At 34.8% G+C, this 72089-nt stretch overlaps 4 protein-coding genes and 1 pseudogene across 7 annotated transcripts; 1 reads left to right on the top strand and 4 right to left on the bottom strand.

Moving 5' to 3' along the window:
* Positions 1 to 2642: 2642 nt before the first annotated feature.
* On the bottom strand, positions 2643 to 5423 carry LOC123547818 (EMILIN-2-like). 2 transcript variants are annotated; one of them, XM_045335072.2, is made up of 2 exons: positions 4933 to 5423; positions 2643 to 3460 (listed from the first exon to the last, which is right to left on the bottom strand). In XM_045335072.2, exons 1-2 carry the CDS (start codon positions 5207 to 5209, stop codon positions 3000 to 3002), a joined length of 738 nt encoding a protein of 245 aa, XP_045191007.2. In that variant the 5' UTR covers positions 5210 to 5423; the 3' UTR covers positions 2643 to 2999. The 2 variants fall into 2 exon arrangements, with proteins under 2 accessions (XP_045191007.2, XP_045191012.2); XM_045335077.2 differs by having other exon boundaries at positions 2643 to 3457.
* A 12420-nt stretch (positions 5424 to 17843) lies between these two features.
* LOC123547798 (complement C1q tumor necrosis factor-related protein 3-like) lies at positions 17844 to 20227 on the bottom strand. 2 transcript variants are annotated; one of them, XM_045335057.2, is made up of 2 exons: positions 19860 to 20227; positions 17844 to 18778 (listed from the first exon to the last, which is right to left on the bottom strand). In XM_045335057.2, exons 1-2 carry the CDS (start codon positions 20134 to 20136, stop codon positions 18318 to 18320), a joined length of 738 nt encoding a protein of 245 aa, XP_045190992.1. In that variant the 5' UTR covers positions 20137 to 20227; the 3' UTR covers positions 17844 to 18317. The 2 variants fall into 2 exon arrangements, with proteins under 2 accessions (XP_045190992.1, XP_045190996.1); XM_045335061.2 differs by having other exon boundaries at positions 17844 to 18775.
* A 24844-nt stretch (positions 20228 to 45071) lies between these two features.
* On the bottom strand, positions 45072 to 49818 carry LOC123547838 (cerebellin-2-like). 2 transcript variants are annotated; one of them, XM_045335087.2, is made up of 2 exons: positions 49496 to 49818; positions 45072 to 46726 (listed from the first exon to the last, which is right to left on the bottom strand). In XM_045335087.2, exons 1-2 carry the CDS (start codon positions 49782 to 49784, stop codon positions 46269 to 46271), a joined length of 747 nt encoding a protein of 248 aa, XP_045191022.2. In that variant the 5' UTR covers positions 49785 to 49818; the 3' UTR covers positions 45072 to 46268. The 2 variants fall into 2 exon arrangements, with proteins under 2 accessions (XP_045191022.2, XP_053380704.1); XM_053524729.1 differs by having other exon boundaries at positions 45072 to 46723.
* Positions 49819 to 52791: 2973 nt separating this feature from the next.
* Positions 52792 to 58533, top strand: LOC123555985 (uncharacterized). The gene has a single exon (XM_053524113.1). The coding sequence runs from the start codon at positions 52792 to 52794 to the stop codon at positions 58531 to 58533; it is 5742 nt and encodes a 1913-aa protein (XP_053380088.1).
* Positions 58534 to 65449: 6916 nt separating this feature from the next.
* Positions 65450 to 71698, bottom strand: LOC123547849 (complement C1q-like protein 4; annotated as a pseudogene).
* Positions 71699 to 72089: the final 391 nt, after the last annotated feature.

Raw genomic sequence — 72089 nt, 5'->3', positions numbered from 1 at the left:
TGGGCACGTTACAGCAAAGACCTGAAAAATGGTACTAGTAATTTCGTTGCTTGGCGCTCAGCATTAGACGGATAATATACTAGGACTGGTCAGCCCGGTGTCAAAATAATGTGATTGGTTGGGGTATCATGTCACATTTCTATGTCCAATGAGGTAGCACTAAAAAGTTTGGCATTGCGCTCACTTCCTCATTGATATAATTGAGCAATTGTTGGAAAACACTCTAAACCCAAACAAAAGCACACATACTTGATATTTCACATAACATTGAACTGTATGGAAGGCCAGTGCGCCATGCTAATTGCCGAATGCCTTTTACTTAATGGCAGTTATTTTCAAAATTTTAAATACAAAATCTTATATGCCATATAGTAATAGTACGCTATATTGTTAAGCTTCTATTTGAGAGAAAAAATTGTCTTAAGCCAAAAGTTAGAATTAAGTCTGTGACTAAAGATATGATTCTTCATAGAAACGGTCTTAGGTGCAAACCTATTCCATTCTAGCTTTGGTCCTAGGTCCTAGAACTTAGGACTAACTTAAGACTCTCCATGAAACGCGGACCTGAATGCTAAAGAAGTTACTATCCATGATCCGTCGTGCCAGCGCATCATGCTCATTTTCAAGTTATACATGGAGAGAGTCTATATTGCGAAATATCTGACAAGATTTAGCTTTAAACATTCATTTGTTATAATGGTTCTCAATGCGGACATACTTTAAACAGTGAATATACAGAATACGCCTCCGTTCTTAGTAATTGTCGGTATTTAGGCAATTCGAATGCGTGCATATTACAATTTCAGGACAGAAGGCTTTGAAAATAATGACAAAAGTCCATCAGGAAATGTCATATAAGTCATTTTTCAGAACCCATCCGCCCATACTTTAGTGTTACATCATACCAGTCCTTGGTAATATAACACATCTAATTTAGTCACTAACAGCATTATCAGTGACTAAATGAAACGAGCTTGTTATATCATAAGACGATGTTGAAATACAAACTTATTCAGAATGTTGATGTTCTTAATGGACCATTTGAAGTATCGGAAGTAGTCACTCTTGTACTAGATGTTAATACTAGAGTGTCTATGAGTAAAAGGCATTACTTGACACAATTGCTAAGCTTGATTGTAACTGAATATCATTTTATGAGTATTTAAGTGGCAGGGACCAGTTTCTCATTGTGGCCTGGGTACGTTTTTTAAAATAAAATCGGTAGATATATAGAGTGTCTATGATTAAAAGGCATTACTTGACACAATTGCTAAGCTTGATTGTAATTGAATATCATTTTATGAGTATATAAGTGGCAAGGGCCAGTTTCGTATTGTGGCCTGGGTACGTTTTTTTAAAATAAAATCGGTAGATATATTTATATTCAACTGGCGATTTATAATGTTTATAGAACTAAGGATTACTGCGGACGAGTAAAATAAATGAATGCTTGAATCGATTTCCCTAGCACCGTGTAGACGGTCGGATCTAAAATCTTACCCGAGGTAACAGAAGTCAGACGAAACGGAAACTGTCATCCATCCATTTAGATTCAGCTCAAATTTCCGAAAAAAGTAAACGGTTATGAGACATTTATCTTACCGCGGTCACATGCTTTAAAAAATTCATGTTTCAGGTCGGTAGTTTGCAGATATTACGGGATAGGTTGCGCAAAGTATTCCAAAATAGTATTGTGATTTTTTTCTCGCTGGTATCATCGCAAATTTGTTGAATTTTTAATTTTACTGTCCCTATAACTAAGAGGGGAAGCAATAATATACATACTAAAGTGATAAACAATCGAAGTATATGTACTTTTATTATTTGAGAATGGATTCCGCTCGTTTGTGCAGACAGATAGAAGAAACATCAAAACCAACATACCTACATGACATGTAGATGTTGGATTACGTACAGTTTCAATCTGTTCTGTGTATTAGTAACATAAAACATGTGCATTGTTTAAACAAATAATACATCAAACTGCAATGTAAAATAACACATTAATTAAATTGCAATGGAATGAAAAAGTATCAATGCAGCACAGAAATAAACTTATCAATTTTATTTCAGTATTCACTCGTACGAAATATCAGCACCGTGCAGGAATATTGTCAAACAATCCTGCCTGCCTCCAAACAAATCACATAATGATGATAAAACCTTGTGATCTGAAAATGGCGACACGCTTAGCAACGCCTGGTAAACTCAAATGATTGAAATTATCAACAAGCAAATTGGAATTTATGCCACATCCTATAAGAATATGATGAAATAATTCAATCTGTTTATGTTTTGTTGTAAGCTTTTTGTTAAATTATTTTTACTATAACCAAAATGCTGTCAAATAATTCCATAGTTTGCATTTTTGGCAGGTGCGCGTCACAACACTAAAAAAAATCTAAATGTAGCATTACTGTACTATTTTTAAGTCATTTTGCTTGTATTTTAAGCACAGTTGATAATATCTAACAACTAAGGTATGAACCTTTTACAATAAAATTCAAAAATTTAAAAGATATTACTCGGCTGATATTAGCCCAATTTTATTAGTGATGGCATTGTATGCTGTATCAATAAGGGGAATTTGAGTTACAAGAAATAAAGTAAAAATATCATATGCAAGTAGCCTAAAATATTAATAAAACGTATATCCATTTTAATGATAAAAAGATTCATGAAAGAGATTAAGTGAATTATTTTCGTTTTCAGAGCAAGAGAAAATTCCCTATGTTGTAGCCTTTGGAATGGCCATATTGTTTGCACTTTTCAACAAATCCGATACATCAGCAGATAAAATGTTTCTGTCTGTAGGAATTGGAAATTCTGAAATACCAATAATGCGACAGATCTACTATAATGTTATTGCAAACATGAAACCTGAACGTTTTTAGCATCACATTGAGAAAATATTAAAGTAATCTTTAAGATGAAGTTGTTAGGATTAATCGAACAAACGTTTGTTGATTCCTGCACATATTTCGCTTTCATTTGTTGTCTTAGCGACGTTCATGCGATCTCAACAGACATCCAGAAAAACTAGACTTTCCAACACCGTGTATAACATGGTTTCCTTGTGGCCACTGCACAGATACAGACACTTTGTCTCCTCTATTTAGCCTTAAAATGGCTACAGCATTTCCTTGGTCCCACGTTGCAACATATTCTCCATCTGGAGAGATTATATGATCGCTAATTGCTGAAACAGTCACTATGTCATTAACTTTAATACTAGCTTCGACATAATGTCCTTTCTCTGACACGATATTTGTGTTAAAGGTGTAAGTTCCGGATACAGGTGCAGTAAAGATGCCAGTATGTTTGTTGTAAGCACGGCCAATGTTCGTTATCACGCTGTTGAAGACAATTGTATCGTACAGTTGAAATGTCGCCGATTCTTTTGTTAAAGACGCTTGGAATGCTACCTCAGGTCTTCGAATTCGCCTTCTTCTCACAGCTGCTGAAATAGATGACCTTTAAAACTAAATATATTTTTGATATTTTCGCAAACATATTATAATGCGCTATAATTACGGACGACAGAACGTGGTAATCAGCTTCAATATTTTTTCTTTGTTTTTATTTTATATTATATACTCATATTTAAACTGGAAATTTGCTTAAGGCTGTTTGCATTTCATTATCTCGCACCATAAAATTGTTCCGACAATATTGCAGTTGATACAAAAAGATCTGCTTTCACGGGATTTTGAAATACGTGAACGCAAATAAAGATAAACAAATTTTTAATTAGATACGATTATCGCATAATCTCGTGTTATGATAATAAGTCAATTGTCAAAGGTCATACGGATGACCTTCATCCTTTGACACAATAAAGTCACCAACTTCTCTTTAAGTCACGATGAAGATTTGATTACTATTTTGTTATCTTTAAAACAAATTGTTTGTTGTGCATTGTTATGATTAAATTGACAAAAGCACATTACACAAGACATGTATATTTTGAATTACTCTCCTAACAGTCGAGAAATAGCAAAAACAAATTATTTGAAAACTTGATACATTCCCTTATTGTCAAAAGTTTACAGGCAAATAATTTTCATTTCATACTTTTTACTTAACAGACACGACAATTCGACATCCATATTTCTACAAGCATTGAAAAGATATAAAACAACTAAACTGATTATCGTCCGTGTTAATTTTGTTTTTCACTTGAATCATATATTGATTTTTTTTTTTCAAAATGTATCAAAATCGAACAAATACAGAGGTACATTTTTAATTGTACTGTACCAATGTTGAATAAATATTACTTACACATTTAACTTTAAAGAATAAGACAAAGGATAGGTTTTAAGACAATGGTTTATGAAACATTGATCACATAAAATGTATTTTCCAATGATACCAAAATATTTTTTAGAAATATTCAAAATCATAATTATGCCTTTTATAATATTATCTAGTTCAACATCAACATGATAAAGAAAAAAATATCCCGGAACTATAGGTTATGATATATCAAACGCAATAAAAAGTATTCCTATTTACAAGGTGAAATGTGTTATCTTTAGATCATTTAAATTACGGGAAAACGTGACGTAGTCCTTCCCTAAATTTAATTTTAAATTAAACTGTACAAAATAAGCGAATGAATTATGGGATAATTTAACACATCTGCATTGTTGCATAAAAGTGGCTTGATTATTATAATAATATAATCTATTTGAGATTTCTCAATAAATTCAATAGATAGAGTGCAGGTCAACGGATCATAGGATCGTGAGTTAAGAATCCCAGACGAGTCGTTTATTCAGTATGCTTTGAGAGAAGACATTGCGTCTGAAAACATTCGTCCTCCACCATTAGTTTAATGACCCTTATTAAAAAAAAAAAAAAAAAAAAAAAAAACACAAAAAAACCCCAACAGATTCGCCTTTATTTCAAAAGCACTATGTGACGTACCTCGCTTTTTCAAGATATGATTAGTACACTTCGTGCCTCCAGTCCTGTCCTCTATTAAAACTCCAGTTCCCGAACTATCCACATTCTTCTCAAGTTGTGTTACTCTGTCTTGTAGAAAGGCCATTTCGGATTTCAGTGCAGCTATTTCAAGTTCGTAGTTTTGATGTACTTTATTAAATTGTAAGCCTTCTATGTCCAAAGTTGAACAATTGACTTGATTTCCGTTCAAACTCATTAAACATATCAAAAGTATAGCTATCCCTCTTTTCATTTTCATGATATTAAATCCTGCTGCGATTTTGACTATAATAATTCCAAATATAGCCGTTCAATCGTATTAATAGTTTAACCCACCTTCCACAAGCCTATACATCCAATCCACAATCAGTGGTAAGTTTCTAAAAAATTTCCTTAATCATCGGAACTTTACGCAAGGTCACCTTGCAATTCAACCATCAGAAATTGTTCAGTTTTGTGAAAATGATGAAATTGTCAAAACTGTTAATTGCAAAATTACGATTCACTGAATTTAGTTTCAGTTTTGTGAAATTTATATATATAATTTATTTACATACCTGACTAAACGTAATTTTAAACATGTTGATAAATGTTTATAATATGTGTCCTGTAACTCATCCATGATTATTTTTACTCCTTATTATGACATTTTTGATATATAAAGTATTTTTTAGAAAAGAATATACGTTATACGGCGTTTTCAAAACTTGTTAATTATTACAATAACATTTAATGAAGACTTGCACAACTTCAATCAAACCGAGCCTGCAACATTTTCGTGTTTGTCGTGTTAGGCGACCTCACACCCTATTACCTGATGCCTCCACGCCGAGGGATGCGGCTACCACAGAGGTCAGAAATCAATAACGGTGAGTAGTCGTGTTAGTTTTTTTAGCTGTATTTTTTCATTTCGACTTTCCATGAGGATATTCTTGTGCAGGCATACGTGCAAATGCCTAAACATATTAAATAATTAATCCTGGTCGCCAACTAAAGAAGTATTCAGCTGTTCAAATTGGACGTTTATTAAAATTGATGCGAATATCATATTCAACGGCCCAATTCGAAGTGCTTACAAAATAATTTGATCGGGTTTACCTCATACGTCAAACGATCAATCATCTGGGGATAATCCTGGCAAGTTTCAAGTCTGTCCGTACGTCTACATCGACGTTCTGGTCCTCCAAAGGGACCCGGGTATGGTCACGTATGTTAAACTTTACCGCAGAGTGAATTTTTAAACGATGTCCATCACGCCGAGGGGTCAAAATATAGGATGCCGTTTACGGCTGTAAAAACGTCGATTCTGGCTGTTTGTTTCGCTTTTAAGACCTGGGAGGTCATGGAATTATTTGCAGTAAGCATTGTTTATACCTATGTTTGATATAAGGCGATTTTCAATGCCGAACGCCTCTGTAACACAGTGATAATCAGTCTATTTCTACTAGTATTTGTCTCCCACAGTTCTCCGCAAAATGGCAAAAGATTTTGTGAAGTCAGTATAGGTCGGAATGTTTAAATATAGAACTATGGGGAAATTATTGGTTGTATCTAGCCTATACAAGTGCTTATAATTAAATAAAGTTTGATAAATGAGGACTGGATGGACTTCCATTCTGACCTGAAAATGACTTGTACAAGATATACTAGGATGCACACAAAATAAAAAACTATTCATCTCTGAAGAATGCCAAAACTCAGTTGAGATGCCAGACACATAATCAGCAAAAACACATTTGTGTACTTACTGTGGACAGGCTTTCATGAAAAAGTCTACTTCAGAATGTATTACTCTATCATGCCTTATCAAGTTATCATTTCTCCGAAAACTTCTGTCACACATACTACATACAAAGGCCTGTTTAACTACTTGTTCATGCTCAACTTGTAGGAAGGAGCCATCCAGCGGATATTGCATTTCCGGTACACCATCATTAGATCCAGGATCAGATGTGTTTCCCATAAATATGTCTAACATATTAAACAGCTATCGGCAAATATAAAAAAAAATATTGTGTAATTATGCTTTATATAAATCTCTCAGTGTATTGAATACTTTCAATCCGTGCATTTCATAAATCATGATAAATCAAGATTAACAATAATAATTATTTTACAAACTATTGGTATTGAACAGAGAAAGGACCGAGTATATATCATTTGATTGGTCCAAATCCATCCTGAGTTGAGAAAAAGTCATCAGACGATACATATATATCAGTACAAAGAGTGGCCATTTTCGTTGTTTCTAAAAAAATCTTATCGTAATTCTGACCCTTCAAGACGGGCCGGAAATAGAACTTTGCATAGACCAGAGCTTGGGGTGTAAGTTGTTTTGAACATTTCGTTAATCCTAAAGAGTTTGCAATGCCAGCGAAGTGCGAATAAATAGAGGATACTACATGAGTGTCTTTTCATATTGAATTTATTAAACGAGTTGAACAAAATTATAAAATGCGAGCATTTTATCAATTTTATTCAACGAATTTAAAAAATTCAATGTGGAAAGTCATATTCTTTTATCACAAGTTAGTTTTTCCTGCCGAAACACTAAAAATTCTACTTTCTTTAACTATTATAAACAAGTCCAATCGACCAACGTCTCCTATTCTTTAAACGACGTCGACGTCAAAGCTTTATTACACTAGTGTATTATCAAATTTATGTAATGGTTTTATTTCACTCCCGCGACGTCAAGCATGTGGTAACTATATTTTCTTATTTTGGTTCTCATTCAGCTCAAGAAAATTGGAGCTGGAAAACACAACCATTTTTATTTAAATAGCATTTCATCAGGGGTTGCGAATTCAAGAAAAGCACAACAGAGCTAAAAAGAAAACTAGTCAGTCAAATACTGTTGTACAACAATTTACACTATTTACGTAAATATTATCAAAGAAATACGTAAGTTACATCAATGCATAACCTCAAAGCATGAGAACATAGGGACATGACTTGGAATATTTACCCTTAAACATTAACATTATATGAAACTGAAACTGATTAATTTGATTTAACGCCTATTTCTATACATATTCAATGGCGTTGTACATTTAATTTAACAAACCTTAAAAATATAAATGATAAAATGTAAAACTCACAAAAATTTAAAAACTAACACCGGTTGTTATCGCAGATAAAACAATTATCAAAACATTTAAAACAATGCGATGAAGTCTCTAAAATACAGTGTTTTAAGATGTTTTGTTCGCCGCCTTTTACGAAGAAAAAAAGGGGGATATAGAAATAGGCTGCGTGTCCGGTCCATAACTCTGCCATCCATGAAGGGATTTTGAAATAACTTGTCATATATTCCCCATAATAAGACGACGTGTCATTCTCAAGATTTAGACCCCTTCCTCCAAGGTCAAGGTCACACTTAGAGGTCAAATGTTAACAGGGTCTGTTTCGTGTCCGGTCCATAACTCCGACATCCATGAAGGGATTTTGAAATAACTTGGCATAAATGTTTACAATAATGAGACGATGTGTCGTGTGCAAGATTATGACCCCTAGCTCAAAGGTCAAGGTCACGCTTAGAGGCCAAAGGTCAGATACAAGAATTACTTTGTCCGGAGCATTTCTTCTTCTTGCATGGAGGGATTTTGATGTAACTTGGCACAATTGGTCACCATCATAAGACGGAGTGTCATGCGCAACAACCAGGTCCCTAATTTAGAATTACTTCTCTTTGTTGTTACTATAAATAGCTTATATTGTAACTTTTTTTATTACTGGCCGTAGAGAAAAAACGAGGCCACTTTTCTGTAGTACAACATGCATGTTATATCCAATTTTAGGTGTATTTTGTACTATCGCTACCTGGTAAGGAGTTTTGTGTGGACCGGGATTTAATTTAAGATTAACTTGATTTTGTTGTTACTATAAATAACTTCTATTGTAATTTTCATAACTGACCGTAGGAAAAAGGAAAAAACCAAGACCACTTTTCTGTGGTACAACATAGATGTTACTTTCAAATTTTAGGTGTATTTGAAGGTATTCTAGCATAAAACTGATGTTATTGTCACTTTTCGGGGGTGTTTTAACAGGAGAGAAAACGTGTGTTAACAGAGAGATTCTCGCGCTCACGTGCTATTATAACACCTTTTTATATATGCGCGTACCGTGGCAAACCGTAAACGTATTACGGCCCCAAAACGGATAATTCAAAATGAAATGACGTCAACGTGACAAAACAACGTAGACTTTACCGCGCATTTCATGGGATTTCAATGACGTTGAGGGACAATATATTCATTTACCTGGTTTTATGCGTTTTATGCTAGAATAGCGTTAGCGCATGTTCCTTTTCGTGTTATAACATCTACAGAATCCCTCGGGATTCTGCAGATGTTATAACACGAAAAAACATGCGTTATCCCTACCTCTCTACCTGGTAAGGAGTATTTGTGAACTTAGAAAAACAAAACTTACTTCCCTTTGTTGCTACTATAAATAGCTTAATCTTGAAACTTTTTAACTCGGTTGTTAGAATTGGATATGTCATTGTTTTTCGGCGACGCCGTCTAAATTCGTTTTCGTTACCTATGCCATGTGACTTCAGTTTGCAAATGAAACTACTCGATAACGCATTATAGATAATTTATCAAAATGGAAGATTTATGCAACACTCTGCCTGATTGGACGAGAGTGTCAATTTCTTTCACTCTGTTGGTTGTGCTACGCTGAGTGAAATGTAGACAAAGCGTTTATCCTAAACGACGCTGTTCACAGTTTTAAAGCTAACTTTGGCTCAGTATATTTAGCAAGAATATTGATATATCTCAAAATGATAAGTAAGTTTAATAAATTTGATAAAAACCTGTTCAATACCAACATATATCAAATTAAAGAAAGAGCTGAATACGGTCTGCGTATCACATGAATAAGGGTGTGATAAGAGTCTTTTATGTAGAGGAGTGTTTTTTAAAAGATTTTCCTAGTTACAATTGTCGTCTGTATATGAAAAGGTTTCTTGCTTTTGTGACTTATTCAGGTTGCATATTAAAATGACTACTTGTTTGCTTTGATATATTTGTTATAAATTATTTAACTGATTTATTATATATGAATATTTTTCTTTAGTATGGTATGCAAATATTGAACTCGGTTGAAATCTGTTTTATTATATATATGCTATATAATGACTGAATCTCGTTACACTGAAATGAAGGTACGCTGCATACAGTTTATCTATGTGATATGACTATGGTCAAACTTTGCTTATGAAACAGAAATATTGAAATAATTACAATTGTATGTTTTGCTTGACCTTCACTTTTTTATAGGTGTGACGTCATTGTCCAACGATTCATGAATAGCGAATATGCTATTTGTTATAGCGGGATCAGTTGGCCTATTTTAGAAATAAATAAAAACAATAATAAAAAAATCCTTTAATTGATTTTTTCTCATGTATTCTAATCAAACTTGATTTGTAGCATCTTAATAGGCCCGCAGCAAACTTTGTTTAGCTGGGACATTTGACCCCTTTTAGGAGCTGCTAGAGCTAAAACTAGAATTGCCTTTATACAGCGTCTCATGAACAGCTTGGTGGATCTTTGTCATACTTGGTCTGGAGCATCATTATAAGGTCCTCTTCCAAATTTATTTATATAGGAACTTGGGCCCTATTAGGGACCACTATAGCTAAAAGTAGATATGCCTTTCTTCGCATTAACCACTAAAATGTAATGGATTTTTATCAAACTCGATGTGTAACAATATCGTAAGGTCTCCTGCTATTTTGTTACAAATGGGGATAGGGACCAATTCAGCTAAAAATATAAACACGTTTAATGACCTCTTCTCATGAACCGCTTCATGAATCTTCATCAAACTACTGCTGTAATTATTCGTCTAAGGATAAACGAAACAAAATTGCAACTTTACGAAACCTTTGCGAAAAATTAAAAGAGAACCATTTAAATTGTTAAAGTGCGGTGTTTAGTTTTGCAATTTGAAAAATGTTAGATGAAAGATGAATGTTAGATGAAAAATTCATAAACTTCTTTCCTTATTACAATTCGCCGACCATTATTTTTAAAGATATTTCTTGTTGCTTACTGTCTACCAAACTTATACAGAATATGTTTTACTGTAACATCTACATGACGGGCGTATATTGTTACATTCTGGCACTCTCGTTATTTTATGTTCATGCCAAGATGCTGTATTGTCATACAGTATGTTTTGTGAAAAAATGTCCTTAGGCGGGGGACGTTGGTAGCTCTGTTACAGATTCTTGTTTTGAATTTATCAAGTGATTTACTTTTGCGTAATGCTAACGGCAGTTCATTCCACAGCTTTGGACCAATAGTACAGACACTTCTATCATTAAATGTTTTGCACTTGTTGTATGGATCAACATAACGACAATCAGAATTTTCTGACGATCTCAATCCTTGTCTACTAGGAACATACTCTGTAAACAGTTCTGTTAAATACTTAGGTGCTCTGCCAATGAGACAGCTATACATGAAAGAAAGTATCTTAAACACCGGCAACCTATGTAGGTCATACAATGCTTGTTTGGAACTGTCAAATTTCCTCCTGTTAAGGACACGTTTTGCACACATGTTTTGAATACCTTGCATCTTACGCACCCCATCGTTAGCTACACCATACAGTATTACATTGCAGTTGTGAAATAACTAAGAGAAAAAACTAAAATTTCAGTGGCTACTTTGGTTGAATATTTTCGTATGTTTTTAATTCGTAAGTAATTCAAAATGGCTGTACGACATTTGCGATTTACATGATCTTTAAAGTTCAAGGTTTTGTCAAGAAATTCACCAAGATATCTAACTGTGCTTTCACGTAGCAATGTTAATCAACTTTGTAAAACATTTGTTCAATTGAAGTCTGCTACCAAACATAATAAATTCAGTTTTTGAAGTGTTCATTTTCAGTTTGTTTCTATTCATCCAGTCATTGATTAAAACTGCGCATCACCGCTTGTGATTCTACGGAAGCAGATGTGGGACGAAAGCTTTCATTTGCTATATGATCATCAGCAAAACCGTACTAGACTGATATGGATTTGGGAATGACATCAAAAATAGTTCCAGTATAGGTGAGATACAGCCACGGATCAAGGCAACTGCCTTGGGGCACACTGCATTCAAGATTGCAGTCTGATGAATATGCAAATTTTTCCAAGTAGACATTCTTTCAAGGATTTAAGTAGTTCAAACGGAAAGAGACAAAAATAGAAAAATAAGTTGCATTAAAATGTATTTATTCTTACCAATATAATGTATATTGATGTTATCTAACTCATTTATAAACTCATTCATATTTCAGAGATATGAGTCCGACTTTTGTATCAATCCGCGCGATAAAACATTTCGAGGAAAATGATGTAATAGAGGCAAGAGTTTTGATTTGAAACTCCACAGGTCGCTCAACACGACAAAAATGAAAATGCTGCAGTTTCAGTTTGATTGAGCCTGTTCATGGACGGAAGCGGAAATGCATGCTACCGTCCACGCCTCTAGCCCCGGGTTGGGCAGAACTGTCATATAGAGATATCCGCAGATGTGTTCATACGGCGGTGCACATGGAACCTACAATGATACACTAGTGCAACATTCCAAAAGCGGCGTGGTCCCCAGTTACAATGATGGACGAGAAAACAATGGACAGAACTAAACAAACTGGAATTTAGAAAGGGGATCGGAGGTTATGGAGCTGCATAAACTGCCAAAAGACAAAATTAAAAACCAGGCACCATATCTAATGGGGTATTATACAATACCCAAAGAGATATTATACAGAGAAAGCGGGAGTATTGGAACCACCCAGGTCGAAATGTTCATTAATTTATTTTATTTGGTTTGGTTTAACGTCGCACCGACACAATTATAGCTCATATGGCGACTTTCCAGCTTTGATGGTGGATGAAGACCCCAGATGCCCCTCCCTGCATTATTTCATCACGAGCAGGCACCTGTGTAGAACCAGCGACCTTCCGTAAGCCAGCTGGATGCCTTCCTCACATGAAGAATTCAACGCCCCGAGTGAGGCTCGAACCCACACCGATGATTTGAAGTCAGCGACCTTAACCACTCGGTTACGTAAGCCTCTCGAACAGCACCAATAAGACATCATAAAAGGCGTGCTGAACGATCTGGATCGAAATATAACAGCTCCGATTGAATGTACGGGGGGACTTTATACGGCCGCCACACGGCACAAACAACTTCATGGACGGTAGTGGAAAAGCATCCTACCGTCCGCGCCCTCTGGCCCCGGATTGAACAGAACTCTACATTTACACATGTTACAAGTACCAACAGCAATTTAGTCAGCAGATGTGAACATACGGCGGTGCACATGGAACCTTCAATAATACACAAGGAAAATGTAGAAGCAATGTCTTGAACATACCTACCTCTTCAACGCATGTCATTTTCAATAAACTGATTACGAAAACAAGATAAATACCGTTTTCAGGATAGTAAATTTTGATAAAACCTGTCCCATGTCACCTGCAAATGAAAGACCAATAGAGGATGTATATTTTTATAGAAATGAGGCAAGACACAAGAAATGGTAGTGAGAAAAGTGTCTCATAACCGTTCCCGTTTCGTAAATATAACCTGAATCTACCTGGATTGATTACTGTTCTAGTCTTGCCATGAGTATGTGTCCGTAAAATCGAATCAAGCATTCATCAGTTTTACACAAAAATGAATCCTTACAGATATAATCATCATAAATTAGCAGTTTCAATGGTGCGAGTGTTAGCAAACAACAACAACAACAATTTTTCTTTTATTGTACAAAACTATGAGCAGCAAATAATAAAAACGACTTTTTGATATAGTGATACTTTAATATTTATATACACTCGGCTGAGAAGCCGGCATTTAAACATTTTACCATTTTTACCTCCTATCTTAATTACTGGGAATCAAAGGTGGACTTTCATTTAAATACATGTACAAAAATATACATAGAATTAAAAGAAAACACGTTTGTCAGTTATGTCTGTTTCATAACCTGTGTCGTTCTTCGAGAAATGATTTTTTTCAATGTTCGTGCGAAATGAACGACAGAATAGGATTGGCAAATCCATGAAACGCGCTTGCGATTCATGTTTAATCTGGCGCTCATTTCGCATGAACTCCGAAAAAATATCATTTCTTATATTTACATTATATTTCCTTTCCATTTGTAAACAAGATTATATTATAAATTGCACACATTTTTTTTTAATTTAACATTAAAACTCAGCTTCCCGGTCATTCTGTTCACCAGAGGGAACAACTTTTACGTTAACTAAGGAACATTCTCCCCGACTATATGCGGACGTCGTCAAAAAAGCGGTCCGTTATCACTAAGCAGCATTGACGTCACGTTGGCGTCTTTCCTTTTGCTGTTCATACAAAATGAACGTCATAATTTTCAATGGAAAAGAAAAAAGGGCGAATGTAAATATTGTAAAATGCAGATTCTTAGCTTACCGTGATCCAGACTTGTCCGACGTAAAATAATGGACAAATTTATAAGGAGCAGAATGCTAAAGAAGTTACCATATATGATCCGCCGTGCCAGCGCATCAAGTTATACATGGAGAGAGTCTATATTACGAAATATCTGACAAGATTTAGCATTGAACAATTATTTGTTATAATGGTTCTTATTGTAATGGTTCTCAAATGCGGACAAACTTTAAGAAATGAATATACTGTATACGTCTCCGTTCTTAGTAATTATCTGTTTTTAGGCAAATCGATTGCGTGCATATCACAATATCTTTGAAAATAATGACAAAAGTCCAGCAGGAAATGTCATATAAGTCATATTTCAAGAACCCATCCGCCCATACTTTAGTGTTACATCATACCTCATCATATTACCCATGGTAATATAACACATCTTATTTAGTCACTAACAGTATTATCAGTGACTCTATGAAACGAGCTTGTTATATCATACGACGATGTTGAAATAACAACTTATTCAGAATGTTGATGTTCTTAATTGACCAAACTGCCTCGGTAGCCTAGTGGTAGAGCGTCCACTTCGAGTGCGGGAGGTCGTGGGTTCGATCCCCGGCCGCGTCATACCAAAGACGTAAAAAATGGTACTAGTAGCTTCCTCGCTTGACGCTCAGCATTAAGAGGGTAGTGCTAGGACTGGTCAGCCCGGTGTCAGTATAATGTGACTGGGTAGTCATGTCACGTGTCTACGGCGTGATATTCCAGTTAGGCAGCACTATAAAGTTGGGCATTGTACTCACATTCGCGCTACATTTCCCTGACATTTCACAAAATTGTTTTGTGATTTTTTTTCTCACTGGTATGAACGCATTTGTGGAATTTTTAATTTTACTGTCCCTTGCCCCCATAACTAAGAGGAGAAGCAATAATATACATGCTCAAGTGATAGACATGGATGATGTAAAAGAGGCCAGAAATATTGGAAAATACGGAAGAGAGCCAAATAAATCCAAGTGTATGTACTTTTATTATGTGAGAATGGATTTCGCTTGTTTATGTAGACTACAGATACAGGAAAAATAAAACCCACATGTAGATGTTGGGGCTTTATTTTTCCTTAACTTCATACTGAAGAAATATATTTTTCGGTCAATACCCGCCATATCATCATGATCCATATCTATATGTACAATAATACAAATATATTCTTTATTTGCGCTTTTTGTCACGTTGACGTTGGCGCAAAGAGGAATGACTTAATACGAAATCAATTGTGAAACTCAAATATGTATAATATTAAGGCGTCGCAGACATTTATCTCGCAGATATTTAACAATTCAGCAGTAATACTGCCAAAATGTTTCATGTAAACATTTTTAGTCATTGTAATTGGGCTATATTTTAGTTACATCTAGCAATTAAGTACAGTTTCACAGTCTGTTCTGTGTATTAGTTACATAAAACATGTGCATTGTTTAAACAAATAATACATCAAACTGCAATGTAAAATAACACAGTGAATTGCAATGGCCGGAATGAAAAAGTATCAATGCAGGGAAATGTTCAAAGCACAGAATTAAACTTATCAATTTTATTTCAGTATTCTCTCGTACGAAATATCAGCCCCGTGCAGGAATATTGTCATACAATTCTGTCCGCACGTAATGATAGTAAAACCATGTGATCTGAAAATGGCGACACTCTTGGTAACACCTGGTAAGCTCAAATGATTGCAATTTTTTACAGGCAAATTGAAATAATTTATGCCACATCCTTTAAGAGTATAATGAAAGAATTCAATCTATTTATGTTTTGCTGTAAGCTTTTTGTCATTTATTTTTTACTACAACCAAAATACTGTCAAATAATTTCATAGTTTGAATTTTTGGCAGGTGCGCGTCACAACACTTGAAAAAAAGTAAATTTAGTATTACTGACCTATTTTTAAGTTATTTTGCCCGTATTTTAAGCACAGTTGATGATATCTATTTATTTGGGTTTTACGGCGCACCAACACAGTATAGGTTATATGGCGCTAGACAGGACTACAAATTCTGGTTCCACATCTTTACATCGAAATAAAAACATGAGGTATGGAATCAAAATTTGCATACCTGCTGGAATCACAGAGTTACTGCAAAACCAAGGGATAAGACCCTATTAGTCGCCTCTTACGATCATGCAAGGGTAAGACAGTGGTTCAAATTCTTTTCATACACATATCGTCCCAGAACCACATTGGGCCGAACAACTAAGATATAGAGGATATTTGGTTGTTTGCAGTGTGATATCGAAATATATCTTCACCGATAAGGGAGACAATTGAAAATATCAGAATTATCTCCCTTATTGGTGAAGATATATTTCGATATCTCCCTGTAAACAAACAAATTTTCTTTTTATTTTATGCTAATTGGTGATGATCAGCGAATTTTCTGTGTATTACATGCTTACATGTTCAAAAAAGACCAATACTTCATGATGAAATTCGGATTTATTTACGCTACCGTGTTACATATGATGCATCCGCTAAATTACCTTGGACACTTAGGCACATTGATATCGAATATTGGTGATTAGGTCCGTGAAATCAACACGACGTCGTTTTGTTTTTAAAAACAAAAACTGCTTTTAAAATATTTTGTTTAAAAAATGCACAATCCGCGGCCAAAAGTCAGTAGTTAAAGTAAGCATATTTAAAACTTTTCGGGTCAATGCGTCAGTTCGTTGAATAACCGGAAGCTTGCTTTGTTTACAACACGCTGAAGGTCAGGTTAAAAAACAACACGAAAAACGTAAACAACTGGGGAATATCCGAAAGTCCTTGGAAAATCAAACTGCAGAATTAAATATCATCAAGGATTCAATGGAAATATTGATCTAGGAGCTGTATAACATAACGAATATGGATGGAAATTGGAACACAACTGGCTGGGTGGGAAAGTAATTCGACGGAAATGCCGGCATGTTACGTAAGGTTGAGTTGATGTCTTGTGATAATAAACTAAGACAACAACCAACTAAATGCGCTGTCGACAGTAACATCTACCATACGATAGTGGTGAACCTATGAAAAGTGGAGGAAGCACGTATCTATAGCTACATGAATGTCAAGGCCAAGCAACCAAGGTAACATTTCTAGAGCGTTACTATTATTTCTTTTGCAAACTTTATTATAGCTAGCTTGTTCTATAAGTCCTATATAGGATTGTCTAGCTGTACATGACTCGTGTATGGCTTGAATATTAGGATAATCATAGGGTAACAAAGGGCGTTAATAAAAGAATATATTTCAAGGGAGATAATTTCAGCTAAAAAAAAGAAGTTCGGCACTGTGACTGATATAGAGAAATATCTCACTGATATTTTTCAGTATTTCACCAGTTAGCATAAAATAAATGAACCTTTCACAACAAAATTCAAGAATTATAACGATTGTACTCGGCTGATATTAGCCCAATTTTATTAGTGATGGCAGTGTATGCTGTATCAATAAATGGAATTTGAGTTTCATGAAATCAAGTAAAAATATCATATGCATGTAGCCTAAAATATAAATAAAACGTATACCCACTTTAATCATAAAAAGATTCATGAAAGAGATTATGTGAATGATTTTCGTTTTCAGAGCAACAGAAAATTTCATTCGTTGTAGCCTCTGGAACGGCCATATCTTTTGCACTTTTCAACAAATCCGATACATCAGCAAATAAAATGTTTCTGTCTGTAGGAAGTGGAAATTCTGAAATACCGATAATGCGATAGGTCTACTATAATGTTAGTGCAAACATGAAACCTGAACGTTTTTAGCATCACATTGAGAAAATATTAAAGTAAGCTTTAAGATGAAGTAGTAAGGATTAATCGAACAAACGTTTGTTGATTCCTGCACATAATTCGCTTTCATTTGTTGTCTTAGCGACGTTCATGCGACCTCAACAGACATCCAGAGAAACTAGACTTTCCAACACCGTGTATAACATGGTTTCCTTGTGGCCACTGCACAGATACAGACACTTTGTCTCCTCTTTTTAGCTTTAAAATGGCTACAGCATTTCCTTGGTCCCACGTTGTAAAATATGCTCCATCTGGAGAGATTCTATGATCGCTAATTGCTGAAACAGTCACTATGTCATTAACTTCAATACTAGCTTCGACATAATGTCCTTTCTCTGACACGATATTTGTGTTAAAGGTGTAAGTTCCGGATACAGGTGCAGTAAAGATGCCAGTATGTTTGTTGTATGCATTGCCAATATTTGTTATCACGCTGTTGAAGATAATTGTATCGTATAGCTTAAATGACGCCGATTCTATTGTTAAAGACGCTTGAAATGCTACCTCAGGTCTTCGAATTCGCCGTCTTCTCACAGCTGCTGAAATAGATGACCTTTAAAACTAAATATATTTGTGATATTTCAGCAAATATGTTATATTGCGCTATAGTTACGGGCGACAGAACGTGGTTATCAGCCTCAATATTTTTGTTTTGTCTTTATGTTATATTGTATACTCATATTTAAACTGGAAATTTCCTTAAGACCGTTTGCATTTCATTATCTCGCACCATAAAATTGTTCCGACAATATTGCAGTTGATACAAACAGAGCTGCTTCCACGGGAACGAAAATAAAGATAAACAAATTTTTTATTACATACGATTATCCCATGATCTCATGTTATGATAATAAGTCAATTGTCAAAAGCCATACGGATGATATTCATCCTTTGACGCAATTAAGTAAGGAAGTTTCACTTTCAGTCACGATGAAGATTTGATTACTATTTTGTTATCTTTAAATCAAATTGTTTATTGTGCATTGTTATGATTAAATTGACAAAAGCACATTACACAAGAACTGAGGTTGAGACATGTAGCTTTTGAATTACTCTCCTAACAGTCGAGAAATAGCAAAAACAAACTATTTGAAAGCTTGATACATTCCCTTATTGTCAAAAGTTTACACGCACATAATTTTCATTTCATAATTTTTACTTAAGATACACAATTCGACACCCATATTTCTACAAGCATTGAAAAGATATAAAACAACTAAACTGATTCCTTAATCGTCCGTGTTAACTTTGTTTTTCACTTGAATCATATATCGATTTCTTTTTCCAAAATTTATCAAATTCGAACAAAAACTGAGTAAATTTTTAATTGTACTGTACCAATGTTGAATAAATATAACTTACACTTTTCATCTTTAAAAGATAATCACAGAAAATGTATTTTCCAATGATACAAAAATACTTCTTAAAAATATTCAAAACCCATACATATTATACAGTACAACATAATACAGTAAAAATTCCCGGAACTTTAGATCAAAGACATTACGGGAGAACGTTACGTAGTCCTTCTCTTAATTTCATTTTAATTTAAAATCTGTGCAAACACAACACAACAAAACAACAGAATCGCCTTTATTTCAAAAGCGCTATATGACGTACCTCGCTTTTTCAAGATATGATTAGTATACTTCGTGCCTCCAGTCCTGTCCTCTATTAAAACTCCAGTTCCCGAACTATCCACATTCTTCTCAAGTTGTGTTACTCTGTCTTGTAGAAAGACCATTTCAGATTTCAGTGCAGCTATTTCAAGTTCGTAGTTTTCATGTACTTTATAAAATTGTAAGCCTTCCATGTCCAAGGTTGAACAACTGACTTGTTTTCCCTTCAAGCTCATTAAACATACCAAAAGTATAGCTATTCCTTTTTTCATTTCCATGATATTAAATCCTGCTGCGATTTTGACTATGATAATTCCAAATATAGCCGTTCAGTCGTATTTGTTGTTTAACCCACCTCCCACAAGCCTATACATCCAATCCACAATCAGTGGTAAGTTTTTAAAATTTTCCTTAATCGTACTTTACTCAAGGTCACCTTGCAATACAACTGTTAGAAATACACATATGCAATTTGTTCAGTTTTTTGAAAATGATATTTGTCAAAACTGTTCATTTCAAAATTACGATTCATTGAATGAAGAATATATATATAAGTAGATGTGTGTCCGCCCCCATTTCCTGTCGCTATACAGTTATGTTACTTGTGGCCACTGAAGAAATAGAAACTTTCATATTACCTTGACTAAGTGTTGAGCCATCAGAGGAAGGTGGTGGGGTGGGAATTGCTCATGAGTTAGAAATGCGTGTGACACAATTGTTTAGGCCCTGTAACCCGCCCTTTTAGCTCAATAGGGAGAGCGCAGATCTACGGATCGCGGGGTCGTGAGTTCAATCCCCGGGCGGGACGTATGTTCTCCGTGACGATTTGATAAAAGGCATTGTGTCTGAAATCATTCGTCCTCCACCCCTGATTCATGTGGGGAAATTCGCAGTTACTTGCTGAGAACAGGTTTATACTGGTACAGAATGAAAAAACACTGGTTAGGTTAACTGCCCGCCGTTACATATCTTAAATACTGTTATAAAATGGCCTTTAAAGGTAAATGCCACAGCAGATAATTCAAGATCAAGCCTGGGTACCTATAATTGTTGATACAAATTTCCGTTTTAAGCTTGATTCTCAGTCAGTACACAAAGTTTAAAGAAATTCTGCCCATAGGAAAATGTTTGCCCTATATACATATGGGCAACTGTGGCATTTACCCTTAACCCAAAACAAACAAAAACTTAAGGCATATCTTTGATTAAGTCAGTGGACATACCTCTGGTCTTGTAGAGTGAAATCCCAAGTAGAATCCCAGGTACACAAATTCACATAATGAATAATATTAATATACTTAGTATGATTTCATGAGTAAAGGGCAAATACATTTCTGAAATATATGCGACACAAGCCTCAGCTCCTATTGAGAAAAACAATCCTACATCTTTTTTCATTACCCTTGGGCAAATGCTGCCGAGATACTTACGACCAAAACGTTTAGGCATTTATGTATTTTTTTTGACTAAGTCAAGGGCATTAAATCTGGCTTGGGTCAGTAAAATTCCTAACAAAACTGCAGGTCCCGATTTCACGAAAATACATCAATTTGTACTTGAGCATGCTCAAATTCTTATTTTTCTTAAGCACATTATTTCTGGTGCACAGCGTGTCATGCTGAACAAAAATTCTATAACGTTTCATGACTCTATCAAATACTATTTGAGATACGTTCGAAAAAAAAAAACAACATTTGGGCCCTTTATGCATACCGATATTTTGACTGTCAAGGGGCCATAACTCTGACCTTACGTCTTTTTGAAATCTCAACAAACCTCCGGGTGCACAACTTCATATACTGAATAGACGCCTCTAAGAAAAATACTTGGAGAAGTGTACGGCACCAAATCGGACGGACGGACGTACAAACAAGGGTAAAACCGCCATGAAAGAAAATAGGGAAAGGCGGGCACAGGAACTCTCACACAGTCCAAAACTGTGAAGAAATATTTTATATTTACGGCATCAGAATTAATTTCAAAGCTGTATACCGTATTCATGAAGTATAAACACAATCGATCCTTGAAATTCTGTTATACTTCATATTATGTTTTGAAAATATGCCTCAAAGGGTGGAGTATAACACTGTCTTTGGTCCATCAGACCGTTCGAGATTTTTTGTCTACAAGCAGTTGTATTGTAACATTAGACAAGCGTTCTTACTACTACGTTTATATTTCCGTGAGTTTTGAGTTACGTGCCCTGCTGTGATGTTTCTTATGTACATTATGTTTGTGTGTTTATTCACAGGTACCTTGCGACTGAAAATACAGCCACCGTTTTGATTAGCTCCCGTGATTTGATTTTATTTCTCCTTCTTGAAATTCTTTACATACACAGTCACCTAATAAATAACAACATTCGATTAAAACGTTTTTTTTTAGTATCCAGAATTTTCAAGTGATATTAAAAATGACAACGTAACTCTCACGCATTTTTTTCAACGGAAGTAGATTGAGCCCGGCTCGGAAGTGAAAAAAAAACATGCGCACGCCAGGAATCTCTTTTTACCTGTCCTCGCGGATTTTGTTGTTTTCATTGCTAAGCCGTTGGTTGAAAAAATGGCGTCAGGACTACCTTGTCATTTTTATGCCCCCACTTTGGGGGCGGGGGGGGGGAGGGGCGGGGGCGGGTATAGATTTGCCCTTGTCCGTCCGCCTGCCTTCCGTCCGTCCGTCCGTCCTTCCGAGAATGTTGTGTCGCGCCTAGCTCCAAAAGTATTTGACGTAGAGTCACAAAACTTTACAGGAATGTTGGTCAGCATGTGTAGTTGTGCACCTGGGGTTTCGCGTCCGGATTCATTCAGTCATGTAGGAGTTATGGCCACTGACTTCGTAAAAAATGATCATTTTAATGTTGTGTCGAGCATAGCTCCAAAAGTATTTGACCTAGAGTCACCAAAATTTACAGGAATGTTGGTCAGCATGTGAAGTTGAGCACCTGTGGTTACGTGTCCGGATTCATTCAGTCTTGTAGGAATTATGGCCCCTGACTTAGTTAAAAATTGGTCATTTTAATGTTGTGTCGCGTGTAGCTCCAAAAGTATTTGACCTAGAGTCACCAAAGTTTACAGGAATGTTCATCAGCATGTGCAGTTGTGCACCTGGGCTTTCGCGTCCGGATTCATTCAGTCATGTTGGAATTATGGCCCCTGACTTAGTTAAAAAAATTTAAAAATTGGTCATTTCAATGTTGTGTCGCGTGTAGCTCCAAATGTATTTGACCTAGAGCCACCAAAGTTTACAGGAATGTTGGTCAGCATGTGCAGTTGAGCACCTGTGGTTTTGTGTCCGGATTCTTTCAGTCTTGTAGGAATTATGGCCCCTGACTTAGTTAAAAATTGGTCATTTTAATGTTGTGTCGTGTGTAGCTCCAAAAGTATTTGACCTAGAGGCACCAAAGTTTACAGGAATGTTGGTCAGCATGTGCAGTTGTGCACCTGGGGTTTCGCGTCCGGATTTATTCAGTCATGTAGGGGTTATGGCCCCTGACTTAGTTAAAAATTGGTCATTTTAATGTTGTGTCGCGTGTAGCTCCAAAAGTATTTGACCTAGAGTCACCAAAATTTACAGGAATGTTGGTCAGCATGTGCAGTTGTGCACCTGTGGTTTCACGTCCGGATTTATGTAGTTATGTAGGAGTTATGGCCCCTGACTTAGTTAAAAATTGGTAATTTTAATGTGTTGCGCGTAGCTCCAAAAGTACTTAACCTAGAGTCACCAAAGTTTACAGGAATGTTAGTCAGCATGTGCGTTGTACACCTGGGGTTTCGCGTCCGGATTCATTCAGTATTGTAGGAGTTATGGCCCCTGACCTAGGAAAAAATTGCCGTTTTAATGTCATGTAGTGGGGGCATCTGTGTCCTATGGACACATTTCTAGTTTTAATATCATCGGCAAATTCTTAATATTTTATAGAAGCGTTTAATTCGGAAGCTGTGGGTTATTTGGTGACTAGAAATGTAAAGAATTTCAAATAGGAGAAATAACGGTTAAATCACGACAGGTAGTCAAAAAAGCAGCTTTATTTCCCTGTGTTTATTACCTCTGTGTTTTTATTACTGCATTAATATTTGTTGATATATCAGCGGAATCAGAAGACAATGCACTTGATGTAATTAAATAGAATTAAGGACAATAAAAATGTTCATTAAATATTACTTTGAGAAGATAACATTACACAAATCAAAAGAGTTAAGTTACAATACGCACTGAGACTTATTTTTGCAATAGGTCAGGCTATCCATACGTCAATTAGACGATGTGTTGTTGATATGTCGTTATGTTTTTTATATATATTTATAACTACTTCAAATAAGTTGAGTCTGTATTATTTTGATTTTTTTACTTGGGTTCTGTGTTTCCAAATAATATTTTAAAATTTTTACTAATGACCTTTTTCTTGGATGATAATCGATAAATAAGTGTGTCGTATTTCATTCACCGTACAAGCTACATGTATTTCAAAGACAGATCATGTTTTACTATGGTACTAATATAATAGATGCATCCATTTATGGTTGTAGTTGTATTATTTGGAATTTAATGATTGAATTCAAACCAATGTTATTTAATTTTAGACATATGGTTCTAATGTATCTTTTTTATACCTAGATGGGGTCGAAACGACTTAAGTTCGTATAGATGACCAACAACTTAAACTTTCAACCATGAATTGGATTACAAAATTACTTAAACAACCATATAAAGCTCGTTTTATCGCTAATTCAAGCTCTTGTACCACTACCTACAAATATTTCCAAGTTATCAACACCATGCCTTACTGCTATAAAAGCCCACGTGAAAAGATCTTGTGAGAAAGTATACGAAATTTTGGTCGGTAAAAATTCTGTCCATATCGTTGATAAATTTAGAATTAATAATTAAAGCTGTTTTCAGTCAGTACATACGATTTTTCTACTTTGTATACCAATTTACCATAGAACTTAATAAATGAAAAACTAACTGCCCTAATTCAAAAGACTTCTGCCAGGGAAAATGCTACTTTTATATTGGTATGTGTGCACCCCTTGTCGCAGATTTGTTTTTATATCGATATGAAAGAGAATTTATGTTGGGCCTTTCTCCGGACACACAGGCAGACATTACTGCATTTAATAATACATCTCTCTATTAACCATTTTATACATACCAAAAATTATGACAAGAGGGATGGTTTTAATTTTAGTAATGTAAATTTTCCCTATTTCGTTGGGGACGTACCCAAGGCAACATCTTATTGGATATATATTTCTCAGTTAATTCGGTAGTCGTGTTGATTATTTCAATGAACGTAATTAATTTATTATAAATAAGCTTGTTCAACAGGGCTACCGTTTTTATAAATTACGTAAATACTTTGCTAAATATTCCTATCGTAATTCAGATTTGGTTTTACAATAAAATAGCAATTTAAAAACACTTCTGCGAGAAGGTATATAAAAACTCCTTATTATGGGGATGTGGTTTACAAACTTCGTAAGATTTTTGGTCGTGGCAATTTTTCAATTGTATTTAGCAAAGTTATTAAACGTTTTACTGAAAGAGGTTATGATCCAACTGCTTTGAGACACACCGCATGTTTGGTGTTCGGCCCTTTTCCAGTTGAACACTGAATTGTGTCTGACAGAACAGGTGGAGGACGCTATATGGGTAGTTCTTAAATTCAACCGGGACTGACCTATTATGATCTCTGTCATCTGACCTGTTTTGTCGGGCTCTTAAGGGTTTTCCCTTGTTGCTCTGTCATCTGCAAAGGCATTGAGAACATGCATTTTAGGATCTTAAAGATTGCATTTATGTAAATATACAAGAGCAATTTTGTGTTTTACATGACATGCCTTCAGTTGCGTATGTTTGGGTTTCACTTGGCGGGGATAACATTTATTTACACTCTCGAGTGACTTTGGAACATGGTGGGGGGTAAGAGCCGGTTTAAGCTCCCCAGTGGTGGTTTTTCCACTGACCGTTCCAAGGCGGTGCCCCATTGTGTTCATTTATTTGTTTGTTTTGTCCTTGTGCGTTTGATTTGTGTGCGTGTGTTTTGGTCGTGTGCGCGTCCGCGTGCTGGGTTTGTGTTTTGTGAGACGTGGCTTTCTGTTAGATATTCATCTTTGTTGTTTTAACCAGATAAAAACAGGTGCTCATTTGGAACGGTTTAATTTATTAAATTTTGGTCTTACATATTGTGTGTCTGCTTCATCTCATGTCTCATATTACGTGACATGATAAAGTACAACAATATCACCGAAACATTTTAAATGTCACCAAAAGTGTCAACTACATATTTTCATCACAAGACAATTACAACACACTTATTGATAATATTTTTTATAGTGAATCACAACCACTGCGGGGAATCACATGATAAAAATAATTTTTTTCATGTTCTTCAAAATATGTTTGGTATAGAGATTATTTTGACAACGTTATATAAAGCAATATATCGCAAGAAGTTCTGCCACTATATTAAACTAAAAACGCAGTTTAACCTGTTACAAAAATGAATAAAACCCTGGCCCGATGTCAAAGGATATCATTGATTATTAAAATAATTGTGTTCCTGTACATAACTAACACATAACTGATCAAGTACAGTTTAAAAAAAAAAAGATTAAAAACAAGATGACCCTAGACCGCACATCGGAGTAACACACCATAACAGTGTAAATATGTTTCACATAGGGACCCAGTTTTTGACACCACATGACCAAGTTTCAAACTTGTCCGGGTTTTCAAGGAGATAAACATTCTGACCAAGTTTCATGAAGATTTGAGCAAAAATGTTGCCCATAGAGTGTAATCAAGATTTTTCTCCGTTTTTACCCAATCGGACCCAATTTTTATCCCGTCCGATATTATATGTAGACAAATATTCTGACCAACATTCATTGAGATTGGACCAAAAATGTGGCCAGAGTGTAAACAAGCATTTCATTTGATTTGGCCTAGTGACCTTATTTTTTACCCCACATGACTCAGATTAAAACCCGTCCATGATTTCATGAACACAAACAGTGGCCTCTAGAGCATAAACAAGCTTTTACTTTGATTTTACCAAGTGACCCTACCTGACCCAGGTTCGCAATCATACAAGATTTCATGGTACCAAACATTCTGAATAAGAAATGTGGCCCCTAGAGTGTAAACAATCTTTTTCTATGTTTAGACCTGGTGACCTAGTTTTTGACCCCACGTTACCCAGATAAAAACTCTCACGCGATTTCATGCAGATAATCATTTTTACCAAATTTCGTGCACATCAGATGTAAAATGCAGCCACTATTGCATACACATTGATTATCTTTTATTTGACCAGGTGACCGAGTTTGTGACCCCAGATGACCTATATTCAAACCTGACCTAGATTTCATCAAGAAGATCATTCTGATCAAATTTCACAAATATCCATTGAAAATGCAGCCCCTTTTGCACACACATAGTGTTCTTTGATTTGACCGGATGAGCTAGCTTTTGACCCACATGACCCACATTCGACCTAGAAGTCATCAAGACAAGCATTCATACCAATGCTCATGAGTTTCAAACTTAAAATGTGGACTCTATAGAGTGTTTAGACTTAGTTTTTGACCCATATTCAATTTTGACCTAGATTTCATCAAGACAAACATTCTCACCAATTCCCATGAGTTTCAAATTTAAAATGTGGTCTCTAGAGTGTTAACAAGATTTTCATTTCATCTAGCCTAATGACCTAGTTTTTGAATCCGCATGACCCAGATTCAAACTTGGCTTGAAGATCGCTAAGATAAACATTCTGACTAAGTTTCACGAAGATATGGTCAAAAATGTTGCCTCTAAAGTGTTAACAAGCTTTTCCTTTGATATGACCGGTTGACCTAGTTTTTGACGCCAAATAACCCAAATTCAAACTTGACCTAGAAGTCATCAAGAAAAACATTCTGACCAATTCTCATTTCTCGAGTTTTAAACTTTAAACATGACCTGTAGAGTGTTAACAAAATTAATTTTACTTTGATCTGGCCTACTGACCTAGTTATTGATCCCATATGACCCAGTTTCGATTTTGACCTAGAGATTATCAAGACACACATTCTGACATAGTTTCATAAAGATTGGGCCACAACAGTTGCCTCTAGAGTGTTAACAAGGCAAACATTGACGCGCGACAATGGAAGCCGGACAATGACCGGTCACAATAGCTCACCTTCTGGTGAGCTAAAAATAACAAAATAAATAAAAATATATTTATGGCGATCTCTAAAAAAATTTCGCTCGAGGTCAATAGTCCTATTCTGTAAATATTTCGTAACTTCTCTTGTACATTAAACTAACATTTTTAATAAATTAAAAAAATATGTTAAGTCTCTAGCGCTGTACATAGAAATTTACAAGATAATAAGTTTGTTTGAGAAGGTGATTGACATGCTCTATTGTTTGACATTGTGCCTACATGTTTATATGAATACTGTTCACATAAGTCTTAAAACATTATTAGACTGGAATGGATACCAAACAGCTGAAATAACAAATAAGCCGCACCATGAGAAAACCAACATAGTGCGTTTGCTTTCAAAGCATATTGCAATTAGAGAAACCGTTAGCGAACAGCATGGATCCTGACCAGACTGCGCGGATGCGCAGGCTGGTCTGGATCCATGCTGGTCGCAAACGCACTATGTTGGTTTTCTCATGGTTCGGCTCAAATGTAAAATTTCGTCTCGTCTGACTCCTGTTTCTTAGTACAATGTATATAAACGGTAACGTCCACATTCCAAGTAAATAAAATATCGTGTATGTCACAAAAATGACAGGTTCCCCAATGATTTTATAATGAACGTTTCCTGATATGTTAATTAATGATACCCTAATGAAATGTAAATTAATGATACCCTAATGAAATGTAAGTTAATGATACCATTATTTGGTAATTGCTTGGTTTTTGTTAAACTAAAAAATATTGGTTCTTCTGAAGCATAGACAAAAGTCGCTGTGATGTATGAAATTCGATGAAATGATCAATGATGATATTTTCCTTCAAGCTTTCAACACTAATAATAACTTTAAGGAATGTTACATTTTATTGGCATTATTCATACTGTAATGTGGCGTTTACACACGTGGGTTATATCAGGAACTCGTTTCTGGTCTATTTTGGTTCTGGTCTATCTCGGAAGAAGGCGGCGACTGTTTGCTGTCAGACTAAGCACTTACTTCTGATTCATTTTCTTGTGGTAATCATCACAAGCATGTGGCAGAAAATGTTTCAATGAAATTTCAGTTCTGCATACTCATATAGTACACGATCACGCTGATATGCACTTATGTTTTTGGTAATGAAATCTTATATAATAGCTGTCATGATAACAAAATGTTGAAATAACCAGTTGCCGGATCATTAAATGTTCTTCCAGAGCATTAAAGTATGATTAAACCTAATTGTAAATCAACATTTGTTTGATATCACAAATATAAACAAGCCATGACTGGTAATTGCCCAGAACTGGAATCGGATCTCCTCTATCCAGTTTAGAACTAACTACAGAATTTAATTGTTTATATGATTATTGAATGTAACATTTGTCAATAAAAACTATGTAGAATGCTTATTTATTCATCACTTGAAACGATTCACACCTCGTTGTATTTAACAGGGATACTATGCAATCTGTAATACACATCAAAGGCAAGTTTATTATACCTCTCTTTTGCCTACAATGATTAAATCCCATTACCCGACTATTGACTATCAAAAACATTTTTTCAACCTTTTTGACACGTGCCCAAGCGAAAGTGACTGTCAGGTCATGTGACCGCGCTGATATTTTGAATGTCATATAAGGGCAATTAACTGCTTCAATTTTTTAGCCATGTGACTGCCTCCCTTGTACAAATATAGTACTGGTGTCACGATTCAATGTGTACACAGGCGATTACCGCGCTAAAGATGAAACTGTTAAATCAAATGAATTAAAATCATTTTAAAACATTTTTATGTACTAAATTTCGGTATAGTAAAATAAATATCATATGGCAGCGTGTGTGACATTGATATTGTCAACCCTCAAAACAGAATGTCACCACTCGGCTTTCGCCTCGGGTTGACAATATCAATGCCACACACGCTGCCATATGATATATATATAGTAGAGAGAATTTATACAAACTAAATCACCACCACAATATACCAGACTAATAACGGCAAAGCGCCTAGCAGTACAAACGAACACGCACATGCCACAGCAAGTCCACTAACCCAATAAGTTAGTTTCGATGCTGCTTTATATACGAGCCCGAATTGTACTACACATTCGTACTGGTTCAATATTTGCATATATATACTCGAATCTCTGTTTTCATGTCTCACAAATCAGTTGTGACATTTTAGTCTTTTTAACTGACTGGGACCAGAGAAGCTATATTTTCTCTCTCTGAAAGTTAACTGGATCTCGAGGATACATTGAATATATAGAGATAGTTTGCATTAAGGGATATAATTATATTCAGAACAGTTGAATTGATCCGATATATATATTAACAAGTAAGTTGGATTAATAAGGTTTTTGCTTAGAAATCGAGCCATTGAAACATCGACACTTCCACTGACTTCTCAAATTGTCCTTTTAATGCGTCCTGTTTTCTTCATAATATTATTTGTAGAAAATCTGGCCGTAAATGTTAAAACTGCTGTGTGTATTCAGTCTTTGTTACAATATTGTTACTGCACATGTTGTAAACCTCCACCTAAACCTCCAACTAATTGAAAGAAAGTCAAATGAAAAAGTTAACATTTTTTCTTCAAATCAAAACCATGTTTGTAATGTGTCATAAAAGGACATACAGATGTGTCAAATGAAAAAGTGAACAGTTTTTCTTTCAAATCAAAACCATGTTTGTAATGTGTCATAAAAGGACATACAGATGTGTCAAATGAAAAAGTGAACATTTTTTCCTTCAAATCAAAACCATGTTTGTAATGAGTCATAAAAGGACATACAGATGTGTTCATTTCATTGAGCATTAATAATTAAGTGCAGGCGTAGAGTGCAAGACCTTTTTTTCGACCGTTGTTTTGCGCTATCTCGTGTAGAATGGCGTGAATGGATTACAAAATGAACCTTGTTGAACTGTGTTTTCAGTTTGATCAAACGTTCAGATGATTTTATTAGTATTTCATTGCATAAATATAAATGTATCACGTAATTTTTACTATAACAAAGAACTGTTGAAATTTCAACATTTTCCTCTTTTTTGCTAACTAACTTTCGCAACATTTAAAAATAAATTTCAGAAAATTAAGATAAATCAACTGAAATTACTATAATGGTTGTATTGCTTGAAGATACCGAACTGACATAAACACTGGCTAACTATCAGTGACAGTTGCCGGGGATGTGTTGTTCGAAAACAAAGTATGATTTTATGCTAGTTTTGTTGGGTTTAATAAAATACGTAAGAAGATCCTTTGGAAGAATAGAACGCAAGGAAAAATAATAGCAGAGGCGGTTTATCGGAGTCTGTTCCTGAGAGGTAATGAAATATGCAACAGCGGAAATCTATTTTAGTAAAACGGAATATACTTCATGATCACAAAGGACCAGAAAAAATAACACTGAGACAAAGTACTGGGATACCTTTTCCGTACCATATAATCACGCCAATAACTAAGTTTCAAAGCCTTCTTAACAATGCTTAAGAAATGTAGTAATACTTTTCTGATATTCAAAAACATTTTTTTTGATGACGTACGATCTGGAGGCCAGTGCCTTTAAAGATGTACTGATTCAAAAACATATAAGACAGGAAATAACAAAAGGACTCTTCAGCCAACGTGCTCGTGCTCTCTTATCATGACTTGAAAATATTCGCTCGAAGTAACGTATTTAGTATTAGGTCCCCGAGTGAATTTGTTGCAAAAGATATAACGTTTTTAATTGCAAAGAATCACGCTTTCATCATGACTTCCACTTTTTATCAAGATTATCCGATCTATCTATATATCTATCTATCTATCTATCTATCCATCCGTCCGTCCGTCCATCCGTCTGCCGCTTTCTCCTGTCTCTCTCTATCGACCTACCTATCTGTGATTGTCGTATTTAGAAGATAAATTTGTACAAGACTCATAATCGGAGCAAAACATAATAATCAGAAAAACCTTTTTGGTAAAACGTCCGATAATGAAATCTAAGTTATTTCTCTACCAACCTCAAAAAAAAAAAAGAAAAAAGAAAAAAAAAAAAAAAAACGGTAAGGAAAGAATTACATGGACAATTTCAATCAAGAAGGAAAGTCAACAATTAATTTTACATTTTCTTTTGATTTTTCCCCTCCTTAAGTGAGGAATGCAACCTATTCATATGTTACATGAGTTTCCTTACAGAAATTAAATATGTATTACTTTTCTTGAAGTGGGGGTTTTAACTAGGAAATTAGAAGAGGAAATTATACAATTACAGTAAGTAGTACCTTATGATATTGTTTATTTTCCTATTTCCTATGACATCAGAATGAATGTTTTATTTTATATCGCAACGTATTTGTTGTGCAAAAGATTGCTCAAAGTTATTACAACAGGGTTACCGATATCAAACACTGCGGAATCAAATCTGTGAAAAGATTGTTGAAGTCTTTCATTAAGTTTTAGTATAGGTTGTTCGAACATTAAAAGAAATATAACACAAACCTTGAATACTTCTAAAACTTCGTCTTATGCATCCTTTATACTGTGGAGATGAGGTTTACTAACAGCAAAATGCGATAATCGTAAAGCGCATTGATTGTATTGGTGGCGTTACCTTCTATAACGAGCTGCTTCGCTTTCCTATGAGATGGTGCAATTACTACTCAAGGGTGCTTTCCTACATCTTAAACAAACGGAGGGAAGGAGTGGATTTTTGTCTTGCATCTTACTCTAATAGTTGTGCCGTTCTTGTATACCTGGTACCTCTTATAGACACCATTTACATGTTTTACTCTATACAATCTGTTATTTTGTCACTAATATTAGAGCTTGTCTCGCGGGGAATAAATCTGATCCAATTTTTGCCCCATTTTTAACTTGCTTTTGTTCTCTTGCATATTTTATGTTATATATATTGTCTTGTGTTGGTGGTGTTACTTCCTGCAACCCGCTCACTACTTTAACACATATCTTCTTCTTGCTATGAGTAAGTTTAAGTGCCTAATGATTTGACCTCTCAACTGGTGTTTTGACTCCGGCCGTTCCTTGACGGTTCCCCACTGTGTTTCTTTGTTTGATCGTGTTATCATTGTTCTCTGTTTGGTGTGCTCTCTGTCACTATGTGTACCCGTTGGTCGTGTGCACATCCATGTTTGCACTGCCCTTGTTTGGATAGGCCACGTTTGTTTATGGAACGGGTCTATACCTTTTGGGTATCTATCCTTGTTTTTCCCTATCGAGTATCAATCCTTGTTTTCCCCTATCGAGTATCCATCCTTGTTTTTCCCTATTGAGTATCCATCCTTGTTTTTTTCCCTCCCCTCAACATCTAACTTTCTTTACCCTGTCCCCACTTTTATAGCTCTTACAATCAGCAAAAAAAGCATGATTATACTCTTATTCTAATTACACTACCTATAAATTTTTCTTAAGGATTACTACCCGTAATAGGCCTCAGTTTCACCAAAAGCGTACAAACAACTTGATAATGTAAGCTTTGAAAATGTCAAACGATAGAAATAAGGTGCATATTGACAAGTTATAGTGACAGAAGTTCTCAAAAATTTCCTTTTTATTACCTTTCCTGATAATTTTGGTTTTTCATGAATTATCTCCCCTGAAAACTAGAAAATAATAATTTTCTCCTTTTCCCTACGGGGAATTTTAAATTTCTTTTTGATATTTGTATCAGAATCATATAATGCAGCTTTCTACCGCAAAATGTTCTCGAAACTCAAGTTCAGATTCTCATAATCAAAGAAATTATATATTTCCCATAGACATCAATGTTAACTTCAATAACGATTATCTCCCCCAAAAATGATAAAATTTGAAAAATCTCTCGGTGAAACGTTTTTAATTTTGAATGTCTTTAAAGTGACCAAATTTCATTTAATTATTACCATCCAGTTACAAGATATGAAGTATGGCTATTACAGCATGTTATCCTTAAGTCTAAAAGAAAATACACATTGGGCCTATCACAGACTGGGAATGGGACCGTTTGTTCAGTCCGTCAGTTGCCTGAAAAGGTTTGATACGAAACATCAATTTAACATTGTTTTTAAAGGATAATAAATGCAATTTTAAGGGGAAATGAAAGAAGATATATCTGTCTTCTTCAGTTTTGTCCCATTTAAGGTATTTCTGCACGTCTGGATCGGATTTTTTTCTACAATGTAGAATTTGCCTCTGATTTTTCAAAACTTCAGAATATACCTGGACAATTCAGCGAATAAAAAAGATAGGGTCGTGTGCTTGATTTTTTGCTAGACTGATTTGAAAAAGTATAGACCTCATACAATATTTCATAATGGGAGTCTATGGGAAAATCATAACTTTCATAACATTTAGATTTTGATGAAACTTCTCACAGTTGTGAATAAAGACATGGCCTATAAGTTGATGAAATAAAATGTGTAGGTCCTTGTGCTTATTTTTAAGATATTGGACCATAATTAAAGTTAACCGGACATTTCACGCTAATTTTAAGACATCATTTTGAATTATTTAACGTGTCATATGTTTTAATACCATATTTTGACTTTAGAAATATAGCAACATTGTTATTGTAATAAATTTACTTACAGGTTGCGATTAATTCATAAAATGATTTTTATTTCCGTACGCCGCATCCAGGCTTTATTCTACGTTTTCCGGATAAATGATGTTACGCCATCACTTCCGGTTTATCAAAAGTGCAGAACTACCTTAATTTCGAGAACCTGTCAGTAATTTAAATAACATCTCGAAAAAACTACCAACAATCGTTTAGAAAATTGCCGACATGTTCTGTTTAATGATCAGTTTTCGAGTTGCTCGGTCGTCGTTTAAACTCTGTTCTAATATGCTTGTCTCTGTTAAACCACTTTTACGCTAGATTGGCGTCACGTTAACGTGCGCTGACGTCAAAGCTTTTATTGCGACCAAGAAAGAGCGCTTCTGTGTTTTATCTACTGTTTAAGATTAAGGGCATATTAGAATCGAAATAATTTATAGCAAAGGAGTGTTTTAACACTGTTTATACACTCGGACGGTAATACGTCGTACAAATAATTTCACTCGGGTTGCGCCCTCGTGCAATTATTACGCCCGATGTATAACCGCCCATCGTGCATAAAAAGTGTTAAAGCACTATTTTGCTATAAATTATTTCTTAATTACAAAGTTGAAAAAAAAAAATTGTACTTTGATTACTCACTTCTGTTTGTACTTACGCCTCTAAGAGTGTTTCTTTCTCTATTTTAGGCGATGAAACACATTTTGACAGGCTCACAAAGAAACAATTGTAAGCACGTCATTGCATCATTTGAGACTCGTTAAATCTAGGCGAGGTTTGTGCAATAAGTTCAAAAACTTACATAATGTATGCACAGGAAGTTAAAATGTTTTAACAAAATATACAGGAAGATCTTTTTGGAATCAAAGAAAGCAACTAAACAATATAATAGTTCTTAGTTTGATTCAGTCTGTTCATGAGAGGTTATGAAATATGCAACGTCTGTCACGCTCCACATAGCAGCGGCTTTAACGGAATTCTACCTTACAGAAGAATTGAATCCAAGAGTACAGAAAATATAAAAGCAATGACCCAGCTTTACAGACGACAAGGGTATGGTGAAAGGACCCACCTAAAGACCAAAGGAGTCCTGACACAATAGACAGTGAATATTCTTTTTTATAAGAATATATTCATTTTCAACAATCTACAAAATATATTTCACTTAAAGAAATTATCATCAAAATACGCCACGGTTCTTAGTTATCGCCGATCTTGATACTATTAGGCAATTTTGACCACGTGCATATTACATTTGAAGTTTGTAACCTTGGAATGATGCCTATGCGTTTAACATTAGTAATTCATGAAAACAATTATACGGTTTGTGACCGAGTACGACGATGTTTTTTAACCTTTAGCCTGCTAAATTTCTAAAATGGATTGGTCCATCATTCATTTTGGACAGTACCATAGATTATTCGAAGGGGTGTTCACTGAAAATTTACTGACTGAATAGCGAACAGTGCAGACCATGAACAGCCTGTACGGATGTGCAGGCTGATCTTGGTATGCACTGGCCGCAAAGGCAGAAACACTTGCCGCCACAGCCTAAGGGTTAAACTTTTTATATTTCATATCACATGTTGCAATTACAAAAGGCACGCCTGAAAATATACAATAATTCATTCACACATTTTATTCTAATTGACTACTTAGAATATCAGAAGGCATTGTCTTTGTTCTTGAAGTTGTACTTCATATTGTCAAAAACAGTCACTTTTGAATTCTTCATGTGAGAAGGCCATCATGCTGGCTTGTAGAAGGTCGGTGGTTCTTTCCAGGTACCCACCCGTGATGAAATAGTGCGGAGGGGCACCTGCTTTTTTCTTTTGCTCCGCTCCAACTCGACTATTGCACTGCCAAGTTGTATTTTTTCTTATGTTCTTTAAATGGGGCTGTAGATCGTCAGGCTCGTAGCGATCCGATCCGGTACACAAAGCAGGATCAACGATACACAGATCGAACCAAGAATTTCATAACAAGGACAAAGGAGACACAGTGAACATTATACACAATGAAATGATCATTTTAATATACAGTAAATGTGTATTGTTTCAGCATATACACATAGACAGATATTCTGTAAGTAATGAAAACTAATCTAGTTAATACACATATGTCTGTCTGACCAGCTACAGTAACTTCAGTTTCAATTTGGGGCATAAAATGCTGATATTTATATAACGTCTTTCTGAACATTTATGTCATTAGAGGTACCTGGCAATTGCCTTAAAGTTACATGTTATGAAAAATAGCTGCCATGTCCTTGACTTTTTAAAGTTTTTCTTTAGAAATATAAGTTGATCAAGATCTTGCGGGTGTTATAATGTCTCCAGCAGTCGAGATGATTCTCTGTGAGGTAAAAGAACTGGCCTGTGAACAAAGATTTTCACAAATCTTGACAAGGGAACCTGTATATATTTAGTAATCTTTGGACTGCAGTTTAGGTTAGTCTCTGTATCTGGAAATTCCCTTGCTCACTTGTTGCTCGCTCCAAGGATAAAGGAGTTTCAAGTTTTGAAATTTCAACAGAATCCTCGTCTAGCAGAAAGATAAGTGCTGAATTCATTATCTGCTTAGCTGGAGGCGGATATTCCGGATTAACTCCTTGCTGTCTGATCATGACCTGCAATGTTCGTCATGCAGTCAGTATCTTTTTTGTATGCATCCCTTTTAACAGTTAATGGTACTGTCCAAATTAAAAGATGGACACATTTATTATAGAAATTTAGCAGCAGGGTAAGGGTTAATCAAGAACAGTTGCCTCCTCAAGAAAGCTCAACAAGTTTTAATTAAAGTACCTTTTCCCGAAGTCCTAGAGAATGGATTTTTTATTTTCTGTTTTGGAGAATGTATTCTTTTAATTTCCGAAATATTTATACAATGAGTCCAACTGTAGGATTATGAACTAAAAGGGCCACAAGTTTGGTACATATTCTCCATTAGTACCATAAACTGCTCACAATGTTGCACCTCATGCTGCCCAACTAAACTTACTGCCTGGATTAACTTAACCTTATGTTGTTTCTTGATTATTTGATACTCCTATCCGTAAGCATTGTATTTGTTTAAGAATTCTTCCACCATTAAGTAGCTGCTGTCCAGCGGGTTCTGACGTCAATGATTAACTAAATCTCTGGAACTTGGAGCAACTTCAGCTTTTTGTTGAGCAAGACTGCAGCAGTGGTACGTAGGTGTAAAAATGAGACAATTGATCTCATCTTCGTTAGAATCCTGCTTACTTCTTTATCATCCAATGCCGTTCGGGAAGCCAGTTTCAGTGTGTGCAAAACAGCCTATGTAAAAGGTATTTCTGCAGTTTGTGCAGATTTATCATATTTGCTTCATTATCAGTTATCAAAGACTTAACTGCCCACTCCTGTTGTGCCTAACGGAATAAAATCCCTACATGTTTTTGGGTATGTGATTTTTGTAGCTCCCTTGTCTGAAATAAGCAGTTACGGTAACATATGACTATGTCGCTCGACTGGTCCTGGAATCGGTTGCCCATGCATCATTTTCTGCACTTGCAACTTGTTGCAACTGCTTCTTACATTCTTGGAATCACATTTTCATTAAATGTTGATCGGCATGGAAAGGTGTACCGAGGCTCACATTCATAACTTTAATTTCCACAGTGCTATAAGGACGCATATTATCAACAAGATAGCGTGCAACTTTATTTGTAATTCTATGAGTCTTGGTCTGTAGAAACTTCATTCTTTGAGGACTGATTGTAGTTATACTGTATGCACTGAGTTTTGATTCAGTTGAAGATGGTCCAAATGGAGGTGATGACTACTGTAAAAAAGTAAAAAGTTTTGGTCTCATCATTTATTATAATAAATGAAACCTTCTTTTTTGATTTCTTTAACGAAACGTGTTTATGGCTATAACATTTCTGAGTACAGAATTAGTGTAAATGACCAAAGTTCGACCCTCACAAATCATCTATCCTAAATTCGTATTTTTCATGCTTGGGTCCAATTTATGTAATCTCTGAAAGAAGCGGATCCTTCCTACGCACAAAATACGAAAGCAAATAGTGGAAACTGTTGATTGATTTGACCGAGTCTTTTCTTAGACAGCAAAACAAACTATAAGGAAACAAACAACTGTAAGGTAAGCCAGACAATGCGGATATCCATAGGCGTAGTATAGTAAATTCGTCGGATCGGTAAAATGTTTGCCAGTCATGTCTGGCACATTTTGTGAAGAGATAATCGGAAATAGTAACAATGTATACATTAATTTTAGTGCTAAGCAATTATTCTGACACTAAATGAAAAGTTTCATTAGCGATTAATTGTAAGCACAATTTAATTTTGAAGTCACAACATGAGAAAATTTGGCTTAGTTAAGAATAAGGTTTCTTTAACCATAATCTACATGTAATAGTCTGTCTACAGAACTTGCTATATTTATTTGCTACAAAGTAAAGTTGATCAATGCCATGGAAATTTTGACTGACCTTGTAATCCTGCAAGAACCATATCTTTCAAATAAAGTTTCAGGAAGATCGTTTTATCTTTTATCATTTTATGAACAGTAGAATGATAATTACATATTTATTAACAATCAAAACTCGTGCACACATATTGTGGTTTGCGCACGGTAAGGTACATTTTTAGTCTTTAGGCCACTATGCCCTACTGACTCACAAAACTAGAAGTCAACTACAGACCGCAAGATAAGATCATTTGGAGGCATAGAAAGCAACCAAGCAACATAATAGCAGACTCGGTTTGATTGAGTCTGCTCACGAAAGCACCTTTCAGCACAATTAAACCACGCATAAGGTCTATCTGACAGTCTAAAAGTAAGCAGAGGCATTAATTCCTGGTTTACAGAAGAATGTCTCAAAAACTGTCTATTTAAATTAAAACATCTGAACAATGCTACCAGCATGCAGAACTCTCGTGAAGAAAATGAAAGGAAGACTGACAAATGTAATTGTGATATTTTGCATTGACATAAACCACAAACCTTGCCAACAATTCTGCCTGGAGTTTTAACTTATTGTTCTTATTTTTATACTCCTTTTCACTTTAAGCATTTATTTGTTTAAGAATTACAACAAAGTGCTGTTTCACGGCTGACGTAATGTTAACTAAATTTAATAGCATTCGCTTTGTTGAGCAAGACTGCACGTGATATGGGTTAACATAGATCAATTCTTTATTTCGTTAGCGCTTTTCACATTTTTTTCATCATCTTTAAGCCGGTGTCAGTTGTTCAGCCAGTAAAACTCATTTGTGCAATTTTATATTGCTCATCGGACAAAATTAAGCTAGCCATCGTGACATGTACCCCAACGTAAATTCTACTGTTATGGGTGAGGATTCTGTAGCTCCCTTGTCTGAATAGCAGTAGGTAACATATGACTATTCGCTCTACTGGTCTGGAATCGGGCCCATGGCATGCATTCACTCCTGCAGGACTCTTCTACTCTTGGAATCACTTTCTTTTTATCGGTCAAAGGTACACTAATTATAACAATTCATGCTATAAGACCAATTCAACATGAAGTTTGCAACTTTATAGAACATCAGTTTTCGTAACTTCATTTCTTTGAAGGACTGATTGAGTTATATGTTGCAATGATTTTGTTCAGTTGAGTGGTCCTGCAGGTTCTATAAAAAAGCAAGTTTTGTCTATATTTATTAAACAATGAAACCCTACTTTTTGATTTCTTACAAAACTTGCCATCATTTATGCATAAACATGAAAATCATCTCATTTCATACAGGTGAAAAGAGAAATTACAGCATCCGTATTCTTATTCCTATAAGAAATATTTCTTATAAAAACTCAGTTTAAAGTTCAAAACATATTACTAAGTTTCATCGAGATGTTTTACAAAGATACAGACATGTATTAAAGCCACCCCTACCTATTTCCAGGACAAAATTTTGACCCTGTGGTCTTGTTAATACATTTATTTGTGAAAGTTTTAATAACTCACATAAATTTGACTTGATTCTGAAATATGAATGATTCGTTCTGTCTTGACTAAAACCAGCTGAATGTATTTTGTACATTTTCTGACATTCCAGAGCACCTTGTCGTGACATCGTGGTTAAATTAGGTTCACCTATGAAAACTACGGACATAATGAACGTTTTCTTTTCCAAAGTCATGATTATTTTGCATTGGAAATTCCATTAGATACAACTGATTCGTGACTAATTAGACTACCTGCGATGTGTTCCGAAAAAGTCCTAATTCAGATTTTAAAGCTTAAAGGTACTCGCTCACAGTTTGGGTGCATTTTTTCAACATGGTCATTTCAATGTTTGGCATGGAATATATATTATGGCATTGAAAAATGATGAAGTGAGTGAAAAATAAAAATTAGATATGTGTACAAATGCACGAAGAATGTAAATGTTTGCATATTCAAAAGCGCTGCATAGGGATACTGTCATCTGCACAATGTTTTTAAATATCTTGCAAAAATATCTTATGTCATTACGTTAGTACCACTAGTCAGTTTCAGAGTACTCATTTTTATGGATTTTTGAAAGAAATTGTTTTTCGCCTAACCTACAATGTATGGGTTAGTCCCTTTAATGATCATGATTTCAAATCACCCTTTGTTTCATATAAAAACAACCGATTTAGATTTGATTTAAATATCTCTAAGTAATTCACTGTATCCAGCACCTACTTTTAATGAACGTTCTTTAATAAATCTGCGAAAAAGTAGAAAGAAATTAGAATGTTGAATAGCTCCTAGTGAAATACCAGTGAGTTTTGGTCTGCTACCCTTAAAACACGCATATATGCTTTTGTATGCATAGTTATTTTTCGTTCTGCAAAACGTGCTTTCGTTGGGGTATAAACATGAAGAGCCGTCTCATTCCATGTAGAATGCATTGTAACATTGAAAAATGTGACTAAAGCACCCGTTCTACACGAAACTGCTCGAAAATGGAAAAAAGGGTCTATTTTTGACTAGGTCATGGAATCACATTTTTTGACCGAATTACTGACTTATTCCTTAAAGTGATGATAATTCAGGACATTTATTGTCGTCAAATTATAAAATTTCTCTGCTGCTGAATATATTTGAGCCGTGCCATGAGAAAACCAACATAGTAGCTTTGCGACCAGCATTGATCCAGACCTGCGCAGTCAGGATCCATGCTGCTCGCTAACATTTTCTTTAATTGCAATATACTATGAAAGCGAACAGCATGGATCCCGACCAGACTGCGCGGATGCGGTTGGTTTTCTCATGTCGCGGCTCATTAATTTTGTACGGATAGTTTTTAATACCATAACCTTAATTATTAGCAATAAAATCTGCGAGAAGATCATTTGGATGCATAAAATGCAAGAAAATAAAACTTATAACAGACTTATCTTGACTGAAATTGTTCTTGAGACGTATTCAGATGTGCACCCCTAGCACTGGCATAAGCGAAATTCTATTACAGTAAAATTGAATGTACTCCATGATCCCTTAAGGACAGAAAATCCAACAACACTGAGGCCAAGTACGGGGATATATCTTACAGCCACAACACGCGCTTACAACACGCGCTTACCTACCGCTGTTGTGATAGTTAATAAAACCTGTTAGAAGCATAAAACGAAATCCAGCAAAATCATAGCAGACTAGGTTTGACAGTCTGCTTATGAGAGGTAATGAAATGCGCAACACCCATTGCATGTTTTGCCTCAGATTTAAAATGGTGAAATATGCTCATTGCCATGGAAAGGTGTCATACTTGTGGTAGTATGCTCAATAATTGCATTATCTAATTTTACAACTGATTAATAAGACAATTACATGTTTTATTAAAAACTAAAAATATTTGTCGTTCGAGACATGCAAGCATAAAAATAGTTGTTTTCAGTTTCCTTGAATTTTATAATAAATTTAACGGTGTAGTAAATTATTACAGTCGGCACCGTAGCTCAGTCGAAAGAGCATCGGAACAAGTTTTTTTTTGTTGCTTCTGATTCGCATCCCGGTCAAGACGATGTTTTGACTTTGTAACTATCTAATGTTTTGTGGATTGTATGAACAACCATTATCGTTTAAACATGCTCTTTTTAATTCAGTTATATACAAAAGATGTTCATCCATTGTAGATGCATATAGTTACAAAGCATGAAATCAAGGCAGAGAGTAGCAATGGCTAGCTAAAGAATGCCTTCCGCCAGACCCACGCCAGAAGTGGCACAAGTCTACGTTCCAGTATTGCTTAGATATTCTATATGGCAACTGATAATATTTCAAATGGGCCGCCTATCCTACGGGATCTTTCGATTATTTTCTGGTGAATGGATTTGTTTCGTAATTTTGCTATAAATGAAAAGGTAGTCTAATTTTCTGGATTTAAAATTCCGAAATCCTGTTTTCGTCAGAATTAATCAGAGTAGTTGTTGCAATTCCAGTATCATGACCAAGCTTGTGTCGTCAAAATATTTCAAGGTTTTAACCTAAAGGTGACGCTACATGCGCAAGTTCATTTACGGGTTTGTACCTGGGTCTTTGAAAATCAATTGGATGGTTTTCCCATATGAAATGATTGATTCTACAACAAGCGAGGGTTCTAAACTACAGCGGCGTGTACAAGTCAAACTCTGTAAGAAGATCCTTTGGTAGCAACCAAGCAAAATATTGGTTTGATTGAGTCTGTTCATGAGAGGTAAGTGCGGAACCACTTACGCCGTTTAGCATCGGCTTTAGCGGAATTCTATTACAGAGGTATTAAATTACCGCTCATGAACAGACTCAATCCAACCGAGTCTGATATTCTTCTTCTTGGTTGCATTGTTTGCTTCCAAAGGATCATTTTAAGATTTGATTACCCATTATCCCAAAGGACCTGAAAATCTATCAACATTGCCATAAAATACCCTCTTTTTAGAGAAATAAAAACGAGAAGAACACTTCTCAATCATTGCTGGTATTGAGAGAATGAAAATATTTGTATACAAATTTTAATTCACACGCTGGTTATAAAACATTTACGACTCGTGGTCATATCTTCAATATAATTTAGTCACTAAAAGCGGTATAAAAAAAACTGAATGACGAGTGTTTTTTAAACATATTTATTACACAATTGTAACAGGCACAACGATGAATATACAACATCTTCTTAAAAGAACCACTTAGAACGTCGGAAATCATTATTGTTGTACTTGAAACTTGAGTGGCTAAACATTAAAATACATTGATAAGTTTGATTAAAATTGAATGATATTCGAAAATAAAAAAAATTTTTTTTGGTGCTTGTACTACAGATATCTTTTTTTACATTTTTAAAGGGAGCAATATTCTTGCTAAAGAGAAAAAATTATTAACATGGAACAGTTGGGCAATGTAAACGAGGCGTAAAACAATTAGGTTGAAAATAAAAACAAATTTCTCATGAGTGGATAAATATAGGGGATATGAAAGGACGCATAAGAAATTAAAATTGCACTGTACATACGGCGAAAAAACTTTGTGACATTGTAAATATTTTACAATTCAGCAGTAACACTTGTAAAAGGAGAATCACATAAACATATTTATTATACTTGTTCTGTTGAGCTATGTCTTATCTATATCTAGCTATTACAGTCAGAGTTTGTTGTGTGTATTAGTAACACACAACATTTCTAACGTCTGGACAATGCATGAAACTGCAATGTAGAATAAAGTGAATTGCAACAGAAATGGAATATGCCAGGAAATATCAATAAAATACAAGGCAGGTTATTGATATATTTTAACGGTAAAACAACTGCATGAAAAGGGTAGAAACACACACACACACACACAAAAGATTAAATAAAATACGTTATTGTATTTTAAAGTCTGATTTACAGTATAAGTTATCTGCACAATTATGAAGTATTTCACAAACTGCGCATGCATGTAATCTAGTGATAATACTTTATAGTCTATTAAACCACAGGAGGCAGGATGAGAGAGATAAACTAAATTATTATTGTTACTTTGAGAGCAACGTAAGTTTTTATTTGTTTTCAATAGTACACAATGTACATCCAACTCGGATGGAAGAATCATGCTAAACACCGAATGTGCGACCTGATTATGCTCTGCTTTATTTCCTTTGGATGCATAGAATGCCACCGAGCACAATGACAACCAACCCAGCTTGAAAGAGTATTTTCATTGAAAGTAAATATGTAACACTTTTTGCGCTTAAGCGGGATACATTAACCCTTAGCCTGCTAAATGTTTAAAATGGACTGTTCCATCATTCAGTTTGGGCAATACCATTTGTTATTCGAAGGGGTGTTCACTGAAAATTTACTAAATGAGTAGCGAACAGTGCAGACCATGATCAGCCTGCACGGACGTGCAGGCTGATCTTGGTCTACACTGGTCGCGAAGGCAAAACCTATCACCGCCAGCAGGCTAAGGGTTAAATGGAGTCCATGATCCTAAAGAACCATATATTTAGTTACATATTGTTATATTTTCCCAACTTGACATTATACATAACATACACGTGTAGATACAAAGGATTTTATTGCAATCGTTTCCTTGTCTTTTCCATGTTAAATCTTACATAAGGTCCAAGATCAAAGAAACTTTTGTCAGTGTGTTAAACGAAAAAAACAAATAGCAGAAGTGCAACGGTTATTTCTTTCAAAGCTAAACATATATATTTTTGCTTTTTTATCATCTTTTTAGCCCGGATCCTTGGCTGCATGGTTATTTTTATAAACTAAATTTTAGTCCTCTAAAATAGCATATTTTTATCTGATGGCTAAACTATATAATATTATCTTGGGAGTGAAGGGCAATAAAAATGTCAATATATTATAGAAACAACCTGCTGGAGTTACTTTCACTGATAAGGTATGACAAAACAAACAGGGCCGGGAGTCAATCTATCATCTGTTTATTGTCCCGTATTTTACGAACAGTACCGGATTGTAAATTTTGTTTGAAAAGAATTATACATAGAAAATATATAGATCTTATTGGTTAGCAAAACACAAAATATACAAAATAAATGCAAATGTAGTAGTAATCAATAAATATAGCAAATAAAAAGGATAAAATAGTAAACAAGCTGATAGATCTAATAAAACACAACACAACACAACAACACTAATAATTAATTGTCTAGTTCAATGTATTTCACTAACTTATCATTGTCCTAAAGTAGTACAGGCTCACTGGTTTAATTCATACAAATATTGGTCAAATTACAACAACAAAAATTATTTGTCAAATTAACACAACAAAAAGAAAGCTCTAATAAGAATTTGTCTAGTTCAATGTATTTCATTAATAAGAATTTGTCTAGTTCAATGTATTTCGTCTAGTTCAATGTATTTCATTAATAAGAATTTGTCTAGTTCAATGTATTTCATTAATTTATCATTGTCCTAATGTAGTACGGACTCACCGGTTTAATTCATACAAATATTTGTCAAATTACCATCAGCAAAGCCCATATTTGCTTATATTTTCTATGTGACCAATAAAGGTCGAACGAAACTTTATTCCGTATTAACCTTTCACCATATGCTCCACTATCACACCGGTGGTCGATTAGTACTAATGTAATATGTGAAAATCGATTTTGTCTGGATGAAAAGAGCTCGGATGTTATGATCTTACATTATGAAAAATGGCAGATTTTTGCATTTTGTACTTTATCAAAGTAACTTAAGTTGACTCAAGCAAATACGTTGTATCAGCGATGTTCATGTGATCTCACAAGATATCCTGAGAAACTAGATTTTCCGACACCATGTATGACATGGCTTCCTTGTGGCCATTGCACAGATACTGCAACCTTGTCCCCTCGATTCAGACTTAAAATTGCCACAGCATTTCCCTGGTCCCACATAGTAAAATATTCTCCATCTCGAGAGATTCTATGATCACTTATTGCTGAAACAGTCACCAGGTCATTAACTTTAATACTTGCTTCGACATAATGTCCTTTCTCTGACACGATATTTGTGTTAAAGGTGTAAGTTCCGGATACAGGTGCAGTGAAGATGCCCGTATGTTTGTTGTATGCACGACCAATGTTCGTTATCACGCTGTTGAAGATAATTGTATCGTATAGCTTAAATGTCGCCGACTCTTTTGTTAAAGACGCTTGAAATGCTACCTCGGGTCTTCGAATTCGTCTTCTAACAGCTGCTGAAATAGAAAAATAAAGTTTAAAATTGAAAATATTTGTGCTTTCGATTTAATCTAAGCCATCCATGTTTTCTATCGTTTAAAATATTTGTGTCGTTTAAAGGGTATAACACTGTTACTGCACCGGTAAGAACATAATATCCATTTGAAGACAAATATCAAGATTCTGTGACATGATTCTCTTAATCAAGAGACCGTTTATAAAATGCAAGACAACTTCATGCATTATGTGTAAAATATTGTTAAGTCGTTGAAATTTATTTTTGTAGTCAAAACAATATGGCATGCTTAAATATTCAGTATACCTTTTCAAAAATATATAGGTTTACAAGATTGTAGCAATTATAGTTTCATAAAGTAGCAACTTTGATAAGATATTAAACAATTCAAAACTTCTATGTTTTGAGAACAGGTGCAAATACTATATTTCATTATTAGTGTACAAAAGTAAAACAGGAGATTGTCCTATATACATTTCAGATTTACTACATTTTGTTCATAATGATCATTACAGTCTGCGCTCAATCGAAAACATGGATCTTTCTATTGTTAAACCTAAAACGAACTACCTGAAACAAACATTTAGCTACAAAGCTGCACACATATGGAATTCACTTCCTTCTTACATTGAACTTCATAATGATAATATAACTGCGTTCAAGCATGATTTAAAGAATTTTCTCTTGTTACAAAAGTTTTAGCAATTAACTACTTGTAATTACAAGAATTTTATTGAATTGATGTTACTGTTTTCGTTTCCAATAATAATAATATTCATATTGTCTTATTATTCAAATCTGGAACTATTTATTATCTTATGGGATATACTTTCTTTTTTGTATGTATCTTAATTGTCATGAATAATCTTTGTGACGCATGCCGGTAATTCTTTTAAAACATAGTTATTGTTATATTACGTTTATTTAAGACTTCTTTAATTTGAGACGTGTTTGTCGAGAAAATGTAAGTAATTCTGATGTGTATTCTTGTATAAATGTTAAATTATAAATTGACTGTATGATTGTGTGTATATGTGAATGTATATCAGTTGAAGGCCATACTGGAAATAAGTTGTAAAATATCTGTATTTGTACACTTAGTATGTCACCTTCAGAAAATAAAGTTATTATTATTATTATTATTATTATTATAAGTGTTATACGTCACAATGTTAAACAATATTTCAATTTATATAAAACAGATACCAATTTGTTGCTAATTATAAAGTCCCTTTTGTTTGGTCAAGGATTATAAAATACGTTATCAAAATAAAACTTTAAATTCCCCTTATAGATTACATTTAAGTTGTGACCTCGTGTTTAACAACAAGTCATATCACTATCATTATATTATAAATGCATAATTAATTTCATATGAATCGTCCCCGTGATTTGACACGAGAAAAGTAGTTTCAGTTTCATTGTTGTCGTGAACAATTATGATGATGAAGAATGAATTACCACTTCGGTAATTATATTTAGAAAATTCCTTGTTTTGAGTTTTTTTATGATTAAATTGTTACAAATACATTCATCAAGAAGTAAGGAAGAGAAATGCACGCGTTCAATTGTTGTAGTAATAGCAGTCATGAAATATTAAATTTGGAAAACTAAACTTGGAACTTAGAATGTTATTTAAACTTTTCTATTTCACGCACTAAGTATATTGAAAGCTGTACCTAGAAGCTTTGTCTCTGTACTACAGACATCATCAGCCAACTAACTGTAGTGCACAGACAAAAGCTTCCATAGTTGAATTTCCATAAAATATAACGTGGATCCTGTTTTAAAGATGCTTGGTTTAGTCAACATTTTAAGCGTAAAGTATTTTCTTGTCATCTTGTCTACAAATGTTTGGAATGTTTTTAAAAACTAAAGAAAACAAAAGAAAAAGAATCACACACATTAAATTTTACGATATATTTCACATTTCACCTTTTATAAACAAAATGAACACTTGAGCCGTGCCATGGGAAAACCAACATAGTGGCTTTGCGACCAGCATGGATCCAGACCAGCCTGCGCATCCGCGCAGTCTGGTCAGGATCCATGCTGTTCGCTAATGGTTTCTCTAATTGCAGTAGGCTTTAAAAGCGAACAGCATGGATGCGCAGGCTGGTCTGGATCCATGCTGGTCGCAAACCCACTATGTTGGTTTTCTCATGGCACGGCTCACTTAGGTAAATGCACGAACACACACTGATTGTCGCGCATAGATGCAGATCACAATGTTTAAGATTAAGTTAAGAACAAGAGGTAATTGAGACCGCCGATAACACATAAACACCAAAAAGTATTTGCGAAAAAGAAAATAAAAATAAATATTGGAAGTATTGGAAATCATATGTATCTTCTTAAACATGGCCAACATTCCAATACACTGACCAGTAGTTTCGGCAAAAGTAGTCTCCCTTGAATATACACGGCTCGCGGACTCGATAACGTTTATCGATAAACAGTTTTACTATAGATTTGTATAGGAAAATATATTTCATCATGAGTCATCTAATTTAAAATCAACATATAACAGAAAAAAGAAAACGAAAAATTTGTAAATGCGAGTAAAGTTATTTTTATTTTATCAGGAAAATTTACATGGTCTAAAATGTGCAACATTTAAAATAAATTTCGTTTAAAAACATAAATTAGGAGTAAAATAGCACAACTACGTCTTTTTATCGAAGCTGTTCTGGGTATGTTCTAATGGGTTATTTTAGAAGAAAGAAAGAAAAGTAATGTCTTTTCTTCAATAGAAAGTTACGTAACGTACCTCGCTTTGTTAATGCATGCTTGTTGTTGTTAGTGTCTTCCATCCTGTCCATTCTTGTTAATCCATTCCCAGAATTTACAAGATTCGTCTCGAGTACTGTCACTCTTTCTTGCAAAGAGACCACTTCTCTTTTCAGTGCAGCTACTTCATGTGTGTACGTTTCCGCCATCATGTTAAATTTTAAAACATCCTTGTTCGAGTTTATACTGTTTAATGGACTTGCCATCGAATCCATTACACATATCAAAACAATAACGCAAATAATAAGTATCTTTCCTTTCGTATTCATGATATTAAACGCCTGCTATGACAATAACTGAAGTATTGAATGTAGCACTGCTGAGCGAGATATATATATAGGTATATGAATGACGCAACAGTTTCTGTATTTACATTATCTGATTTATATTTCGGTAAGTTTATACAATGAATTGGAATCAGTTGCCAGTCCAACGAATATGTTTTAAAATTGATTAACAAATCTTTCTTACAACAATTAATTAATAATTCATTGAGAAGTTGTTTGAATATGATTATGAAATTCACCATTCGAATACTCAAAGAAAATATATGTTATATAATTATATATTTGACGACTAGGAAAAGTAATGCAAAAGAAGTTTTAATTTCTAAATTTTTAAATGTTATTTGAACTATGTCAGAGCAGTTAAATGAATACAAGTTGAAAACTGAAGAAGGGGCTGATACATAAGGTATATAATTTCATGTTATATCACACCTATCGAAAACAGGATGAATCAGACACAACCCTCGCTCGCACAATAAACGCATTTTGATGTTTATGTATACCAAGTTTCATTAGAATTGGATGGAAATTGAACACACCATGTACCCGGATAATCTTGACTCGGTTCAGCGACCCTTTGATGCATTTGCTATTTCTTGAAATTTTCAAACTAAGAAAAGTTCGATTATACATTCAGTTGGAAAGTTAATAGAATAGTCCGTTTGAAAGATAGACACAAAGAACGTCAAATGAACTCTGCAGTGCTCTAACAATAGGATTTACGTAGAATAAACACATCATTGGTACTTGTATAAAGTATTTGTTTGTGGGTAATGTTTTTAAATCCGACATTAAGTTTCTTCTTTATCTTGCACCGTCAGGTCAAAGGTCCTGAAAACCAAGGTTTTTCTTACGGATAACATGCATGTTTAACAGTCTTACGATATAAGAATATTTGAAACCAATCAAAGTCTTCAAGATTTGATTGTTTTAATCTACAGTCAATGTTGGCTGTTTTATGACAAAATATTCTTTAAAACATGTACTCGCGTATTAACTTTCGCATGTCATTTTCTTGCACCCCGTATGGTGATTTCAAAATAAACAGAGTTTTGAAATGGTGTGATCTGGTCAGAAAATCGTCCCATAGGTTACTAAAATATAGTTTAATGCGTTTCATTGAATATATGTTTGGTTGCATACGTAAGTCTTAATTATTACCACAGTTTGATTCATCAAATATAAGTATAATGACTCACGATATCGGTTACTGGCACGAATCCAGGTTATTGACTTCTTAAGTCTATTTAAGTAGACCCTATTACTACAAATGGCTGAAATAAAATAGTTTTAGTTTCGATTCTAAGTTTCTTTACTATAGGTCAAAAACTGGAATGAATTGCCGTCAGTATTACGCAAAATTGAATCACTTGATACATTCAAACAAAATCTCAAGACACTTTTTTAGAGACTTTTTGGCATTGTTTAATTTTTTGATAATTATTTTAAATGCGATAACAACAGGTGTTAGTTTTTTGTGAGTTTTTACATTTCATGGTTTATGTTTTTAAGGTTTGTTGAATTAAATGTGCAACGCCATTGAATATGTCGTTGTAAAGAAATAGGCGTTTGATCAAATAAATCAGTTTTAGTTTCAGTTACGTCATACGTATTTTTCAAAAACTAGATAATGTACATCGAAATTGACAAATAACTGACAAGTCCTAAACCTTTATATTATTTGCTTATAGATTTAAACTGGCTTATAGCCAAATAGCAAACTATTTTATCCTCATTATAATTATTATATTGTAACATAATCATCATTATCATCATCATCATCATCATCATTATTTATAGTTCTAAGATTATTTCTTACCTGTGTTCTTTGGCAGCAAAATCATTACATATAAAAACACTTAAATCTCTATGAAATGTTAGAGAAGTGATATAATTTGATATTTTATAAATGGATAAATATATGTTATAATAAACTCGGTATTTGATTATGAATAATGAAACACACTTATCACCTCCTTAGCACTGGTTTAAGCGGAACTCTATTATCACAGAAAAATAAATGAACACATTGATCCTAACAATAACATTAAAAAGTCCAAGTAGGCAGATACTTTTTATTGCCAACACATGCCACATGTGGTTACAAAGTTAAGTCCAATATAAAAAGGCTGCAACTATACAATCTGACTAGAATAACATCATATAAAACGCTACGCACTTTTCCTTTATAAGTTCATATATATATGCATAATAGTAACACTCAAACATATTTCCGCAATCAATAATGTCCTACGCTCTGTGAAAGTAATTATGTTATTATGAACCATTTAATGTTTCCAAAGGATCATTTTACATATTTTATTAAAATAATTCACAAATCCATTCAAACATAACTGAATTTTAGTTACAGTGCTTATGTATACTACGAAGAGTTTAAAAGTACATAATGAACATGTAAATATCTCGTTTATGCAACTTTACAGTTTATACAAGTTGTTAGAAACGTATTACATTTCTAATTTGAATTTACGTCTTTACCGCCTTTTCTAACGTGCTTTTACGCGACGTCCAATATTGACGTCGACGTCATCATTTTCTGTTGTTATTGTTTTGAACGTCTCTTCCGTTAGCGCAAACATATATTTCAATTCAGGAACTTGATGTAAAACTTGGTAAAGATCAAAAATCGGTAAGATTTATCGAATTGAAATTGAGTGTTTTGTTTTTAAAAGGTTGCTTATTAAATATTTGCACTTGAATACTATTTAGCGTGTTTAAGAAATTTAATTAGAGATATTTGCGTAAGAAATGTAACTGTCGCTTTGAATATATTGTTGAATATATGTTTTTACCTGTGATTTAAATATACTTTTTATTATATGTATAATTGTTTGTAATTTCAGAGAATCGCTACGCTACGCTAGAGAATAAAATTGTAAAGTGAATCAGCGCATACTCGTTTTTTACTGTGGTATCCAAGTTCCCGAACAATTCTCGATTTACGGTGTATGTTGTGTAAACGAAGAAGATGGCTACCGGAAATGAATCCATTCCGACGCACGAGGGATTTGACAGCGCAAAACGTGCGCGCACAGCCCAGTTGTCACAGATGACGAAATTATACAATGAAATAGAACGACACATGATCTCGCACGACAATGAAGAAACTGTCAAAACTTTATACAGTAAAATATGTGAGCGATTTGAACAATTTAAAGCTGCTCATTTACGATGTTTGGATGTGTGCTCAGACTCTGAAGTTGTATCTAAATTAGAAATGAACTATGAAAGTTGTTATAAGAACTTTGTTGAATTCCGGGAAAGATTTTCACAGTGGATTTCTTCTGAGAAAACGCCTGATGATAATAATGACGCCTGTTCTTCAGTCAGCCATGTTAGTTCATCTTCAACAGTGTCCTCGCGCTCCAGGTTAAGAAGCGCGAAAGCTAAACGTTTAATTGCGGAACATAAAATTAAAATGTTAAATAAAAAGCAAGAATTAGAGCGCGCACGCGTAGAACTACAAATGAAACAACAATTACTAGATCAACAGTCTGAACTTGAAGAAGCGCAATTAGAAGAATCAGTATGGCAACAAGCTGTACAGGAAGAGAATGGAGTGAACTTAGAAGTCCAGTCTCAGACAACAGTACAACATTCTACTTCCGGTGAAACAACTTCCGTTACTGGAAATGTGACAGGTACAGTCAGTGATTGTATTCTTCTGCCTAAAACCCATACGACAGCAAGTACGTCTTCTACCGGAAGGAATATAAATTATAATGATATGTGTAGCAGTGCACGTGATCACGGGCATAACCAAGATGAGGCTAAGAGTGCGCATTCTATAAACAATATGAACTCCGAGGTTAGTATTTCTACAATAGACATAGCGTTCCAGAAACTTGCATCTACACTTCAGGAAGGGTTCAATCTTCCGAAACCGGAATTACTCACATTTAGCGGCAAGCCAACTGAATATTGTAAGTTCGTCAAAAACTTCGAAACTAATATCGAAAGTAAAATTACCGATGATAGACTTAGGTTGAGCTATTTAATACAGTACTGTTACGGTGAAGCAAAGTGTTGTATTGAAGATTGTGTTTTGTTGGAACCCAGTGAAGGATACAGGCGCGCACGTGACATCTTGTTCTCACGTTATGGAAGGCCGCACGTGATCGCTAGAACATATATTGAAAAGTTGGTATACGGTCCACAGATAGCAGCATCTGATACAGACGGACTATCAAAATTAGCATTAGAAATGCAAAGGTGTGAAATAACTTTATCGCAACTAGGATATAATTCGGATGTAGATAATTCTGAAAACTTGAGGCGAATTGTGAAACGGTTGCCTATGCATCTGAGAGTGAAATGGGTTGATATAGCACATGTAATTAACGAATCTGGCAGGGAAGTACATTTTACCGACTTAGTGAAATTTGTTGATGAGAAATCACGTGTTGCCAGTTCAATGTATGGAATCGATCTCATTAAAGAAAATCGAACAGCGAAGTCAGCTTCCGGTAAACCGCACGGTACAAAGCCTGTAAAAGATGTAACTACATTGACCACACACAGTAATACTGATCAGAGAAGAAACGAAAGAAAGTGCCGTTGTTGCCATGGTAACTGCCTGGATGTATCTGTATGTAGCAAATTTAAATCGATGAGTCTAAATGAGAGAAAAGAACTGGTGCGAAAATTCAAGTTGTGTTACAACTGTTTGAAAGGCAACCATTCATCTAGCAACTGCAGAAAACCAAAGTCATGTACAGTACCCGGTTGCGAAGTGAAACATAACATGTTGTTACATAGTTGGAGCAGACCCAATCCTGAATCTTCGGCGACACAAGCTGTGACTTGTGCATCTGTGAAGAACTCAAATGCGAAGAACTGTTTAGGAATTATACCAGTTATTGTGAATGCTGAAAATGGAAATTCCTGTCAAACATACGCTCTGTTAGATGACGGTGCAGATAAAACCTTATGTGATGAGAGGTTGTTACAGTCTTTGAACGTCACAAGTAAACCTGTTACATTCAATATTTCAACGGTAAACTCAACAAGTAGTACCATTCACGGACAGGAAATAGATCTTACTGTAATGGCGGTGGACGAAAACAGAAATGAAGAAGTGACACTTTCCAAGGTGTGGTCAGTGATGGAGCTTCCAATCTCAACAAGATCCGCAGCAGTAAATGTTGACTTAAAGAAATTACCCTACTTATCAGATATAGACATACCCCAAATTGACACAAACAATGTTATGCTACTGATCGGTACAGATTCTCCAGCTGCACATATTCCACTCGAAGTGCGTTCAGGAAACATTGATCAACCGTACGCCGTGCGATCACGGTTAGGATGGGCAGTACGTGGTCCAGTTCAAGACACTTGTGAGCCTAATACCGTAAATGTCCACTTTGAACAATCCAGAGACGTGTTACTGCAACAGCAACTGGAAAGAATGTGGAATACAGAATTTAATGATAGATCATTGAATGAAAAGGACTCTATGTCTGTTGAAGACAAACATGCTCTGCAGATTATGGAATCATCTCTTACCCATGAAGATGGTCACTACAAAATTGGATTACCATGGAGGAAGGAGAATGCATCCTTGCCGAACAACATAGCTCTTGCCCAAGTACGCCTACAACAACTGAAACGTAAACTGTCACGTGACCCGGAATTACATAAAATGTATACAACATCCCTGAATGATTATATTGAGAAAGGATACGCAGAAGAGGTGAAAGATGGCCTTGAAAATAATTCTAGACGTACATGGTACTTACCACACCACCCAGTAACAAATGTGAACAAGCCAGGCAAAGTACGTGTAGTTTTCGATTGTGCTGCTAAGTACCACGGCATTTCACTGAACAGCCAATTACTGCAAGGACCGGACTTAATGAACAGTCTAGTAGGAGTTCTCATACGATTTAGGAAAGAGAAGGTAGCTCTAGCCGCAGATATTGAAGCAATGTTTCACCAGGTGCGTGTTATGGAAGAAGACTGTGATGCTTTAAGATTTCTATGGTGGCCTGGGGGTGACATCACACAGCAGCCAAATTGCTATCGTATGAAGGTACATTTGTTTGGAGCTACATCATCACCCAGTTGTGCAGCATATGCCTTAAAGCGTACTGCAACCGACAATGCCCGTTTATTTGGAAAGGAAGTGGTTTCTACAGTAGAGCGAGATTTTTATGTCGATGATTGTCTGAAGTCTGTAGAAACGGATGATAAAGCTATCAAGCTGGCTACAGATCTGCAAACACTAATGAAGTTAGGCGGATTCCGACTTACGAAGTGGTTAAGTAACAGTAGGGCTGTACTGAACGCTATCCCAGAATCTGAACTCGCACCATCTGTCGTCAATCTGAGTCTAGACGAAACTTTACCATGTAATCGAGCACTTGGTGTACAATGGAATGTTAACGACGACAGAATCCAGATTAAAGTCAAGCTGTCTGATAAGCCACTCACGAGACGCGGCATTCTGTCAGTTGTAAGTTCAATATACGACCCACTGGGACTCGTCTCGCCCGTAACACTTCAAGCTAAAGCTATAATACAGAGCCTGTGCAGACTGAAGATCGGCTGGGATGACCAGATACCACAGAGCATCAACAATGAATGGCATACCTGGTTATCAACCTTACCTTGTCTGGAGAATGTGTCTGTAAACCGCTGTTTCCGACCAAGTGACTGTGTTAAATCTACGGAACTGCATATATTTAGTGATGGATCCGAAACCGCCTATGGAGCCTGTGCTTACCTTCGATTTGTTGATACCTATGACAATGTAACATGTTCTCTAGTCATAGGAAAATCTCGTTTAGCCCCGATCAAACAGATGTCTATACCACGTCTTGAGTTATCCGGAGCTGTTGTCGCTTGCCGTATTTATTCGATGTTGTCCGAGGAACTAGATATAAAGATTGATCAAGTTACCTTCTGGACTGATTCCATGATTGTATTAGGATACATAAAGAACGTATCAAAACGGTTCAAGACATTCGTTGGCAATAGACTCAGCATTATACATAATACTACCTCACCAGACCTGTGGCGCCATATTGACACAAAGTCGAATCCCGCAGATATAGCTTCAAGAGGCATACATGCGAATGACACTAAGAATCTACATATTTGGCTAAATGGACCAGATTTTCTAAGAAAAGATCATACTCAGTGGCCACAGAATCAGCTTGCACCGGAAGTAACCGACGATGATACAGAAGTGAAGAGAGAAGTCAAGATAAACATCACAATGACTAATAGAAGTCTAGATGATATCATTGATCGCTACTCAAGTTGGACTAAACTTAGAAGAGCAGTCGCGTGGTTACTTAGATACAAGGTATTTTGCAGACAGAAATACTTAAATCACGAACTTGACATGGAAAAAGGAAACTTAACATTAGCGGAAATCCAGAAAGCAGAACACGAATTACTGATACATGTACAAGAGGAAACATTCGCACATGAGATGAATAACTTAAAACAATACAAGCCAGTCAGAACTGATAGCAGTATTGCATCCCTTAACCCCAAAATATGTGACAAACTAATCCGAGTACAAGGACGTATACGATCTCAAAACCCCAGTAAATGTCCCATTATACTACCAAGCAAGCACACTATAACAAAATTAATAATTCGACATATTCATGAGAATAACGGTCATGTCGGAAAACAACAGGTACTTGCAATCTCGCGTGAGAAGTACTGGATAGTTCGAGGACTGAGTACTGTAAAAGGTGTAGTGAGAAGTTGCTTAGTGTGCAGACGACAACACTCCCCCCTGCTACAACAACAGATGGCGCCTCTTCTTGAAGAGCAGACGACACCAGATGAACCCCCTTTCACTTACGTTGGAATAGATTACTTTGGTCCACTGATTGTAAAAGAAGGTCGCACACATGTGAAAAGATATGGCTGTCTTTTTACCTGTCTTTCAACTAGAGCGGTACACCTGGAGGTCTGTCATAGTTTGACAACTAACTCCTTCGTCGCAGCATTTCAACGCTTTACCTGTCGCAGAGGATATCCAAAGAAGGTGTATAGTGATAATGGCACAAATCTTGTAGGTGGCGATCGTCAGCTGCGGCAGTCGATACAAGAATGGAACTCTTCAGTAATAGGGAAATATATGACAGAAAAGGAAATAGAATGGCACTTTAACCCGCCTCAAGCGAGTCATAGAGGAGGAGCCTGGGAAAGGATGATTCGTTCCACACGAACAATTTTAAAAGCGTTGATCAGGCAACAATTGCTCACAGATGAACAATTAGTTACGCTGATGACAGAAACTGAAAGAATCCTGAACGATAGACCAATAACCAAGGTTAGCGATGATCCTGAAGACATGTCTGCCCTCACACCAAATATGCTACTACTAATGAAGACTAACAGTAGTATTCCAAGGGGAATATATAATAAGAATGACACATATGTAAAACGATGGTGGAAGCAGGTGCAATATCTTTCAAACGTTTTCTGGAGAAGATGGATACGAGAATACTTACCAGCTATACAACAGAGACAAAAATGGCAAAGAAAGACCACTGATTTACGTGTAGGTGATATTGTGCTAGTGTTTGACGAAAGTACCCCAAGAGGAAAATGGCCGTTGGGAAGAATTGTAAAAACAAACAAAAGCCGTGATGGACATGTACGAAGCTGTATTGTAAAGTATAAAAATACACAAACAGTGAAACCAATTACGAAGTTGTGCCTACTTGAAAGTTCAGCTTAAGCTTAAGAGTACGAATGATCTGTGTACGAACAATCCGGGCAATTTGTAACTCGAATTTATCAGCTGCCGTTTTTACATGAAGTTACATAGACACTTTCTCAGAAGTGACGCTGATATCATGAAAGAAATATACTTGTAAATATTCCAAAGAGGATAAATTACAGCATTTAAATGGAAGTAGTGTGCTTTCAAGTCAAAGGACTGTGCTAGGGTATTTATTCGAAAAACATAATTATCAAGACTGTTAATGATACTACATTAATTTGTAACATACATGTTTATGATAAATTTGAATTCTGTTATGAAATCTGGAAATTTCATGGCGAGGACTGTTAGAAACGTATTACATTTCTAATTTGAATTTACGTCTTTACCGCCTTTTCTAACGTGCTTTTACGCGACGTCCAATATTGACGTCGACGTCATCATTTTCTGTTGTTATTGTTTTGAACGTCTCTTCCGTTAGCGCAAACATATATTTCAATTCAGGAACTTGATGTAAAACTTGGTAAAGATCAAAAATCGGTAAGATTTATCGAATTGAAATTGAGTGTTTTGTTTTTAAAAGGTTGCTTATTAAATATTTGCACTTGAATACTATTTAGCGTGTTTAAGAAATTTAATTAGAGATATTTGCGTAAGAAATGTAACTGTCGCTTTGAATATATTGTTGAATATATGTTTTTACCTGTGATTTAAATATACTTTTTATTATATGTATAATTGTTTGTAATTTCAGAGAATCGCTACGCTACGCTAGAGAATAAAATTGTAAAGTGAATCAGCGCATACTCGTTTTTTACTGTGGTATCCAAGTTCCCGAACACAAGTTATCTATTTCACTAATATTTTACCGAATTTCAGTGATCCGGTGGTCACGTGAAAAAAAGTACCTTTTATCTTTTGAAATGGCATATCATATTCAATCCAACTAGAGTTCGAATCAGTCCGAAGTATTGCCATGTAATACAAAGTCCCCTACTGGAAGGCACCTAATTTTCTCTAGTGCAGAATTAACATAATAAACTGATATCTGTCAATTATATATAAATAATATTGTACTATATAATCAATATGTCATAACAAAACACTTGGATTAAAATTTGCATATACAAATTCTACAACTGTTGTTGATTGTTTCATAATATCTATAAATATAAAAAAAAGTGTGCTAGAATATCACAATTTATGGCCATCATAGCAAATTTCTTTATACTAGCACCTGTATTTTCATACGATTTTTTTGGCTTATCATAAAAAAGTTATAATATAAGTCATTTGTAGTAACAACAAAGGAAAGTTATGTGTGTGTTCAGGTTTAACGCCCTTTTCAACAGTTTTTCAGTCATACAAAGGGAAGTTAATCCTAAAAAAAATCATATATAATATAAGTCCACACAAAACTCTTTGTCAGGTAGAGATAGGTCAAAATACACCTAAAAATGAAAGTAACATGCATGTTGTGCTGCAGAAAGGTAGTCTCGATCTTTCCTTACAGCAGTAATAAATAATTAACATTTATAAGCTATATAAGCTATTTATAGTAACAACAAAGGGAAGTAATTCTAAAAACAAGGTGCCTCATGGTGGTGCACATGCATGAAGAAGAAATGCTCTGGACGAGTTATGGACCGGACAGGAAAAAAGCCCTGTTGACCTTTGACCTCCAATTGTGACCTTGACCTTTAAGCCAGTGGTCCAGGTTTTGCGCCTGACACGTCGTCTTATCATGGGGAACATTTGTGCCAAGTAATATTAAAATCCTTTAATGATTGACAGAGTTATGGACCGGACACGAAACAGACCCTGTTCATGCCATGTTAACATCTGACTGCCAAGTGTGACCTTGACCTTTGAGCTAGAGGTCTGAAAGTTGCGCATGAAACATCGTCTTATTGTGCCAAGTAATATTAAAATCCCTTCATGGGTGGCAGAGTGATGGACCGGACAAGTAATATTAAAATCCCTGAATGAATGACAGAGTTATGGACCGGATATGAAATTGCGGACGGACGGACGGAATGACGGACGGACGGACGGACAAGTGCATTCCTATAGTCCCCGAAACTGGTTTTCAACCAGTAGGGGATTAAAAAGCTGATAGTTTTCTCCTTTTTTTGAAAAACTTTAAAGAACATGAATATGCACAATACCAGAAGGAGTGACATTTCGTACTATTGTTGCAATTGCGCCAACTAAATAAAAAGACAGATTGTATTTTGTGAAAAAATCTGTTTTTGCTTGTTGTTATTGTTGTAATCTGGTAAAAAGGCAACATACAAGTATCAGGTTGGATTTTCGGGAAAATCTATCAATTTTTTCTTATTGTTGTAATGTGGTAAAAAAGACAAAACTACAAGTATCATGTTTGATTTGGGAATCTATCAATAATTGTTTGCTGTTATTGTTTTTTTTTATATATTTGGGTTGGGTTTAACGCCGTTTTTCAGCGATATTTCAGTTATACCTAACCAGTGTTCAATGGTTAATGTACAGTACAAACCTGTTTTCCGCAAGACTTGCCAATTTCCCCACTTGAATCAGCGGTGGAGGACAAATGATTTCAGACACAATGTTCTTTATCAGAGGAGAACATACGTCCCATCCAGGGATCGAACTCACGACCCTGCGATCCGTAGATCTGCGCTGTCCCTACTGAGCTAATTAGTGTTATTTTTGTAATTTGGTAAAAAAGTACAAAATAAAAGTATCAAATTGGATTTGGGAAAATCCACCAGAGTGTACTTAAAATTTCATTTTCAAAACACCTGCAAGGAAACACTAAGACTTTTTTGAAATCCTTTACAGGCTTTTTTCCCCTTCATCATATTCATTTTTGCTACAACACTACTTTGTTTAGAAATTGAGTCTTAAAGTTTCAAACTCTGGCGTTTTCAAACGTGGGTTATATCCGGACTTTTTTGTGTGTGGAAGTTGGCACTGTTTGCTGTCAGCCAATGCTGCAGCTTCTCATACTTGAGTGGGATCTCACAATTTATCTGACACAAATTGCCTGCCGGAGTCTACATTAAGGTCTTCTGTCTATGTATATGTAAGAAGAAGCGGGTTATATGAATTGTCTTACCTTATTTTAGAATACAAGATCGAATAACTTTGGTTACGAAAAGGACACTGATGCTGATAAAACACCCTAACATTCCTTTGTAGTACATTTTAGGCTAGACGTGTTCCTTGCTAATTTTATTTACAAATGTTACCATTGTCTTCGAAGTAAGTGATTACTAGAAATAAATTTAAAAGTATAAAAAATGAGAGGAATGATTAAGTATCTACACATAAAACTGATGGAAGTCTTCACTTCAGAATACCAAACAAAGTGATAACAAACATGGCATTGATTCATACTGATGAGAAACAAACAAGACAAAGAAAATGTACTCGGGGGTTATATTATTCGAAAAATACACCTAACGGCCCTTTAAACGATACAAATTACTAGTGTTGTAAAATCGGTTTCAAAACAAAATCGGTAATCGAATCGAATCTGAACAGCTATTTCGATTCACAATCGATTATATAATCGAAAGTAAAAGCATTCAGACTTACCTATAATTATACTCTTATTATAGATTCCACTTAGGCAATACATTTCAGATAATTTCATAAAACAAAAATATACTATGCTTTTATCATTACTTGGGACTAGGGATGTTTATTAAAATTGAACTCGTAAATACTTTTCTTGATAAGTAAATTAAACCAATAACAAGTGTCAAGTGATCATGGTGAATACATTTAATGTATTTAGGGAATGCATTTTTACTTTTAACTATAAATTTCTATAAGTATAAAATTGATTAATTTAATCTCAATCTCGTTGGCTTGATAAGATAAAATATAAAACAAGACAGTTCAAGACTATTTCAAAATAAGTTGACAAATTGACAGACACAGAGAGGTACATCGGGATCATTGTTAAATAATTCACAAGTCCATACGAATTACGAAGAGTTCGAATAGTTTGGGTACGAAATCATACCTTTGTTCACATATGATTTTCGGCAGAGTTTGCAAATAACAGATTGCATGTTGAGGTTTTCTTTAATAGGTGGTCCTTGTTTTGTTTTTTCGAAGCCAAAATAAGCCCACACAGTCGACCGAACTTTTCATGGACACTTTTTTCTGCCATTTTACGTGTGAGAGTGACGTCCCTTGCGGTTTAATTAACGAAATGTATGAAAATTACGGATATATGGAATGAACGGAAAGGGATCAATTGCGCGAAAAGCGCTAGCGACATCGATTTCAGAACTCCAACATCGATAGTCGGCGACCTGCGGCTGCCGGCGACGATTATTCGATTTAACTCGATCATCGTTTCATCACTACAAATTACATTTTTATCGATTTTAAGGAACGTGTTTTTATTTTGTGTTGCCGCCCAACATAATTGTTTTCCCGACTAATGAACCCACTGTACCTAATAAATTTTAGAAATTTTGAAGCATGGTTGCTTTTTTCAAAAACAAAGTACTTTTGCGTTGCCCATAGAATTAAACTGTCAGTTATGCAAATACAAATACACCCTACTACCCTGCAAAATTTATAAAACTTAACAAACATGAATAGTTGTCAATAATTATAGTTAAGAGCACGATCAAGCTGATATTCACTTATGTTTGGGTTGTAATCTTGCATATTATCACGTTTACTATTCATTGTCTTGATATCAAAAGCACGAATTTACTAGTGGCCAGAACAATCGTTTAAGCTATACGGTTATTTTTATACAGTTTTCATGTGCAGTCATATATAACCAAATGGAAAATTCATTTTTTTTTTACTTTCTTATTATTATGAAACATTTGTTCGGTAATTACTTTGTGATCATGTTTTTTTTTCTTCTCTCAATCTTGAAATGGCTGCAGCATTTCCCAATTATTTGACTTTTTTCAACAATTTTAAAAATAACTTCGCTGGGATTTTTACAATCAAAGATATTATCAAGTGAAGTCTCTAGCTTTTGCAAACAAATATGAGCCGTGCCATGAGAAAACAAACATAGTGGGTTTGCGGCCAGCATGGATCCAGACCAGCCTGCATCTGGTCAGGATCCATGCTGTTCGCTTACAGTTTCTCTAATTCCAATAGGCTTTGAAAGCGAACAGCATGGATCCTGAACAGACTGCGCGGATGCGCAGGCTGGTCTGGATCCATGCTGGTCGCAAACTCACTATGTTGGTTTTCTCATGGCACGGCTCATATGTTAATGTGGATTGCATTTAGTTTGAATTTGTGATCATTTGATCTGAGTAAATCATCCAACAATATACTAAGCCTGCCTGTCACAAAAATATTTTATCTAAATCTTTGAAAATCAATATCAAATTTATGTAACTTGACTACTGGTATGCGGAATAACGCCAACAAATAATTACAATCGGCACTTCATAAAAAGTGGACAATTTTTTGTTTTTACAAAATGTCCAGGGTTCTGCTTTCGGTGCGCATGCTTGTGCACAAGGTGTTTTTATAAGGGGCACCACGGTTTTCCAAAATGAAGGCACTTCCAATATGGTATGCAACATACAGATGTTAAAACAGGCTTAGTCGTATTCTAACTGATACCTATGGGATTAATGTAGCGATTAACTGTTATTTTTCCCTCGAACAGAGTTAATTCCAATTAAAGAAAATCAAATTTAACCATAAATTATAAATAAGTTCATTTCAGCTTCAGGCATCACTTTCCAGTTTAATTACGGAAATATACGTTCTGAGTATAGTTCTATCCCATCATATCACCAGCTACTACCACGTTTTCAATATTGTGATAAGCACAAACATAGACTACCGAAAATACATGTTGTTCTATAACAAATGGAAGCATATAAGATTCTTTCACTAGTTGTATGTGCAGATGGGAATATCTGGCTCGAGGGTAACTGTTTAAGCGGTAACGAGGCTCCTGCCGAGTTACCGCGTTAACAGTTACCCGAGAGCCAGATATTCCCATCTGAACATACAGCCAGCGATTGAATCTTTTCTTGCATGCCATATTCAACAAATAATAGTAAAAATAAATTCATACAAATGATTTTCTTATAGCACTTTTTTCTTATAGCAGCGTATTAACAAAGCGCGGGAACTTTACGTCCGTAAACAGGAAGTACGTCATGACGTTACAAAGTCGAAAACAACGTAAAAGTTTCGGTTTTGTTTTATCATCTGCATTGAAACGTTATGTTATTTCCGTAAAATGACGTTTTTTGAATCGAGAAATATGTTATAAGGAACAAAGAGAAACTATCAAGGTATTTGATTTTTATCCCGTTTTACGTAAAACATTAATATTACTATACAAATCTTCTGTACATATGTAGTTCGTTATACGTCATTTACAGCACGAGAGTCATCTTACACCCCGGGGTGGGGTGTAGTTTTCCAGCACCGGTGAAATCACCAGAAATCCCAGTCTGGTATGCAAGAAAAGGGTCGTATTTAGCAAAATCACTGGAATATATCATCTTTTCTGAGTGACATGATTTTTAGTTGTAAGTTGTACAACTTCTGTAGTAAGATTTGAAAAGAAACACAATATTGTTAGAGCAAGATGAAAATCCTTGCAAAAGCAAACCAGTTTGAAATATAGTGTTATTCAAATCTTTCAAAGAGTAATAAATGTAATAACTATTTTTACTATACTATGAATTGTTTCTTCTATATCCTTAGGACAGTTTTTATATTTTTTTACAATCTCGCGAGGCATATTAAGACAACACAAAAAATGACGCCAGGCGACCTTCAGCTTTTCCGGGAAGTAAAGAAGCGAACGTAATATTTGTGTTGGTCTACATTTAGGGTTCACGCGCTGGGGTCACATACAGTATCAATACTGTTTCTCTGAGAATGAAACAAGCGTGTAGGTGTTAATCAAACGTTTCAACCAGATAGTTTTATTGCAGGTCTTCGTTAAAATATATATATTTATATATATATAATGTAAATAATAAAAAAACCGGATAAATACAGGGAAAAATAAACTCGAGGAAGGTTCTTAATCAGGTATAGTATCTATTTATTATACGAATAGAAAGTCAAACATTCAACCGATTTCATCGTTCTGACGGATCTTCAGGAAAGATACAGTCAAAAATACAGTCAAAAATCTTTTTTTTTACCACATCAAAGAGAAAAACTCTGACTGGGTCAGTTGGGATAATAGTGAAAGTCAGCAAAGGTCATGATCTAATTAATATTTAAGCGAGGTTTTGTGATTCTAGTCAAAATACTTTTTTTTTTCTTAAAACCATTTTCATTTTTTTTACAAAATCAAGGGGGAAAGCTCTGCTTTTACTGGGTCAAAGGGAAGAATACTGCCTTGTGTTAAATACAACGTAATAATTATGTATGTGAGGTTTGGTGATTCTAGCTTAAACACTTTTGAATTATATATTTCAATTTCAGACGGACGCACACATGCGGGGATGAATGAACAGCCGGACGATCAACGCAAAAATAATATCCATCCGCCTTTGGCGGGGAATAATAAAACGCTTTTGTACACTGACAAAACATGCCGTATATTCAATCAAGCTATTTTGCACTTTGTCAATCTAACATGTATGTTTTAATTCATGTACATATTTTGTTTTAATTTGTTGCCTCAATGACGTTCATGTGATCTCAACAAATATCCAGAAAAACTAGATTTTCCAAAGCCATGTATAACATGGCTTCCATGTGGCCATTGCACAGAAATAAACACTTTGTCTCCTCTATTTAACCTTAAAATGACTACAGCATTTCCCTGGTCCCACGTAGTAAAATATCCGCCATCTCGAGATATTCTATGATCACTTATTGCTGAAACAGTCACAATGTCATTAACTTTAATACTAGCTTCAACATAATGTCCTTTCTCTGACACAATATTTGTGTTAAAGGTGTAAGTTCCAGATACAGGTGCAGTGAAGACGCCTGTATGTTTGTTGTATGCATTGCCAATATTTGTTAACACGTTGTTGAAGATTATTGTATCGTACAATTAAAATGTCACCGATTCTTTTGTTAAAGATGCTTGAAATGCAACCTCTGGTCTTCGAATGCGTCTTCGTACAGCTGCTGAAATAGAGACATAATGTTTAAAATTGAAATTAATTGTGTTCTTGGTTTAACGTAGGTCCCTCTTGCTTTTATCACATACATACTTCAACACATTTTTCCTCATGTTCAATGGCTTTGTTTACTGTAATTTGTATGACAGTTTACATTTCATACAAACATTTACTAATACCGTGTTCACACTAGCAGAACGGTTTTATTTTTATTAGGCACTAATTGGCTATAATTGGTATTTGACATTCAAAACCCATCAAAATATAATCTAGTTTGCGTCCACACTAGGCAAAGAAATGTGGTTTAAATATATACATGCAATGTTGGAAGTTAACAAACATCTTGCAATAAGCAAAAAAGGTTACAAAGAATTGAGGCTAACAGAAACAAAAAGGGGTCATCAATATTTAAACTTCTGTGTTCATCCAAGAATTTCTGTTCATTCCATCTATTGTCCATTTTGAGTGTCAGCATGACTCCTTATCGCAATTTAATGTTTTTGTTTCAACAACAGTCCAATTACTTTTGCCAGCCACAGCATCAATTGTTTGATACAAAAGAGAAACACATGGCATTCTTCCTTCAAAAGGTAAGATCTGTAGATTTGGGATTGTAAAACCAGTTATAACCCACATTTGCGTTCACATTTGTAAAATAATGTAGCATTACTTTTTAATGTAGTATTAAAACCACCTCCCGAGGTAGTTTTAATGCTACATTACAGAAACCACTTGACCTTTACAGAATTCACGTTTAACACCGCATACAGTGTGGACGCAAACGAGTTTAAAAAATAAACCCAAGTTAATGTAGGATTAAAAACGTAGTCTGAACACGGTATAAAGGGGGTGAATAACGCTATATCGATTTTAATTCACTATCGTCTTAATATATTACAGAGCCGTCTTGTTTTATTTCACTGATACAGTTCAATACACCTTTAAATAGTTACAGCTTAAAAACATGCTTATCAGCTCATGTCATTTTTGTTCACTGTTATTATATCTGACTCATATATTGGAATTGGAATTTCATTATCGCACACCATTAAGTTTTTCAACAACATTCAGTTGATACAAACAGATAACAAACGTAGCTGATAATCATAAATTTTCATTATTGTTTTCACGGGATTAACAAAACCATTACCAGAAATAGATGCAAAAACACAAATTAGAAATTATTATCTTATTGATTCAATTAAGAGACATGTGCGGCATACAAATCACTTTAAGATTTTCATTTCATGATTTGACGCACGCACGAAGATAAAGACCTTTCAGTTTCGGAAGCGTTCCGACTAACTATGACGGTGCAAAAAAATGATCACAATGTTCTGTTGGTAAAATTGTTTCTTTTGAGACTTTTGTGATAACATTGGTACATATAATTGATCATTGATCAAGAAATGAAGAAGGGAAATACATGCATTTAATGGATCTTCTAATAGTCGTGAACTATTAAAAACAAACAAAGTTTTAATATATTAAACGTAAAGCAATTTCTTGTTGTTAAGCTTACTAAATTACTACTGCAAGTTATTGAAACAAAACAGGTTTAGTGACACTGATCAGCTTGTTCCAGTATGATTTAATGCATAATCAAAAGACCTAATACACATCTTGATCAAATCATGATCAAATATTTGTTTGTAGAACCTAGATTAAGATAAAGGTATTTGGGGCTATTGATAACATTAAAATGCATTTTTCAGAAGTAATACTCGTTTTAAAAGATTTCTAAACCATATGCATTTTCACACGTTATCTAGTAAAAATCAAGATATGATTGTAGAAAATTAAAAAATAAAACTGGCAAAATTTTACACGGACATGCTATAACATCACACGCATTGAAAACTATTTAAGATTTTATCAGGCAGATATATACTCGTACTATGTCTACAATAGGGAATATTTAATTCATTGGCGTTTCTTCTTCCGACTTTAGAATTAATCGGAATGAATTAGGTTAAAATATCATAATATTACCAGTTGCTTTAATAAAAGTGGTTAATAATAATCTATTTTAGAAAGACAATGCAGTAGTCACTTTATTTTGAAATATAGAAGTGCCATTTGCTTAAATAACACAACGTGGCGTACCTCGCTTTTTCAAGATATGACTGTTGTTTTCCGTGCCTTCATCTGTTGTACTAAATCCATTTCTTGAACCAATAATTTTCGTCTCAAGTTGTCTTACTCTTTCTTTTAAAGACACCATTTCATTTTTCAGTACATGTATTTCTGTGGCGTATTTTTCAGTAAGTTTGTTAGATTTTGAGTCTTCCTCGTTGGAGTTCATATCATTCAGAGGGTTTCCCATCAAAATAGTGACACGTATACAAGATACAGCACATATAAAAAATATTCCTCTCTCCATGTTATTAAGACGCCTGCAAAGACAGTAGCTGAAGTTTACAAAGATTACATTCAAATGCTACCAAAGTCGGCCTTTGTACGTCATACATTCGAAACATGAATGACTCATGGTGACGTGAAGCGTAAGCATTAAATATTGCTTGCCTGACTTTAAATGATATAACGTAAATATTTACACAAACCTTTATTTTCTATGGACAGAGGCAAGTAAAAAGAAAAATGAGTTTTCATCTTCACGTCATATCAAGAAATTACCAATTTGGCATATAAATGAATGAATTAAGTCATTTGATATCATTGTAAACTCACAAAGCAGTGTTTGATGAAATAGGCAAAGATTGTTTAATAGCTATATGAAAATTGTTTAATAGCTTTATGAAAATTAATTAATAGCAAATTGAAGATTGTTTAATAGCTATATGAAGATTGTTTAATAGCTATATGGCTAATCCTGCAGCGTCAGGTCAAAGGGCGTTTATCGGATAGCAGGCATATCTCGTAGGTGGCTGCTAAGACATTGTACCCATGTAAAATCTCATTACATTTTTTTTCACCACTAAAATTTCGAGATGCGCATAATGAAACAAAATGCCGAAACAAAGTCTATTTTAATCTGCATACAGTCAATTATGTCTTTATAATGATAGCATGTATTTTCCTGCTCCCCATAGAAATCACACAATATGTTGTCAAAATAAACGAAGTTTTGGAATGGTGTGATCGTGTCTAGAGACTGTGTCACAGGTTCTTGAAAGCATAGCTTAATGGACCCAAGATATAAATTTGCTGTCAAGATCTTGTTTGCATAAACCCTACCTATTAACCGCATAAAGACATTTCATTCATTCCTCATATATAAATATAAATGGGTACCGTTATAACTCATGCGTATTCTTAAAAAAATAGATAGATACACATCGTATACGTCAATGTAAAACGTGACATTTCTACATATTCATATTGATGATCTATTGGATACACTTCAGTTTGTCTTGAGATTATTGAACAAGTCAGTCAAGTGACTTAGAAATATTGTGTTTCGTTCAAATCTGGATAACAAGAGAAGTCTCTGTTTATCCCCACTATTCAGTCTTACAATGGTGCATTGAAAACGCCGGTTTGTTTGTTGTATGCATTGCCAATAGTTGTGTTCATACTATTGACGATAATTGTATCATACAGTTTTAATTTCGCCGATTCCTTTGTTAATTTGTGAAAGATGTTTGACAGGCTACCTCAGATATTCAAACATCTTCTTACAATCACTGAAATATCGAGATAACATTTTAATTTCATTTGGTTTATTTCATGAATTACCAGTGTACATGTATCAATAAGAAGTATATAGCAACACAAAGGTTTCATGATCCCCAGCCGCGTCATAAATGGTACCAGTAGCTCCCTTGCTTGGCGCTCAATATTAAAAGGGAAACCGGCCTTCTCTCACACCCTTGTGTTGACAGATACCATTAGGAATGAGGTGTTGAGAGTGATTAATATACTAAGTAAGTTGTAGAACTTAAACCTAAAATAAATTAGTATAAACTAAAGGTTCCATGACTGTTAGTTTCATGAGCTTCGATTATAAATTATATTTTTTCTACAGACATATACGGATGTAAATCTACTTGTGTTATTTTGCATTTCATCATCCCATACCGTGCTGTTCCTTCCTTTATTTACAAAGATATACAATAATCTAAAATTTCTAACTCCCTCTCGATATTTTGACAATATATATCAATATACTAAAGTGCATTTCCGTAATATCATACGCACTTAGAAAATATTTTGTTCAAAACATAGTAAGATCTCAACGCATTCGAGTAATCATTTCATCAATTTTACTATACACATTAATATTGCGAGCGAATTTCGTTTAAAGGGAGGAAATTTTGTCAAAAGGCAAAGTAACATTTTATGAGTTTAAGTTAATTTTGTTTGATGTTTCAACATACATGACTGGAAATGTATTACATATCCCTGTATCTACCGTATTCTGCATTTTCTTGTGACTTTTTAAAAATAGAGAGAGGTCGTAAAACGAATGTAATTATATGTCTGTACCATTTGAATGTTACTATTCATGTATTTTCATACCAACATATGAGCCGCACCATGAGAAAACCAACATAGAGCATTTGCGACCAGCATACTGTTCTCTAACGGTCTCTCTAATTGCAACAGAGTTATGGATCCTGACCAGACTACGCTGATGCGCAGGCTGGTCTGGATCCTTGCTGGTCGCAAATGCACCATGTTGCGAATCATTATATGTTTAAAAGTTATTTGCAAAATGCTGGAGAAATCATATAAAGGATGACGAAGGGATATTCATAAGATACCATTTTCAGAACTAAGGAGGTCGCATTTGCTTGAAATGATCTGATTTAGTCCTGTGACTTGACATTGTATACATTTATTACAACAGTAAGGAAATTGTACTTTCGTCCAATCTGGACAACCCCCACAAAGGTTGTGATTTTCTTACCGTAGTCCTTATTGCATCATAATAATAAAGTCGACAAATCACGTTCTAAATATTGTCAGTCACGACAATTTGTCTCGCAATATTTTTAAATCAAAATGAACAACACAGATTACCTGCCTACTATCACGCTCCTTAAACTTCAGCATAGCAGTTAATAAGTAAACATTCACCTTTAACACTGTAAATAATATTCCTACTTTACCGTATACATTTCAGCCATAAGGGAAGTAAATTAGATTTAAAACATGTTTCTAAAATATATAGTAAGCACGAGTTGCCCGCCGCTTCTGACTGACTGTTGAAAATAAATAACAAATTCTCATAAAATGAGATAAGGCCGTGACTTTCTTATTACAATATTATCTTAGATTCTTTTTGACTATCATGGCATATTGTACTAAATATAAATACATGTATTATGAAACAAAAAAATGAAATGAAATGCGTTGTAACAAAATTATAATGAATATTCCAGCATTATTCCTAACCGACTCAATGAGCTTGTTTTTTCTATGACACATTAATCTTAAATAACTGTCATCACCAAAGGAACTTTTTATGTGAAAAATATATAATGTAAGCCCAAAAGCTTTGAACTAAGACTG

Source organism: Mercenaria mercenaria, chromosome 15 (assembly GCF_021730395.1).
Source record: "Mercenaria mercenaria strain notata chromosome 15, MADL_Memer_1, whole genome shotgun sequence".
Classification (NCBI taxonomy): domain Eukaryota; kingdom Metazoa; phylum Mollusca; class Bivalvia; order Venerida; family Veneridae; genus Mercenaria; species Mercenaria mercenaria.
This window is presented reverse-complemented; position numbering and strand designations above follow the sequence as displayed.

Coding starts and splice junctions, on each gene's coding strand:
- LOC123547818 (XM_045335072.2), bottom strand. CDS start 5,209: ATGAAAATGAAAAGAGGGATAGCTATACTTTTGATATGTTTAATGAGT. Junction 3,461..4,932: donor TCATATCTTGAAAAAGCGAG/GTACGTCACATA, acceptor CATCTATTTCAG/CAGCTGTGAGAAGAAGGCGA.
- LOC123547798 (XM_045335057.2), bottom strand. CDS start 20,136: ATGGAAATGAAAAAAGGAATAGCTATACTTTTGGTATGTTTAATGAGC. Junction 18,779..19,859: donor TCATATCTTGAAAAAGCGAG/GTACGTCATATA, acceptor CATCTATTTCAG/CAGCTGTGAGAAGACGGCGA.
- LOC123547838 (XM_045335087.2), bottom strand. CDS start 49,784: ATGAATACGAAAGGAAAGATACTTATTATTTGCGTTATTGTTTTGATA. Junction 46,727..49,495: donor GCATGCATTAACAAAGCGAG/GTACGTTACGTA, acceptor TTTCTATTTCAG/CAGCTGTTAGAAGACGAATT.
- LOC123555985 (XM_053524113.1), top strand. CDS start 52,792: ATGGCTACCGGAAATGAATCCATTCCGACGCACGAGGGATTTGACAGC.